General features: G+C 39.9%; 2 protein-coding genes across 2 annotated transcripts; one reads left to right on the forward strand and one right to left on the reverse strand.

The window, feature by feature from the left end:
• The first annotated feature begins 11,534 nt into the window (after positions 1-11,534).
• Positions 11,535-21,732, forward strand: LOC137273679 (uncharacterized protein C11orf98-like). The gene is made up of 4 exons (XM_067806473.1): positions 11,535-11,694; positions 16,828-16,955; positions 18,698-18,804; positions 19,962-21,732. Exons 1-4 carry the CDS (start codon positions 11,647-11,649, stop codon positions 20,045-20,047), a joined length of 369 nt encoding a protein of 122 aa, XP_067662574.1. The 5' UTR covers positions 11,535-11,646; the 3' UTR covers positions 20,048-21,732.
• A 2,644-nt stretch (positions 21,733-24,376) lies between these two features.
• LOC137273684 (choline transporter-like protein 2) lies at positions 24,377-57,955 on the reverse strand. Its single transcript, XM_067806481.1, has 24 exons — positions 57,540-57,955; positions 53,119-53,269; positions 43,646-43,691; positions 42,715-42,788; positions 42,122-42,200; positions 41,256-41,343; positions 40,840-40,941; positions 40,404-40,470; positions 39,412-39,547; positions 39,088-39,171; positions 38,101-38,213; positions 36,561-36,677; positions 35,056-35,155; positions 34,468-34,560; positions 34,179-34,302; positions 33,912-33,976; positions 32,527-32,703; positions 31,846-31,974; positions 31,229-31,298; positions 30,646-30,719; positions 30,092-30,162; positions 29,388-29,476; positions 28,634-28,718; positions 24,377-26,654 (listed from the first exon to the last, which is right to left on the reverse strand). The coding sequence occupies exons 1-24, from the start codon at positions 57,648-57,650 to the stop codon at positions 26,515-26,517; spliced, it is 2,385 nt and encodes a 794-aa protein (XP_067662582.1). The 5' UTR covers positions 57,651-57,955; the 3' UTR covers positions 24,377-26,514.
• Positions 57,956-72,089: the final 14,134 nt, after the last annotated feature.

Here is a 72,089-nt window from a genome sequence, read left to right on the forward strand (position 1 = left end):
CAGGCTCTATTATTATAGCTGAGGGCGGTGTAAAACAAAACTCACTTACTCATGCATTCAATCTTCTATTTTAAGGGGAAATGCTCCAAACGTTTTAAACAAAACCTGACAAAACGTGATCTCTCCATTTGCTGATGTGAGAAAAGATATCGTTAAGGTGTGACAAGGCCTTTACACTTTCATACCCATTTGGGTAACCATGCCCTGATCTGTCGACTTACTGCTGGGAAACACCGCATGTACACGTAAACTTCACCTACCACACCTGTATCTGTATCTGAGAACAAAATATATTTGATCGAACAAGAAGTATTTGGAATTTTATTCACATAACAATACAATTAAGTAACAACAAGTGGCATAAAAATAGCGTTTTTTGCATTTTTTCGTAACTGTGTTTTGGATTCCATAGCAACACAATGAATAAAGCTGAATTTTTAACATCATTTCCTCCAATACTTTTAGGTATTTAGATCACAGCACTGTATATATAGCATGTTAAACTCCGATGTTTATATCAATGCTTAGATAAATCGTCGGAACATCCCTTGATCAACACTGACTGAAATGACGCCTTAACACTGAGTCTATAGACACCTTCCCTTAAGTATTAGTCATTGTATCGAACACCGTTTTTGTGTCAAAGATCACCTCCATAAACACAACTCTTTATCTAGAACACCTCCACCGTCTCAACAACTACCTATAATTAGGAACAAGTATAGTGACTGTCCCTGTCTAGAACACCTCCATTATGTCACTATCCATCTGTGGCGAAGAACACGTCTAGTCTCTGTCTAGAACACCTCCATTGTGCTGATCTCTATCTGTGGAGGTGGACATTTCTAGTCACTATCTAGAACACCTCCATTGTGTCAATATATATCTCTGGCGAAAAACACATCTAGTCTATCTATCTAGAAAACCTCCATTGTCGCCGTATAGATCTGTGGCAAAGAACATTTCTAGTCTCTATCTAGAGGACCATTGTGTCAATATCTATCTGTAGCGAAGAACACAATCTAGAACACCTCCATTGTGTTAGTAATAGTCTGTGCTCATGAATACGTCTAGTCTCTATCTAGAACACCTCCATTGTGTCAATATCTATCTGTGGCGAAGAACACAATCAAGAACACCTCCATTGTGTTAGTAATAGTCTGTGCTCAAGAATACGTCTAGAGTCTATCTAGAACACCTCCATTGTGTCAGTATACATCTGTGGTGATGAACACTTCTAGTCTGTGTCTAGAATGGTTCCATTGTTGCCGTATAAATCTGTGGCAAAGAACATTTCTAGTCTCTATCTAGAACACAATTGTGTCAACATCTATCTGTGGGGAAGAACACTTTTAGTCACTATCTAGAAAACCCCCATTGTGTCAATATATAATATATATCTGTGGCGAAGAACACGTCTAGTCTCTATCTAGAACACCTCCACTGTGTCAGTATACATCTGTGGTGATGAACACTTCTAGTCTCTGTCTAGAATGCTTCCGGATCCATTGTTGCCGTTTAGGTCCGTGGCAAAAAAAATTTCTAGTCTCTATCAAGAATACCTTCATTGTGTCAGTATACATCTGTGGAGAACACATCTAGTCTCTGTCTAGAACACTTTCGTTGTCGCAGCAGAAATCTGTGGCGATGAACACTCTACTCCCTCTCCTCATCACATAGCCTCCTCTTCATCCATGCATCAAGGCACTCCTGGGTCGAGCTCTGTACCTCAAATGCTCCGCTCTTCTCATTACGCGATCCAACTTTACGCTTTCCCTTTGCAGCCTTTGGGCGAATCTTTCTGAAGAGGCTTTTTGAAGGAGGAACATCGTTGTCGATGGTGGTCATGTGTTTGATGACGCTGCATTCAGCTACGGAGTCGTCGTCCTCAGCCACAACTCCGGGGAGGATCTCCTGAGGCCTTGTCCTCGGTCCTTTAGCTGCCTTTGGCCTGATCCTCTTCTTTACAGTGACATCTTGAGTAGACAGACTAGCAGTGTTCTTTTGTTCCTCTGTCTGAGACTGGACATTGGGTACATGCGGTGTGCGTTTGCCTTTGGCTGCCCTGGGCCGTGGCATCTTGAGCCTTGAGTTGTCATTCTCACTGGAGGTGTTTGTCTCAACCACCTTGATTTCTTCCACGGTTTCATTTGCCACAACATCGACATCTGTATCCGATGAGGACACGGAGCCCATTTGGTCCACATTTAATGTTTGCTGGTCTGAAATTGAAACGGCAGTTTATAAAACTCCTAGTTAAAACTCCTGAAGTGTGAGTTACTGTAGGTTTAAAGTACTTGTTACTAACATTGCAACCATTTATACCCTCGGACAAAATCAATTTACACTTACAAATGGATTTGACAAATATTTTAAGGTCTAAAACCTGAGGTCCCAGCCACAAGTTTACAGTGATACACTATATTTCGCTCGAGGAAACCGAGGTCGAATCAGCTGAGCTATCCCAACATCCATAAAACGTCGCAATGGATACAAGTGAAAAGTGTTAGCAAGCTCCATAAGAATATAAACGCGTCGGAATAGGAGAAGCTTGTGGTTTATAAATGGAATGAGCGAGGTGTAAAATAACAAACATTTGTAAATTTTGACAAACATGTGTGACTGGTGTCTTATTCCGTGTAGGGTTAATAGCTTACAAGCACATGAATGTACGAAGATGTACTGAAAGATTGTGATGGGCATTCGATAGTCAAACTACCAACGTTGTAATATTGATAACTGTAATTTGAAAATACACAAACGATATTCTGTGTTATTTGAGAGAACATATGACATCACTCTGGGGTAATCACAGTTGGTGGCGGAAGCATTTTCTTTCTCTCTTTCTGGGGACTGTGGAGTAGCCAAGTGGTTAAATTGTTCCCTCATCACCCTAAGGACTGGGGTTTGATTTTCCACATGGGTACAATGTGTGAAGCCCATTTTTGAATCCAGTGTCCCCCTCCATGATATTGCTGGAATATCACTTAAACTGGCGAAAAACTAACTCGATAACTCACTCACACTCTTTGTCACAGACATTTTGATTTACCAGGGAAGATGATAGGATCAGTAAGAAATGACTTTGTAGCTACAGTTCTCTATTCTTGTGAAAAGACACGCTTCTCGCATGGCGATGTTGTTACTGGAAGAAGGTGACATTTTCACTTGATGAAAGGTCAGATCAATGTGGTCATTCCAGCTAGGTCTCCACCGTCGGTCTGGATCATGTCTCTACAAAATACCGTGCACTACTAGTGGAAAAACCACACATCGTTTTGCTTTTTCACCTTTACTAACTTTGTGACCGTCCTGTCTCTGAAGTTGAGGCGTGATGTTGATAAACGTTGAAGATAAACATTGAATTTCCGTGTGTGATACTTATAGCGGATAACTAATGGAGAACACTTATCACTGACTATACCACATCTGAATATAAAGAAAATGTGACTCGCAAACTTTCAGGGTGTTCTGTCAAGGCAGTTTCGACTCAGAATTGTTAAAAATTCACGTTTGGAATTTAATGAACTGTTTGCCCTTTCACCGTTTGGATCCAAGAATCTTATGTCGAACATTTCAAATCCATGATTTCTCCGAAAATACTTGCAAATATGGTACTATGTAGTCTTTAATATTTTCCTTTATCTCAAATCAACTTCACTGTTTTCGGTCGATCGGATTTAGTTTTCTGTAATAAATTTCCCAAACGATGATGAGAAATATGTGTTGTTTCAGATTCTCTGTCGTGTTCGCTTTGGATAAGTTTCTTACAGCTACAACCATTATTACTACAACTGCTGGCAATATTAATCCTGCTACTTCAATTACTATACTGTGTCTATACTGTTTCAGACTGTCTGTCGAACCTATGTGTAAAGAGGCTATAATTGAAGCATACTACAGTTTGTCCTCAGGTACCCATGTTGGTCGTAAGAGGCTTGAACAGAATTGTCTGGCACCGTATCATGCTCAATCACTCGATATTCTGGTGCAGACATGACTATTGCCAAACTTCCGACACAGACATTGCAGCTATGATGTTGCTCAGGAGAGCACAAATAACAAACAGACAAGACAGATCGTAGTGTTGAGATTGCTGTTCACATGTTTTCTTTACGGTATATAAATATTTCACCTTCCTTTGTAGACATTGTTTTAATCCAAATATTATCTCACTCACTTTAATATATGATGCCAAGACGAAAAAAACTTACTTATGACACGTGACTTGTCAGTTGGTTTGATAGATATTGACACTACCCTGTTCTTGCCCCGCTGTCTTCGAATCCAGTCACGAAACTCCGTCCATCTTTCTACAAGGGTCATCTCACTGTGTTTTCTCCCTCCCCCACCCCTCCTTGGGGGCTTCTTAAGGAGGGACTGATTACAGCCCATTAAATATTCCTTAAACGTTGTCCATCGGGTGAAAGAATCTAGCGATGTAAAACACGTCTTGAGCCTTCAATAACCCGGTGATTATGACGTCACGTCATTGATGACGTCACGATATTGTTGCATATGCTGTCATCTGAGACCTAGTAAGCCACGCCCACTACACATCCGTTTAACGTTTGCTGTATCAGCGGCCACGACTTGTCAGTGAAGTCACTATGTAGCTGAGCAAAGTCACAGATGGTGGTGGGTTATTAAAATAATGCACTGACTGAGTTTGGGGCTTTATTTTTTTTTGACATATTAATATGGTACTGAGAATGTTTTCAAGAAAGATAGATCTTTTCATATTCCTGATTCTTATCAAACATCACCCTCGTGGGCAGTCCCAGTGTAGCTATTGTCAACCTCCGTCCCATAACCACCTTCCATCCACACAGGATCGGTAGGCAGAATAATGATTTAAGCGTTCGTTCGTTACACCCATTCCCAATGGCCTCCCCTGCCGTGACATTGCTGGAATATAACTAAGAGCGACGTAAAACTAATTTTATTAGTCACTGATTAGTTCGAAAATATTTCATTCTTGTCAAATGAGACGTTTATCCCCTTTTGTGACTCGAACAAAGTCCCATTTTTACCTGTTGAAACTTCAGATCAAAACATTCCAGCGGTGTACTTTATTGTCTTGGTTATAATTTTATGAAATATGTTACATTACAATTGAAAAAAATACTGTTTTCATATTTTCTTATAATTTTCGACCGAGATATGAGGTTGGCGGTGCGAAATATATTTAAATACAGAAGGAAAAAAGTAAAAACGAGTTCGTGAACTAAGGGAGAGCACTTGTGACTGACTGAACAACAACGGAACATCTAGGTTTCCAAGAATTATTCAGGTTGTTCTGCCAACGCAGATTCGAGACCGAATATGGGAAACATAATTTTGAAAACCGATTAAGCATTTCCGTTTTCGCCGTTTCGGGCATAACTATTTTACGAGGATCAATTAAAATTCTAGATTTCTTATAACAAACTAGCTAAATATGGTGCTGCTATGTAGTTTTTAAATGTTTCATTTTCTAAAACGTTCTAAAATTAACTTTACTGGTTTCAGTGAATTGGGTTTTGTTTTGTGTAACAGGTTTCCACCGTCCTGATATTGCTGAACTATTTCCAAGAGCAGCGTAAAACCCAACCCCCTCACTCACTCAAAACCTGTGCTAACTCATTTTTCATAAGACCCGCAAAGATCCGGGTTAGAAGTATAGGAGAAAAAACGCCTCCGAAGTTTTGGTAGAGAATGTAAACCTGAGGGGTAGGGAAATCCCGAGGGGCGTAGCCCCGAGGGATTTCCCGACCCCCGAAGGTTTACATTCTCTACCAAAACTGAGGAGAAGTTTTTTCTCTTGCTTATAAACCGTCATTTTAAATATTGCGTTATAAGGAATTAGGACCTCACTATACCGCGAACATTCGGAATGACAGCAATGTCGCAACTCTAATGCACAAGTTAGAAAACGCACGGGATTTTCACGCAGTGCACGTGTTTTTTGTGAGTGAGTCAGTTATATACCACGTGGTTACTTGAATCCGCTCATTGCTAACCATGGCAAACCAGAGCGAAGACGAAATGTTTTTAACACAGTCGCAGTTTAAGAAAGATGATGACAATGCTGCTGCTGCTGCTGCTGCTGCTGCTGCTGCTGATGATGATGATTTTCTGTTCCGTTTCGCGGCACCTTTGACTGAGGAAGATATTGAAAGGAAATTATCTCGATGTGTTCCAAGAACGACAAGGTACAAAAATGATTGGGCGAAAGGAGTATTCAGGCGATGGCAAGAAGAGCGTCGGACGAGGTCAATGGATGCAAACATCGCGCTGTCGTCGTCCGTCTTGACTGAAGACTTGCTGGATATGACTGCTAAAGATATAAATACAGCCCTAAAGTATTTCCTATTCGAGGCGAGGAAAGTGGACGGGACTTGCTACCCAGCTGTTACTGTGTATGGGCTATTCACGGCAATAGCGTCACACTTGAAAGCTAACAAATCTCCTTACAATCTGATGGAAGGCGAAGAGTTCCAGGACAGCAGACAGGCACTGGACGCATGCATGCGTGAGAGGTCCACAGCTGGTCTTGGAGCAGACGTGAGAAAACCTACAGAGGTGATAACTCGAGACGAGGAGAACACTCTGTGGGAGAAGGGGGCTCTTGGAGAAGGCACGCCGCAAAAACTCCTGGACACAGTCCTCTACTTAACTGGTGAGTTGCATTTTGCATTTGATTTCCCTGTCGAAAAGTCGGATATTAGCAATTTTGGCATTTACAATCAAACCTTCACATCGAAAATAAATGTGATTAACTGGAACAAAATGCCCGACTTCACTTTGAGGCAAACCAAACCAAACAAAGTTTGGATGGATATTTTGAATCCCGTGTTAAGACCAAAATAGATAAACATTATATAATTGTGTACGGAATTTTATTTTCCAGGACTTAACTTCGCCTTGAGAGGTGGAAAGGAACATCGGAGTTTAAGACTACACCAACAACCTCAGATTACAGGCCCACATACAGACCAGAACGGCCGCAGGTACCTGCAGTATGTGGAAGACGTCTCTAAGACAAATGCCGGGGGAGTGAAAGACAGGAAACTGCAGAAGAAAAAGGTGCGAGCGTATGAAAATACCAAGAACCCGGAACGATGTTATGTGCGCCTTTTCATGAAGTACAAGTCACTTTGGTATGTATTAGATGTTTTCTGATACATTTCTGATACATGTTATACATTCTTTAGATATACCACTCATTTAATCACATCATGCGGGTGACTTGACCCATACTGCATGTAAATTGTCTTATAATTTTACTCCCTGATGATGATTGCACGCATTGGTTTAGGGGCATATAAATGACAAATGCAAACATTTCATACTTAATTGATTCTATGTCAACACAATTTAACTTTCCAGCCTACCATCTTCAACTCGAGCAAATGCGTTTTACTTCACCCCGATGAAGAAACCTAAGGATGGAAAATGGTACCTAGAGTCGCCCATGGGCCACAACACAATCCAGACAACGGTGAAGAGAATATGTGCTGAAGCCGGAATTGAAGGAAGGAAAACGAACCACTCGCTCAGATGCACTGCTGCTACCCGTCTCTACGAGGCAAACATAAGCGAGCAACAGATTTGTGAACAAACTGGTATGTAACTCAATGAATATCTGCAAAACACGAATGAAACTTGAAGTGACTGGGCCAAATTGCAATTTGGCGATTTTAAATGCTAGAACTTGTGATGTCAACATGTGTTATGGTTAACATGCCAAGATCCGGGTTCGAATCCCAATGATGGCCCCAAGCAAAGCGATTACAATATCATATAAATTGCTTTTCAAACGGTTATGTACAATTTGAAATGACTTATCAAGATGAATTCTTTTATTGTAGGTCACAAAAGCGAGGCAGTGAGGGTTTACAAGAGAACCAGTGATCAACAACAAGCAATGGCGTCAGATGTTCTCTCATGTTCAGCTCCAAAGAAAACTCAGACGTCTGCGACAGTGTCGGTTCCTACTTCAGAGGGAGATTCCGGTACAACACAAACTGTCGCTCACGGAAGTGTTACAATGACGTTCAATTTCAATTAAAACACTGTTGTCAGAGTTTTTGTTTTTCCTTTCCTGTGAATGCAGATTTCGGTGGCTGATCGCTCCAAACCGGTACTTTCGGGACGAGGGTTTACTCCTAGTAAAACCTGGGAATAGGTTTTACTTAAATCTAGTTAAACCTATTCCCAGGTTTTACATTGGGAGTAAAACCTCTTACCGGGTATTGGTGCAAGTAGAAAGGATAATGACCATTAAAGGCAGTGATCAGAATTAGGTTTATAACTGATCTTCAGTAACCCATGCTTGTCGTAAGAGAAGTCATAGGATCACCAGGTTCGCTGACTTGGTTGACGCAATCACGTAATCGTATACAAATTACGTAAGTCGATAATCGTGTCATTGATCACTGGATTATCTGGTCCAGGCTCGATTATTATAGAGGCACTATTGCTGAGTGCGGTGTAAAACAAAACTCACTTACTCATGCACTCAATCTTCTATTTTAAGGGGAAATGCTCCAAACGTTTTAAACAAAACCTGACAAAACGTGATCTCTCCATTCGCTGATGTGAGAAATAAATATCGTTAAGGTGTGACAAGGCCTTTACACTTTCATACCCAACTTTTCATGGGTAACCATGCCCTGATGTGTCGACTTTCTACAGGGAAACACCGCATGTACACGTAAACTTCGCCTACCACACCTGCATCTGTATCTGAGAACAAAATATATTTGATCGAACAAGAAGTATTTGGAATTTTATTCACATAACAGTACAATTAAGAAACAAGTGGCATAAAAATAGCGTTTTTGCATTTTTCGTAACTTTGTTTTGGATTCCATTGCAACACAATGAATAAAGCTGAATTTTTAACATCATTTCCTCCAATACTTTTAGGTATTTAGATCACAGCACTGTATATATAGCATGTTAAACTCCGATGTTTATATCAATGCTTAGATAAATCGTCGGAACATCCCTTGATCAACACTGACTGAAATGACGCCTTAACACTGAGTCTATAGACACCTTCCCTTAAGTATTAGTCATTGTATCGAACACCGTTTTTGTGTCAAAGATCACCTCCATAAACACAAATCTTTATCTAGAACACCTCCACCGTCTCAACAACTACCTATAATTAGGAACAAGTATAGTGACTGTCCCTGTCTAGAACACCTCCATTATGTCACTATCCATCTGTGGCGAAGAACACGTCTAGTCTCTGTCTAGAACACCTCCATTGTGCTGATCTCTATCTGTGGAGGTGGACATTTCTAGTCACTATCTAGAACACCTCCATTGTGTCAATATATATCTGTGGCGAAGAACACGTCTAGTCTCTATCTAGAACACCTCCATTGTGTCAGCACACATCTGTGGTGATGAACACCTCTAGTCTCTGTCTAGAATGCTTCCGGATCCATTGTTGCCGTATAGGTCCGTGGCAAAAAACATTTCTAGTCTCTATCTAGAATACCTTCATTATGTCAGTATACATCTGTGGAGAACACATCTAGTCTCTATCAAGAACACTTTCGTTGTCGCAGCAGAAATCTGTGGCGATGAACACTTCTAGTGTGTCAGTGGAGGTGAAGAAGGTGAAGAACATGTCTAGTCTCTGTCTGGAACGCCTCCATTGTGTCACCATCTATCCCTCTGTCGATTAACCACTCTACTCCCTCCCCTCATCACATAGCCTCCTCTTCATCCATGCATCAAGGCACTCCTGGGTCGAGCTCTGTACCTCAAATGCTCCGCTCTTCTCATTACGCGATCCAACTTTACGCTTTCCCTTTGCAGCCTTTGGGCGAATCTTTCTGAAGAGGCTTTTTGAAGGAGGAACATCGTTGTCGATGGTGGTCATGTGTTTGATGACGCTGCATTCAGCTACGGAGTCGTCGTCCTCAGCCACAACTCCGGGGAGGATCTCCTGAGGCCTTGTCCTCGGTCCTTTAGCTGCTTTTGGCCTGATCCTCTTCTTTGCAGTGACATCTTGTGCAGACAGTCTAGCAGTGTTCTTTTGTTCCTCTGTCTGAGACTGGACATTGGGTACATGCGGTGTGCGTTTGCCTTTGGCTGCCCTGGGCCTTGGCATCTTGAGCCTTGAATTTTCATTCTCACTAGAGGTATCTGTCTTAACGACCTTGATTTCTTCCACGGTTTCATTTGCCACAACGCTGCTATCTGCATTCAAGGAGAATTCATATTAAGTTCAGAAGCGAGATGCAAATAATACCTAATGTGGTGTGTGAGCTATTTGTAGGCTGAATGTTACGACAAGTCCTACTACTGCTACTGCTGCTGCCACTACGTCTTCATATTACTGCTGCTACTACTCCTTGCACCACAACCACAACAACAACAACAACAACAACAACAACTACTACTACTACTACTACTACTATTTCTTCTACCACTGGCACTGTTAAAACCACTATCATCCACCTTATTAGTGACACAGTTCCGGTTCCAGGTCCTTTGTTGAAGTACTAAACAGTAAAGTTCTTTCGCCTGTCTGATATGTTGTTGATGTTAAATTAAATAACTTAATAACTCACTAACTTTTAGATATGATGTCAAGATGGGAAAAACTTACTTCTGACACGTGACTTGTCAGTTGGTTTGATAGATATTGACACTACCCTGTTCTTGCCCTGCTGTCTTCGAATCCAGTCACGAAACTCCGTCCATCTTTCTACAAGGGTCATCTCACTGTGTTCTCTCCCTCCCCCACCCCTCCTTGGGGGCTTCTTAAGGAGGGACTGATTACAGCCCATTAAATAATCGATAAACGTTGTCCATCATGTGAAAGAATATAACGATGACAAACACGTCTTGCGCTCTCGATAACCCGGTGATTATGACGTCACGCCATTGATGACGTCATGGTATTTGTCCGGTGAGTGACATCTGAGTCTAATGTAGGCCACGCCCTCATCATTCCCTGCACACGGAGATATAAGCAGGGGTTAATTACATCACAGTGTGAAAAGATAAAGTGACATGTTTTTTTTCTCATTTAAATGAGCATTATGTTGGCATGAAGAAATATTTATTTCCTTTACACACGGTATTAATGAACCTGACTGAATTGAGAGTAAAAGTGTCACATAGGCGCTGGGATAGCCCAGTAGTTAAAGCCTCCATTCGATTCCCCACATGGGTACAATGTTTGAAACCCATATGTGATGTCTTACGTCGTAACATTGATGGAATATTGCTTAAAGCGTAGTAAAACGAAACCCACTCTCTCTTGAAAGGCGTCTTTCTGCGAAAACAATTTGATATAGAAACATAACAGAGATTTCAAATCTGAAATTTATGATTGATATATGATTAAATTTTATAGAACTACCAATTTCAAACCCTCCGTCACGCGTTATGCGATTCGAACTCGCGCTTTTAGAAATGAAAAATTTAGTCAAAACAACAGATAGAGTCCGCGCAAGGTTGTTCTCTCCTGTCTCTGCGTGCGTCCGTAAAATGACCACACTTCCTCAGACTGAGTGTACTTTAGAGTTGTCCTTCCTTGGTTGCGACACTTCCTGTTTTCGTTCGGCACGTGTTGAACTGTTGACGATAGAAAAAACTTTATCACGTCTGGTCTTAAAGTCAAATCCCAAGGCAATGGGCTTGTTTTCTATCAAAAGCAAGAAACAGTATGTTAAAAAGGGGGTAGGTTCACTATATGTCATGAGTGTGGATTTGTCATCCGTTTATCAACAATAATATTCAGACCATATGTATGGTCTCTGCAATATTGTATACACCCGCTACTACTATACATATCAAACATTGTGCGAACTGGTTGTTGTCAATGTTGTGTCAGTGAAGGCAAGTTTTAAATGATGAAAACTGACCACAAGTTGTCAACTTCACCTTGATCGGTTTTATTAAAAATAACTTCACTGATCAATGACTTGTCTGTCAATAACTACTGCCAGAGATATTATATGGTCTCTGCTGCCACTGACAAGCGACCAACACCTAGCTGTAACTCTTGCACGGCCATGTTGACATGCACTTCCACAGTATTTTACACGTTGACACATCACCAAAGTGATAGGCTATGAGTTAAAAATCAACAAAACCAATGTACTGGTAAACACATATAAGATGATCCACGACCTGACAAATGACCCAAATTTGCATACTTCGGAACACCCCACAGAACGATCCACTTGAAACAAAAGGGAGACAGGTTGTCTGATAAATATCGAGAAGTTAATTTTTCCCGTGCGTTTCATGCATGAATTGTTATAGCACACTCGATTTGGGAACAGGTACAATCCCAACGAATTGAACCAACACAATATACTGAGCAAATATGTTTAGGACCACCGATCCATTTCACGAAGCAATTTTCCTGGTTTTTTTTTAACAAAATTGTTGAATATCTAAAATGCTTGTCAATGCCCCAATCATCTATTTGTCTTCGTCTTAACTAAAGGTTAGCGTGGAATATCAGTGTCTTATGCCTGAAATTGCAGTCTTATCATTCGAAGGAATATGCGGTGTTGTTTTAATGGGTAAAGTTGACTTTTCGTCTGCTAAATATTAAATAGATAATAACTACATTGAACTTTTTAATATGTTAAAAGTTATCTGTTACTGAATGATGGTGGCTAAATCAGAGTAGCAAGGGGGAAATATTTTTATCCCATAATTTTGTTCCTATTTCTCTGTACGGGCTGATTTTCGTCCATAGTTCCGCTGGTGATCGACCGGGAATACATGTCTTGGAAATTTATATAACCGGTTCCAGAGAAATGGTTAGTATTCAAACAATATTTCCAAATATCTGTCATATTTTTAATATGGTCACCAAAAAATTGTGTACAGAAAACTGAAAATACCTTTTGACATTGATAAGTCAGTGAGAAATATCTTTGTACACAAATTTGTTGGTTTGGGGATTACTCAGTACCAGACTCAGTAGATTTATCAGTGACTGAAAAAATATAAAATACAGACATCTCACCAAAGATTACTCTTTTTTTTATGACAAAGTATGGGAACAGTAAAAACCTGTTATAGTATGTGTCAATTATTATACAAGACACAACAATGCTGGAAAATTAGGCGGACTTACTGATTTATGCTTTAATTATCACTCTCTGAATCAGTCTCGGTGTCTGAATCACTTTCAAGTCCTAAGTCTCTCACTAGTCTGTCAATTTCCCTTTCTACTGCGATTTCGCATTGCCAGTAACAATCTTCAATTGTTTTAACATGTTTACAACATTCCAACCATTCTTTTGCACCGATTGCAGACATCCTTTCATTTATAGCAACTCTTAAGGAACTTTTTGTGCACTGCAAGTTTTGTGAAGCGACATAATTTTTCACATTTGCCCAAATTAACTCAGTCGGGTTTAGTTCTGCGTGGTATGGTGGGAGACGTAGTACGTCATGACCATGTTGCTTCAACATCGTGTCTGCTCTGTAGACAGGGCCCGATTTGTTGGATTTTGCAAGAAACAATAGTTCGGCTTTAAGCATTTTCTCATCAAATGAGATATTGTGCCTTTGTAGCCACGCCTCTATGACATCTTTTCTGTTGGCGGTTGTTGGACATATGTCCACTTGCTTGCTATGATATGGTGCATTATCCATAACAATGACAGAGTGCAGTGAAAGGTTTGGGATCAACTTTTCCTGGAGCCATTTGGAAAAATTATCGAAGTTCATCTCGTCATGATAGTCTGCTGGTTTGAGTTTGGAATCAAAAACAAGCAAATGTGGTGTACATGCAACCATGTTTCATCGATAAAGATGAGTGTTCGATTTTCTTCTCTGTATTTCTTTATTACACGCAAGTATTGCAAACACTTGGAAACAGTGTCTTTACGTTCAATTAAAAGTTTACGGTTTGACTGCGTTTTTCGCCACCTAAACCCCATGTCTTTCCTTAGAACCCTTGTAGTTCAGCTGGCACTTTGCCATATCATACATCGTATCCAGAGTGGGTAGTTGTTTTTTAACGCCATATAAACCTTGTACAAATTGAAGGACTGCACACCAGTCGAAATCATCAAGTTTGTAACTGCAAGTTTTGGGTTTGCGCAACTTGGTGGGACTGATAAATGTAGGTCCACTCGCACTCCTACCACCTTCTGCCTTAATGCGCTTTAAAGTTGCTGTTGAGAGTCCAGTAGCAAGGCTACTTTGTAAAAGAGAATCTACTTTGGTTGCACAATTTTTGTCTATATACATGATAACATTGTATGCTATCTCCCTTGCCTGAGAATGAACTATTTGCCCATGTTTTCCTAACTTGGACATTTTTTACTACAACTGAAATTTGTTTAACAGTATTGAGACAGGTGTAAAACAGTAGCGAGACTGGTGTTACACAGGTAGCGAGACAGGTGTTAAGCAGTAGCGGTGTTGATGTCATGTCACGCTTAGCATGTATTTCACGTGCATAATCATCAAGCTACCTGTAGCAGCCAAGTGTACTCGCCCAATTCATTGTACTGCCTCTCTTGTCACAAATGCGTTTAGTGCGCAGGATCATCTAATATGTGTGTAGCAGTAAGTGTGTGTGTGTGTGTGCACGTGTGTATCACGTGACCATTAGTTTGTTGTCTCATGACCGTTGTTGACATGAAATTTCATAAATGATCAGACTTGAATGAAAATCATCCTGGCTATGTTGTAAATCTATAACATATTACGGTTCAGTCCATGAAAATACTGATTTTAATTTGTCTAAACAAACCGATAATACCAACATGAAATCACTAAACTTTGAATTTCTTTGTTTCCTTTATCGTTTTGTGGACTCAACAGATACCTTGCAGACAGTTCTGACCAAGTATAACTAGCAGACGTCAATTCTTTCCCTTTTTCCTTACTATTTTCACTGAGAAAATGAACATTACCAAACCTGCACACAACTGCTCAAAAAGCCAACTTTGATAGTACAGCCGTGTGATTATCTCAGGTCACTGACAGGTTCGTCAACATTTTCCCTAGCTTCTGGTTACATAGTTCAGATGTTTATCATGGTTATTGTATTCACTCTGTGATTGCACTCAAGAAACTTATGTTTTGACCCTTTTCAGGGGATGTACTTTGTCATACATAATGTGGCCCTAATTACAAAAATATCTCATGTAAGCCCAGACTATCCCAAAAGTTATCACAAGAAGGAAGAGTTAGTGTATTGTGCTATAAGCTGGATTTGCTAGTTCTGCAGTGGTATGTCCTAACAGTAAATCTCTTTTTGTAATACATTGTATCTTATACTCTTGTATAAATTTGTATAATAACAGATTTTAGGGATGGCAATTTTCTGCGAATCCGTGGCAATCTACATGCCAAAGACCCAGGTTTGATTTCCCAAATGGGTAGAACGTGTGAAGCCCATTTCTGGTGTTTACAGACTTGATTTTGCTGGAATATTGCTACGACCAGTGTAAAACTAAACTCACACAGTTGTATATGTTTAAATGACTGTTAGTGTTAAGAAATGACATTTTCCACCAAATCGAATCAAGCTGTTTTCTACTCTGACCTGTATGGGAGCATGGCCAAGAGTGGTCATATGGTATACCAGTTAATGAGTTAATGTCCTCATTGAATAAAACAAATGATAATCTAATCTCCCCATCATGGTTATTTTTAAAAGAATTCTAATAAACAAGAATTGTTTAAACCAGTCTGGTCAACTCCCATTTGTGAAAACTCCCAACTGTGAGACTCCCAACTGTGAGACTCCCAGTTGTGACACAGTGGAGAACATAATCATGAAAGAAAACACACATTACTCCCCTATCCGATACAATAGATTAATCCTAGCCATTTAGGTTTTAGCTAGCTAATTAAGGTTTAGCTATGGAACTGAATCGTGTGTGTAACAAATATTTTATTCTATTAAATGACATTAAATCATATATTAAATCATGCATAACATGGTATTTTATTTATCATTACAACATAACATTTCAGTCCAGTATGAGAGAATTTTTTACAGATATTCTGATGGGGTATCTACCTAATCCACCGCAAATGATAAAATCTGACTGCATAATTTATATAAATGTCTATCAACCTTTGACTGCTCTTTTCGATTACCATTATATGGCAGCAAGTACCGATGTTGACCTTGACCTTCATAATCTATTTCATTATTTCTGTATCTATTGATTTTCTTCATTGAAAACAATACATGCCCTTTAACAAACAATGTCTTCTGCATTAATAAACTCAGTAATGTACTATGCTTCCTGTGGGTACTCTTCGACAACAGGGCTGCTCCCACTTTCATTGTAGGGATATGGTAACACCACCTGTGTGCTCTCAAGCATTAATTCTCACAAATGGGAGTTCTCACAAATGGGAGGACATCACTGGTCTTATTATCAAGATAATGTGGCTGGTGAAAATCAAGTCAGACTAGTAAATGACTACAGCCACTGGCCTGACTGGCAAGTGAATTTTCATGAGGCCGTTTTTACATCAATACATCAATCTCTCTGACTTGTTGCTATGATACACTTTAAATCATGCAAGATTATGGCCTGATAAAAATGGTCATCACATCAGCAGTATAATAATGAAACCTACATTCAAATTTTGGGCTAGTGAATTATTTTGGATGACAATGTTTGGAAACTTCTAGTAGAGCCCATGCAAATGTATAATATTTGGTTAGTCAGATTACTGCACTTTGATAGAATGAGGAAAATCAATGGACTTCATGCTATAACATTGTATCAAACTCATTTAAGAATTTTTTTCTCTGAAATATGTACTTTTCAGGGACTAAATGCCAGTGTATTATAACTGTTTATTGTACAGGGACGGAGGAAAAAGGGGTATGTCCCTTGTAACAGAACAGAGAAGAAGAAGCAGAAGAGGAACACGAGCAGTCAGGTGCTTGTGGAGGAGGATGAGCTGATGAGCCGGGAACAGCTGCAGAAGAAGCTGTGAGTCAACTTCTTCTCAAGTTTTCACATGTCACTGTGGTGTACCCCTACACTGGGGTTGTTGCTGGAGTATTTGTTGAATATTGCTGTGATATTTTTGGAATGTTGCTGTGATACTGTTGGAATGTTTCTATGATATTGTTGGAATATTGATCACCCCTTGATGGCATATTGTCGGAATGTTGCTGGGATATTGTTGGAATAGTGCTGTGATGTTGGAATGTTGCTGGGATATTGTTGGAATAGTGCTGTGATGTTGGAATGTTGCTGGGATATTGTTGGAATATTGCTGGGATATTGTTGGAATATTGCTGGAATATTGTTGGAATGTTGCTGTGAATGTGATATTGTTGGAATGTTGCTGGGATGTTGTTGGAATGTTGCTGGGATATTGTTGGAATGTTGCTGTGAATGTGATATTGTTGGAATGTTGCTGGGATGTTGTTGGAATGTTGCTGGGATATTGTTGGAATGTTGCTGGGATATTGTTGGAACGTTGTTGGGATATTGTTGGAATGTTGCTGTGAATGTGATATTGTTGGAATGTTGCTGGGATATTGTTGGAATGTTGCTGTGAATGTGATATTGTTGGAATATTACGAAAAGTGCCAAACATACTACAGTAATATTAGCACCAAGAAGGGACGTTATAGTATGAGAGTTAGGATCCTCTAATTGCCACAGCTGCTGAAGGGTCACATGTATTTGATGGGCATTCTGTGGAATGGGTAATCATCAGACTTATCATTTTATGTACACAATACCGGGGGCAACATTGAGGTAACGATTTTACACACATTCATTGTAATCTGTGTAACACAAGATTCTGCTGATTTATGTTGGCTTAATACAAAAGGCAGCATTGCAGTGTTTTGTTTACAAGAAAATTAGGCATTAGCTGATTTGTAGACAAGAGCAAAAGGAGACAATTTATCATTTACGGTTCATGACTGCTAACTGGAAGACTGTGTTGTCAACAGTTACATCCTTCTGATTTCATCATGGATTCCAGTTTGTACTGGCCAAGGAAGATTGTCAGGAACTAATTTAATGGTGCCACTGGCACTTAAGTAAAGGGAATTTGAAACATTTAAAGTTGCTGAACTAGATTTCCTTTTTGTCAGTCCTAGTGATCAAAGGCATGAGCATCAATCTATCAATTAGGATACAATGACATGTGTCAACCAAGTCAGTGGGCCTAACCAGACAATCCCGTTAGTGGCCTCTCATTGGTTGGATTTTTACAGCCTTTGTTTCTAACTGGCAACTTCAAAAACAGAATAAGTAAAGAAGGTTCTTCATTCATTATCTGAGAAAATAGAAATGGACAAGCTAATACTGAGGAAGGTCTGACCACGTATGGCAAACAAGGCTTTGGAAATCTTTTGTGAATTAACATTTATACTTTTGTGCCAAGAGACAAATATTTTGATGACACAAGTTATAGCTGTCATTCAGTTTATGAATTTCTGGATTTCTGGTCCAAGGTTGGTTTTCAGTGAGCTATGCTTGTCGTAAAATGTAACAAACAGGAACAGGTGGGCAGTGTAACAATGCTGTACAATGCTGACTTGGTTCACACGTCATCATATCCCAGCTGTGTTGATCAATGCTAATGTTGTTGATCACTGGATTATCTGGCCCAGACAAGTTATTTACAGCCCGCCGCCGTATAGCTTGAATACTAAAAACAACAAACAAATAATTGACCAATCAACTAGACTGAATGTTACATTTTTCAGGAAGAACCGGAACTCCAGTATCACAGTATCAGGGAAACGTCGACAAAAGATGTTGAAGCGGCTCCGCCACTCTGTGAAAGATGCCAGCAAGTTGGTACAAGTCGATGGTAGGTGGGATGTACACAGGGTTGGTGGTTTGAAGGTCAGAGGGTCACAGGTTTTTGGCATTTTTATGCATCAAGCCTTGGACAAAAATATGTATTTAGTCTTGAGAGAGACATTGAAATTGTTGAAATAATCATCTTCAGAAAAGACAAGAAGAGGTACAAAGTGTATTCCCATGAAAACAATTATGTATTCTTATCTACATCTACATCATCTGTCACTGGTAAGGTGAAACACCTTTATTGTGATGCTCTTATCTGTGAAGGTCTAAGTTAGATTTGACCTTCAGTGACCCATGTTTGTTATAAGAGCTGACTAAGGGGATTGGGTGGTCAGGCTTATGGACTGGTTGACATATGTCATTGTATCCCAGCTGCACAGATTGATGCTCATGCTGTTGATCACTGGATTGTCAGGTCCAGACAAGTTTTTGCAGATTGTCGCCACATAGCTGGAATATTGCTGAGTGTGGCTTAAAAGTAAACTCACTCACTTATTGTGATGCTATACTTTTGAAGCAATGTTACTGTAAGTTAGCTTTTCACTGTATTAAGGAGTGAAGCTGGGAGTTATTTACCTACAGTCAAACTGTCGGCACTACAGCATTCCAAGAACAAATTCCATCATTGCTTGTCATACTTATTGTTTCCCAGGCTGGTGCCTGGCATTAAGAGAATAGAACCAGGACTGGTTGGTTTGGACTCAGGAATCTGTAGAAAGTGTCTGAGTTAAATGTGAAAAATGTTGCATCGCGTCTCGGTGGCTAGGTATCCATGAAGATCAGTGTTAGAATTGATCTTCAGTAACCCATGCTTGTCATAAGAAGCGACTAACAGGTTTGGAGGGGTCAGGTTTGCTGACTTGTTTGACACATGTCATGGTATTATTAACAGACTATAGAGCTGGGATATTGCTGAGTGCAGCAATAAACAACAAACAACCAACAGCTCTGTGGACAAGACTTACAATTATTGCCCATATCCTTCCTACACCTCCACACACCCACAAATACACACACAACGTGGCTGTGTTGACCATGTTCTGTAAGCCCCATTTCACTTCAAATCCACTTTAGCGAGTCTATTGTGTTTGCAGGCTCTTATTTAAGCCTTACTACATGGGATCATCCATCACATCAGTAATTGTCTGTGTTTTACAGTTGAAATGGAGGAGGAACCAAAACAGAAGAAGAGCAGGAAGAAGAGCAAGAAGTCAGGGGAAGTGGATATGGATGAAGACTTGTAGTCATGGAGAGGAGGATACTGCTTGATGTCACCCTGAGTGATTTACGCACTTTCACCTCTACACCCTAAGGCATCATTTTCTTGGAAGAGTGATTCAGGTCGTGGTGAATGCCAATAGATGTCTAGCCGGACATGCACATATCATGGGATAATGACATGACTGTCACAAAACACCTGTTCATGAGCACCACATCCGGAGGGATGGTTGTGGAAAATGTTTGCTAGATGACCCAGTGATTTTAATGTTGTGTCAAAAGGATCACTGTGCTTGTCATTCTTTGTCTATTTTGGGAGTCCAAGAGTCGAGAGCTCACGGTTGAAATGACGTTGTAAATGCCTGTAAATATGATGTTAACATTAGATATGTCTCTCTGTCATTGTCCTGTGTTTCATATGTTTCACTTGATATGATACATTTCACTCATCGCACTGAAAACCTGGTTTGATTCTCACTCAGATACAATTAGTAAAACCCATTTCAGGTGTGCCCCTGCCAAAATATTGCTGGAATACTGCAAAAAGTGGCATAAAACCAAACTCTCTTGCTAATGTTGTGAAAAGAGATATTCAGACAGATTTCTGTCTCTTAAAAACACGTAATCAGTGTTACCATGTAGACAGCATAGAGCCTTTTATGTAAAAGTATTTGGAATTTTTTGTATATCCTGTCATTTTTAAGTATCTTATGATTATCCTGCCTGCTGTTTTTTGGAATGGCATAAGGACAGGATTCTGATCCACAGAGCATTCATAATTTTACGACTTGTTGTGACTATGTTCATCATTGGCTTATGAAGGATGTAGTGCTTAAGGCTGCAACAATTCATCCTGACCTTGGATTTGATTTGATTTCGATTATGTACTCTCTATTCGATCATTTTCGATTTGATTCTTAATGCAAGTGAAACATCAGATTTCATTTAACTCTCAGGGTCTGTTGTTTTATTGTGAAATCTATAGTCAACTTGGTGATATCTGGTAGCAACAGTTCTCATTTGATATTCATCAACCACTCAGTTTCAGTTTATTTCAGTGCTTGAAACTGCTTGAATTGAAATCACATTTACATTCTGGCTGTGTGGAAATAATTCAAATAGGTATTCAAATATTGAATCAAAATACTGAAAATTATTATCAAAATTGTAAATACGATGTCATTGATTCGCTTTCGATGAATCAAACTGATTCTTGCAGCCATGGTAGTGCTACAAATGTTTTGTGGATAGGGTCAATTAGGGGTAATCGAATCAAAGGATTCTATGTTAAATTGTGTCATGGTATCTGAGACAGGCCTCGTAAAACCAACATTAGTCAGAATTAGGAAAACTGTTATACACACATGCTACAAGAATGCTGTAATCTCAAGCATGCCATGATAACCCTGTCAGCCTTACCACCTACATCTGTGTCATGGCATGTCCTTCCGATAATGTCAACTATGACAGGTTTATATGTATGTTCTGATGTGTTTTTCTTTATTTACTCTTAAATTTCTGAATTGTGATGGTGAAGAAAATATTCCAGTTTCGTTGAGAATGCTTAAATGAGAATGTATGACAAGATCTTCCAGTGAAGTGTCATCAGATCTTGGAGCAGTGATGTAACCTCCTGAAGTAAAATATCTGACAGTGGATTAATGACTCATGAGATGTAAATGTCTTGTATTAAAAATACTTACATGTTGAAGATATGGTTTTCTTCTGTGTTTCTAGTTTTGGAATTGTTTTAGCCAGAATGGGATGTCAGTTGTTGTCAGAGAAATTCTTATTCAGGTGTTGTTAGAAACTTTGGGGACGTCCACAGTAGTGAAGTAGAAGATGTAATCGATCTCTGTCCATTCGTCTGACCGTCCATGACCATGTTGTTTCAAGAGCATATTTTCACTGTTTTCAGCAAAACTTGGCAGATATCTCAAACAGATCTGGAAGTGGTGCCTTTTGCTATTTACAGATGTTATTGCGTGTATATTTTTCATGATTTCCATGGAAAATGCATGGACGTCTTTTAAAAAATCAGGTTGGACTTAAAGTAATTGTGATATGATTTGTCCTATGAAATATGTGGGGATTGTAAGGATCTGTCATCTTCTGGTGACTCTTGTTAACCAAAGTAGGCCTTGGAAGGATCTTCATTTTCAGATTTCTTACACAGCCTTGTCCCAGCCGTGTAAAATAATGAAATGGCTCAATCAATTGTAAGATTGGATTATGTTCAGTACTTTATTGATGACTGAACCTTACACTTGTTGAAAAATTAGTCAACTCAAAGTGACAGTGGTGAAGCCTAATGGTTAATGTGTGAAGCCCATCCCTCCGGTCACCTGTCATGTTAGTGCTGGACTAAGCATGCATTTAGTATCATGCATCCCCAGAGATTTAGGACATATTTTATCTGTGTCCGGTATATACATTTGTGCATACATATTTTAGTGTTGTGTGAAACACTTAAGTATGTTGTGTACTTATTCCATCATTGTTTGTTAAATGCTACACTAAGCATTATTCCAGGGATGTTGTTGCAGACTGTCAGTGTCCGGTGCAGACAAACTACTGATATAGCAATATGAGAGATTTCCTGAGCATCTGCCTAGTCACTTCACCACCAGATCCATGCTGATTCCGTTTGGAAATTGGTCCCTATCCACCAGTACTAGGCACAACAGTGACCAAGTTGGTTGATTGTGTTTGATCATATACAGAGCGCATTATTTTTCATGGGAATGTCTTGTACAAATGGGGTAGACTGATTTTTGAAGTCCTCACTCATCACTCCTAATATATGCACTGCATGAAAATAAGGCCTCTTTGACCAACAGAAACGGGCTAGATTTCTGATGGACGGTCTAAAGCTACAGCTAGCCACCCCAACGGTCTGGTGCAAATTTTAGATGTTCCATACACATAAATGAATTCTTGGTGTCTGGTGCTCACATCCATTTTGGGCTGGTAAGATTTTGAACTTACCAACTCTGATGTCTGGCTGGGGTTTTGGCTTGTGTCATACACTGCTGTAAGGCAGATAGTTGTAGTGAGCTTATGGTATAGTGCCTACATCATACTGCCCTTTGTGCGTACACTCGAATGTGACATAGTTTTCATACATGGCTGAATTTTAGCAGGATCCCACCTCATCTGTCTTTTGAGACTACTCTTGGACTTCTGATCAAAATGTTATCTCAGGCACTACTGATGCCATCTTTTATATATTTATTGATTACATAGCCTTCACGCATCATTATCCAAAGCATTTAACTGGAGTGATGTTTAACATAAGTGAAACTGTTTGACTAAAAGGTTTATTTTGGGGATTGTCCAGGCCAGTCCAGACTGAATTAGATTCACTGCTTCCACACAGCTGGCATATTGCAGACTGAGGTGTCCAGACAAACAAAGCTAAAGCTAAACTGTTGCCCTCTTCAGTGATTAAAGCATGTGGTTTAAGTGTTTGGTCTCATGCCAAAGACCCAGGTTCAGTTTCCCACATGGGTACAATGTATGAAGCCCATTTGTGGTTTCCCATCCATGATATTGCTGGAATAGTGCTAGAAGTTGTGTAAAACTAAACTTGCTTCACCTGTTTGCCCCGATGTCCCCGAAGTTTTTAATGTACACTTGCCATGTTATACGAGGCTCAGTTTTCTCTACAACCTTTTTGACTGTGTGGGGTACATATAGCCTAATGGTAACAGATGAGTGGCGGAATACCTTGGTTCGATTTCCTGCATGGGTAGAATGTGTGAAGCCCATATCTGTGATGTTGCTTGAATATTGCTAAAAGTGGTGTAAAACTATACTCAGCTTCCAGTAATTTGAAAATGTAACCATGTTTTACCCATATACAAATATATGTAACTACCTTACTTGAGACAGGTTTTCAAAATGTTCTCAGACATATGAGAAAAAAGTTACCTATATACCTTTCATTACATTTTGATGTTTGCTCTGATTTAGGTGTATAGTAGCACCTGGTAATCTACACAGCAGGTAAGTGATGGAACATTGATTATTGAACTACACAAATATGCTTGTATGAAGTATATTAGTATAAACTGTACTTATTTTGCCTTTGTTTTCCTGACACATCCAGATGGCTCCAGGACATAAAATCATTCTTCCTGGCACTATCTATCATTGCTACAGAATTACCTCGCACGGGCACATCATGGATTTGTGATTGTGGGTTTCTTTCACTTTTGTTTCATCCTTAGTGTGGCTTTTCAGCGTCAGTCCCAGTGGTAGAAATATATGGGAAAACCTGCAGCACAGGCTTTTAGCCCAAATTAGTCACGTACTCACTCAACATATACAATTCACAATAATCCTAGGGAGTGTAGATTTTATGTTTTTATTTTTGTACAATGCTGAAAATGTAACAATTGTGTTGCTGGTTAAGACATACTGGTGGTTTAAGGATTAATGCTCATCATATGCACGTATTAAAAAACTCGTTCATTGGACAAATTGGAAACAATATTCTCATTGGTGGATTGCAACACTGTACATGTTGAAACAACAAATCTCGTATATATACATCACAAAATATATTCTTTGAAATTGCATAAAACATTGGGATGCATAAGTAACAGTATAAAAACTATTTGTATGGGGTATATAAAACATACATTTAATTAAAACAAATTCTGTTTTAGAAAAAAGTAATAAAAACTAGAACAACTATTTTTACTTATGAAAGGTTACTCGAGGATTATTACATAAAGGATCCGGTTTAGACATGTCATCGACATTGCCGATAGGCTCCGATGAAGATCCAGGTAAAAATTGGTTTTCAGCAACCCATAACTGTCGTGTCCACTAACAGGATCTGATGGTCAGGCTCGCTCGCTTGTTTGACACATGTCATCGTAGGTCTACCCCAATTGCGTATGGTCATGTCATTCATTGAATTGTCTGGTCGAAACTCAATTATTTACAGACCGCCGCCATTCTTCTAAAATATTGCTGAGTTGGGCCTTAAACAGAAATTGGTCCCAGGAAAGAGGCGAGTAACAGATCTCTTGGACAGGCGCGCTGACTTGGTTACGTGTCCTCGTAACCTGGGTCCAATTAATGTCAGGCACTGGATTGTGTGATCCAGACTCTACTACTTACTTGGTGTCATGTCACTAGAATATTGCAGCTTTAAACCTGGAACTGACAGAATTTGCTATTTACACCTGATATCCAGCATAGTAAGGTGAGTCGTTGTTTCCGTCCATTCCTGGGGTTCCCTACTGTGTTGTTGCTAAAACATTGCGTTGAAACTAACTCACTTACTCACGCACTGGAGTTTCCTAGTGGACGTTTCATTGCTGACAGGTCATAATATGTATGGAATTACTGTAGGCAATATTAAACAACAAACAGAGACAGGCTGACATAGTAACAGCATTATGAGATGATACCACCGAAATATACAAAGTGAAGTCTGGTTAAACGTAATGTCACTATATGAATCAGGTTATGGTCATCTTCAGAGACATCTTCATTGGAACTTCCTTGGTACAGAATGATCTAGACGGTGTCAGCCACCGACAAAATCTTGCAGAGGAAATTAATGTCTACAACCTGTGAGGTTTTCGTGAAAAATCCCCTCAGGCACGTTTCACATGTCTGATGATAGGTTGGTGTGTTTTGGCATCCGTATCATATTATACTAGTTTTAACCACTTCATATATCATTTATACAGCTGTAAAGATCAAAATGTAGTGGTCCCTCTCAGGTCGTTATTGCTGAAGTTTATTTTAGGTGTTCTAAACGCTCAACGTCTGTAAACTGATATTTACCACTGAACGTTATCATGGATTGTAATTTTATAGCGGGTTTTGATTCTTCAGGTGCTAAATGTAAAACTAAACTAAATTAAAGTAGAATAACTCGGTGGCAACTTTTAACATAAACGGGTATTATTGTTTTAGGCTCGTCACTAATCTAGCTAAACATCATAATCCCCAACAACTTGAAACATATGACCAGACTGAGAATGGTTTTCAAGCTGAATAAAGGTAAAACCATTATTTTTTTTATAAAAGTAATAAAATCTGATTTTTCCTGGCCCCATTATGACAGATTTTTGTAACCCTGCCCCGTGTTTTGCTACACTTTTCCCCAACTCCCGCTGATTTCAGTTTTGACTATGGGTACACGATCATATTGATCAGACCAAACGATGTTTGGATGGTGTTTACCTAGCGCTGACATACTGTATGGTAATGTGAAAATGCTTTTCGTTCAAAGAAGCAAATCTTCAACCTGAGACCGCCATGATTTTGCTGCAATAGTGCGTAAAACCTTATCCATTCATTAATAGAGTCCCATCAAACTCACTCACTGTTAGCCATTAACCGTTTGGGCACTTCCTGGCAATCAACACATATCAATACCTGGATGGATGATCAATACCGAAACTGAACTGTTAGGATCTGATTTGTCAATAGCCGTTTGACCTTATCAGTATCGTGTATAAGGAGGTTAGTTCTTTCCCCTGTTGCGCCGGTCACCTTCATCATTTGCTGGTGGAGCTTTGTTTTTCTTGCCCAGGATTTTCTTCAGCTTTTTGCTCATGAAGTATGGCTTTTCTGGGGATCCGTCGTTTTTCTCTATATCCATTACTGGAAAGGAACAAATTCATCTATACCATACATTTGACAGTGTTTATGTGAATACATTATGGTGAATAACATTAAAAATCATGATAAAGAATAGTGTACTAGTATCGTTATGACCCAATATTAACTATATAGAAATGTGAATAATTCATATTACATACTGCCTGGAGCGTTAAAAGAGGAAACTGCAGTAGATTCTCTCATGAGGAAATACGGTGATCCAGATAATTTCTTCTGGAGCATCCTCTCGTCATTGTGTGGATCTGACAGCTTAGATATGGCAGTACATACGAGACAACAAGGTCACGATATTGTGCGTATAACAGAACACGTTTAACGTCATATCTTATCAACTATATACTTTTCAGATAGCTAGCTGCAGAAATGTGTCCGTGGCGGATACTCTAACCAGTGACCTTGGAGCGCCATGTTCAATATTTCATTATTTGACTGACAAAAATGCTGGAGGTCCTTGAACGAACAGTTAATGAGTCATGGTAACAGGTGTACCGATACAGAAGAATATTTATCGTGTATCGTATCTTCTGAAGAAAAGTCACGATGGTTCGATGTATGGTTTCACACGGAATACTGAAGAAAGTACACTTTTTGTGTAAATATTACAGACAACAACATAAAATAGATATTTGTCAACCAGAAGAAATTTTGGCTGAGCCTTTGTGGTTGAATCACCAATTTAGAAATAGTAATTTCGTGATGGAAGGTTGGTTTAACAGAGGTAGGTATACAATAAGAGATATATGGGGTGATAATGGTTTTCTGTTTCTTAACAATATAACAAAAAGATTTACTGCATCAAAGGAACAATTCTAGAGCACAATAAAGTCATCGTAAACATTCCCAAATCTTGGAAAAATACTCTTTTCTCATCATGTAGACATTCAAAACCTCTTACTGAATTTTCTATGGCATACTTATAGCAAATGATACTCTACCTACAAGTTGGCGGAAATGGCAGAATGAACTAAACACAGACATTTCATGGAGCACACACACGCACATAATATAGAAAGTGTACAAAATATAGAAAGTGTACAAAATATAGAAAGTGTACAAAGGATGTAAAACTTTTAAACTTTCAGTATAGATTTATAAACAGAGTGATTTATACTAGTGTGTGTAAATGAAGATAATTGATACAAATATTTGCTCTTTTTGTCAATCAGAACCGGAAAGCCTCCAACATGTATTCGTTAAATGTAATCTTGTACAAGAATTCTGGAGAAAGGTTGAAAACCTTATTAATCCTACACAATGTGATGTTCTTATTTCTGATCAAGGCAATCTCTTTTGCAACAGTACAGTTAGTCTACTGGTATCACACATCATCCTGCTGGCCCAAAAAACATATTCACATTTCAAGTATAAAACAAAATGAACTGTCCATTGACTGTTTTGATAATATCATCAAGGATGTGTACAAAGCAGAAAGAATTATTGCAAGTACAAACAATGTCTTGCCTGAAGTTAATTCGAAATGGAAACCCTTGAACAACGTATTATAATGTAAACCTGCCATGTCCATTTCTATGAGTGCTTCTTTTTATATGCTTTACAATGAATGCTATAATGTAAACATGTAATTTCCTGTACACCTACCGAAGTGAAATGAATAAAAAGAATTTAAAAAAACCCCAAAAGTACACGCTTTGTTGGTGAATATAATGCTCGTCTGATTGAATAAAATCATGATCTTCCAAGAACCACATTGTAAATGGTATCTGTGGTTTTTTGGAATACACAACATTTGCGACTTGTAGAAATATTTACATCTCCTAACGCAAAATGTGTGTGCTTTTTACAAGTTATTTTTTTAGAGAACACCTTCAAGGGATACATGGAATAATTATACAAAAGTGTATTACTCTTAATAAGTGTTAGCAAGAAAATTGAGAATTTAATAATTATTTTGGTAAGAGCACATCGTGAATATATTGCTTTAGGAACCAGTGGGTACTTACAGAAGCACATGAACAGTGTGTCTACCGCCATCTCGTACACACTGAAGAAGCAGGAGGCGACGATGTACGTGGCTAGGATGATGATCTGAAACACGTGGGTGGCTGAATGTTGTTTTATGCTACTCCTGGTTATATATTGGATAAGAGAACAACAGTGTGACATTATCAGAATGGCTGTATCCAGCTGTAAACAATGAATAGTGAATAGCTTTTGTCTTGCATCCAGCGGAACGAATCAACAAATTTTTGAACGCAGAGTCACAGCCTGACTAGGGGCTCTTGGGACCGCTATGCTGAGGATCTGTCTGCTAGGGGTCAACTGCCAGGGGAAACTGAAACTGAACTTGAATACTGTCATGGTTTATGTTTTGATTTACATTTCCTCAGTAAGGTACAGATTCTAGTAGCTTTTACGGGGCTGATTTCTAAGGTCTAGAGGTGTATTCCATGGACATCAAAATCCCTTTTGTTCATCCTCAAACTGCAAGTAATGGTATGGGGGCTGTATGGTCAGGTATGCAGTGCTGTATGGGGAGGTGGCGGCGTTCCCATAACGATTTGGGAGTGATATGGATTTTAAAGCGCCACTCGGGAGATAAATTTAGTTTCGATTGCGAGCTTCATCCACTGTCTGTTCACAAATGAATCTGAAAACGGGTTATCGCCCCCACTTTGGCAGTATGACTTCCGGTCTACAGGCAACTGTGACTTCGCGTACTGTGGAATATCCTGTATCTAGAATGTGGTGACTTACAATTATAGGAACGAAGTAGAAGTTCAGATCGGGCGTGTAAGTCTTCAGGAAGGATATTCGCCCATCGAAGAAGAAAAATGACATTACACCTGTGAAACAACAACAATGAGTGAATTAGTATTTAAATCAGTATCCAGTCATGACGATTTATCGGCTCGGTAACACACTCCGGTGATATCAGCATGCTTCACCAGTGGGTAACAGATGTATACATAATTAACTAGCGATTTTCATGACAGTTAAGGCGCGATGGGTTAGCCCAATGATTAAAGTGTCACGCCCACGTGGGTGTATTGTGTTTATCCCATTTCTGCTGTCCCCCAACCCCCACCCCCACCCACCCAACCCCACCCCACCCCGTGACATTGCTGAAACATTGCTAAAAGCAGCGTAAAAGCCAACTGACTCACATGGCAGTTAATAATTATCGTTTTTATCAGATTCATAACAGTCTTATGACCCCGTTGTATTGCAGTATTGTTAAGGATGTGAGCACCAAACCACAGAGCTACCCTACAACCACATGTCAAGCATATGGAGCTTTGAGTATGGTTTTATGCCGTATTTAACAATAAAGGACGACAGATCGTTTTATCGATGAGACGACTTACAACGTTTGGCCATTAGGCTTCCACACCACCACTTGAAAAAAGGCAGATGGACAAGACAGTTTTGTAGAAGTGGCGGATTTGAAAATATCTTACCGATAGCACCAACCACAACCAGCTTGGCGATGAACAACAAGAAATTCGTGACCTTGTCAACTACGGCCACTCTGGAAAGCAAAACGGACATATTTTCGCTAATTAAATAGATTCAGAATTACGTTCATATGAAACAACCCATGGTCTCCTTTATCCTGACAATCATTTTCAATAGTGATCAAGTAAAATTAGCCACGGACACTATGCTGTGCAATGTGACAATTGTGGCCGATGTCAAGTGATGGAAACGTCAAATGATTAAAACATTATGACTGGAGTCTGTAGATATCCGAAAGCGGAACAGACAAACCAGTGTTGAAATTACGACGAACGGTGAACAACGATCCACCTCATCTGACACACTAGCAACCAAATCAACTGGTTCGTTAATCAACCTGGTCTACATCACTAGTCACCAAATCTAACCCGGAATACCTGATGTAGGGTTAAACTACAATTATGGCCTCCCAGATCAGTGTTCTATATACATTCTCACAAGAATAATACGCATTTATGCAGGGAAAATATACTGTAGTAATGACGACTGTACTTACCGAACCACGTTCTCTAGAATCAGCATAAATGCCTTTCTTGCTGCCGAGCAAAAGTTTTTGCCATAAACTGCAGTCTGAAAATATTTCGATATCTGTGTTATACTCTCACTGTCAGGGGATAGTGATAAAAAGATAATACTTTTCGTTACCTTTTTGAATAACAAATGTAACGAGTTTGTGAACCTATTTATATTAAGAGAGTATAACGTTACTATGGATATCTGTAGGAAATGAACTGGTTTTGTGTAGCCTAATGACAGCCTGGGGTTTATGCCGTCTTATGCGGCCCGAATAGGTTGCTTGGGACTAAATGGATTTCTCATCTAATTTTAAATCTTGACATGGATAGTTGGGAAGATAGCAAGATATCAGTGTGTATATGCATGTGCATTTAACTCCGAATCCACCCGACGACGGGGCAAGGAATGACCCAGAAACGTTGTGTAATCAATAAAGAAAGTTGACATTCATAACAAAAACATTTGTCTTATACTCTGGATCTGAATATTAACACAAGTCTGTTTGATGTACGCTTTTAAAATATTTAAAGCAAATACAACTGTTTGGATAAAGAACTAATTACCAGTATGTAAGCATTTTTGTTCAGCAATTTCAAGAATTTCTCCAAACACCAGAAACAGCATTTTAAGCATCTACAACAAAAGAGTAAGAAAATGAATTAATATCGATAAAATACAATACATAGGAGGAAAGTGTTGAAGTTAAAATGTATTTTCGCATCGACATTATTTCAGCTATACAACATTAATAATATTTTGTAGATTGAATATATGTTATTATCATTGCAATTTACGCTGTTTATACAGTTGATCAGCAGCAGAATAACAGTTGCAACCATTCACCACGTCAGTAGGATCCCAGGAGTATACGTGCTTCATGTCACCATGGGTCCTGAATGATACCCTTGCAATAGCCAGGTTGCATAACACATTTAGGCTGTATCATTCCCCACAAGTGAAGGTGGATGTGAGTAGGACTTTTAAATACTTGTCTTGAACAATATTAGAAAAATAGGATAAATGAATGAAAAAAAAACACGTTTCGTTCTTCGTTCCACTGTAAATACCCCAAACGTTGGGTGGTGACACACCGAAACCTGCTCTTCAACGCATATCTACAGCCATTCATTATATCACTAAACGTGGAGCCTCCATTTTTTCAGGCTTAAATACAACTTACTTGATTAAGAACTTCCCCACAGGGTTTTCGGTCCCTTTCAGTTTGTGGTCAATGTATTCCAATGCCACACGGATCATCTGCACTATCGCGATGATCAGCGAACCAAACGCCAGGGTTCCCAGATGGTATCTGTAATACAATGTTCACACTTTGTACGTATAGATTCTTTGTACAGTACTGTCAATTATCACTTATTTACCTCATATCCACCCCATAATAATAATGTTCATTGTTTGATTTGTTGTTTAACGCCGCACTCTGCAATATTCCAGCCGAGTCTGAAAACCCGATCCCGTCAGTCGCAGTCCAGTCACATTAAACTCCTGGGAAAGAACTATTCTGCGAAAGAGACACAAAAACAATAACTGTCTCTCCACGTTTACGTTTAAAAGTGTTTGAGCATTCAGAACGTCCGGTGAACAAATTTTCTTTGCAAAAGCTGAGAGTATACGTTTTAGAAAGGAATATATCATTGTTTTACAATATAAACACACGGGAGAGTAACCCGTCGATTGTCCACCCAAAGAGATTCATTTGGCGAAAAGGTAAAATAGCTCATGGATCCCAAGATGTTTCTGACATGCCCAAAGGACGCAACTTTGTATATCATATTGCGGCAACACGTCAACGCACGGTAGGAGGTATATACTATGGTAGGAGGAGCGTGAGAGTGGTCAGTACCTGAGTGTCCTCCCCACTGCCCCGAGAAGAGGAAAGGTCGGGATGTCCTTTTTCTTGTCCCAAGCCCAGTAGTAGGAGGCGAAGGCTCCGGCCAAGGTCATCTGACCAAAGGCCACTACGAAGTTGACCATCCAGAAGAACATGAACACATTGTAGATCTGGAGGTAGATGGTGTAGCTGAAAGAAGGGGACGTTACAGTCAGGACATATAACCAAACTGTCGGGTGCAAGAACGTATACATCCATTGTTTATGGGAAAAAAAGTATAAACAGAAAAGGAATAACCTCTTTAAGTGACACTTATAAACTGGCCGGTATAGCAAAGAGAAACACATAAATAAGCTGTCACACTCAAGATAGTACACACTCCACTCATGACAAACTCGTGATCGTGTTATTCCGGAACAAACCACTTCGGAAGGATACGGAAAGGGGCAAGTGGAAAAGAATGTTTTCACCCATCTTTGATATTGGCTGATAATTACAACGAAGATATACCTGGTTATTGGCTGGTAAAATATTTTGACACAGTTTGTGGTTGTGGTTCGGATCCTAAGTGTAATGTTTGCAGTCCTATTACGATTTAATTCGTAATAACTTGGTTAAATCCAGTTTTCATGGATGTAATTGGTTTTGTCAAGCAGTAGTCAGTTATTGAGCTCAGAATTCAACCCATTCCGAATTGCCTTTGTCAGTTTAATATTATACAGTTAGACTGGTGATGAGGTCAATACCTGTTTTATGCACCCGCGACGCGAAAAGTAATACTGACTTGGGACGAAGTCGGAGGTTTATGCTGACATAACAGCGTTCGTTGTAATGTATTTCGTGTAACTATAAATGTAAATTCAGCAATTCGTTACGATGGCCAGATAATGGTTATTAGCTCTAATGTCCTATTTTCTAAGACATAATTCCTTGATATGTAACAGTACTATGTATTTATGGAACTTTTGTTGTCTGATCCACGGCACTTTGGTTAACTGTGTTGTTTCAGTGTTTAATAACATTGAAGTAGTGAGTGAATTCAGGTTTACGCCTCTTTCAGAAATATTCCAGCAATATCCCCAAGCGGGAAACACCAGAATTGGGCTTCAAACATTGTACCCATTTTGGGATTCGAGCCAGGACCTGGACTATGGCACCGCCCACAAGGAGTAGTGTGCATTGATACGAATCATTAGAAACCTCATTTCGGAGAGCGTTGTTGAGTAACGCCTAGAGTATTGTTTAGCAAGGTTTCAGATAAAATAGTCTGGACAGAATGCCATTCGAATTCCTCGTTTGTCATAAGGAGCTGTAAATTATTCATGAACTGAATAATGTTGTAGCGTCAGGAGTATGCTGTGGAATTCTATCAACCAAGTCATTGTATCTGAACTCACTCTCCGCCATTGTATCTCACACGCGTGCAGAAATCTCCAAGTGAGGTGTTGGTAGTTGGCAAAATCTGAAACAAAAATGTTATTTTGATGAAATACCTACAAGTCATCGCTCATAATGAGACATCGATGTTAGGTATCTAGATTGGCACGAGTTAGAAATACTGCTATATCTACCAAAAAAAGTATTATTATAGCTGTTGCATCTGTTTATCATTTAACATCATATTAAAGTGATATGTTAATACGATATTAATAGTGAGCACGCACCTCTTGATCACACGCAAGATCGAATAGATTTGTCTTGGCAGCAGCGGAAGGGTTGATAGTGCCGTTAGGATAGGTTACGTTAATGGCCGACGTGCTCTGATTCCGTCCAACGCTGGCTAGAAAGCTGGGTGAACGTCAAGGCATTTTTAAAGTTCATCAGTTTGACCCCGTTGTCTTCATGCATCCTCTGACATGCCGCGGCGTATCGAGACAACGTTAAACTTCACTCACTCACTCACTCACTCACTCACTCACTCACTCACTCTCAATGAACGTTATTGTAGGATACACAGCTATAGTTGCCCATCCTGTGATGACAGCCAGTTGTAGGACAAATGGGACGATAGGCCACAGCAGTGTGAAGATCATGTTCCCCACAGCTCTGAAAATGAACAATTTGGTAAAATAAGCATTGTAAGTATAGTGGAAAGACAATATTTTCTCTTTTTCCCGCCGCCCACATATAGTAATCTTGCTGAGCTAATCAACATACAAAACTTAGGCAAGGTTACGTGGGCTTCGATACCTGGAGTAAGTCATACATAGCAGCCAATAAAGTTCAGGAAGGTCTTATGACAAATAAAGTCATAGAAAATATTTTAGAAAGTCAACTAATTCACTTGGTAATACTACCATGTTCCAGTTCTGATTTATCACACCTTTATCTATCGCGTCTCCTGAGAATTACGCTACCTTAAAGTTTACTAGCGTTATTTAACTTTAACGTATTATCCTTCGCCTGCATACAACAATAATGGCTTTTCAGTTCGTTTTCACAGATGTAGAGGTATAGTTAGCGTAATTCTGTTGAACATTCATCTCTGGCAAAGAAATTCCCGTGAATAAATATGCTGTAGTTAAAGAGTCCTGTGCCTACCTGCTGCCTTCCTCTATAAGGGCGATTGCAATCCTGATTCTCGGGATGAGGAAGAGGAATATGAGGAAGACGATGAGGAAGATAATTCCGGCTGTGATGCCTGTGAAAGATGTGATGATGTGATATAGTATTATTGGATAATGCATGGCTGCCGAGAAGGGTCATCGCTTTCTAAACTCAAAATATGGGTGCTGGAAAGCGATAGGACGAAGCGAATAAGCAATGATTTCATGGTGCTAAAATGCGATAGATGGGGAAGGCAAGGTAAGAAAGCGAAAAACAAGACGTGAAAGTATCAAAGCGAAAACGCAAGGAATCATTTTAGGTCATCATAGTAATGTAGAACGCCGATTTGTAACGTTACAGTCACTGTTATACTGTCGGTATTATATCATTTGCCGGTGTATCCCTGCCACAAGCAATATACATTGTACACGTGACAGTTAGCCTTTGAATGGTCTGTGAGACCATCCAGGTCAAGACTTGCACTTCGGTAAGCCTACACCCAAGCCCTTGATCCAGTCCTGTGATTCTCGCCATAGTTGTACCGAGCCAAGGAGACGTATAGAACGATGTGAGTAATGTACTTCCAATAGCAAGTGAATCACCTCCTATACTAATTTTAATAATCATGTACCGATGTTCCTTGTGTTTTCTAGCACATGCATCAGATGCAAGGTGACTATTGAGGAGGAAACAGCTATATATTGCGCTTGCCATAGTCTACTGCAGCATACTTCAGTGATAGCGATAGTCAATTGCGACCAACTATTACAATAGCTTTTGTCTTTCCTTGAATTGTCTCATATGAAGTGATTTTGTAAATGAGGGTACAGTTTATATGAAATAAAACAAGTGGAAGTAGTTTCAGCCTCTTTTGATAGCTGACCAGAAACTACTGGTCTACTTAAAATATTTTTTAGAGTTAAACAAGAATAAAGCAGTGCTGAATGGGAAACGAGTACTGCAATCAAAATACAACATCAGTCAACGTTCGAAGGAAGATTTTCCAGATTGAGACAGTGGAGTAGGTAATTATGTAATTAGCACAGAAAACACACCTTGCTCCCCTGTCAGATATACTGGATTAACCATAGCTAATTAAGGATTAGCTATGTAACTGAAGCTTGTGAACAGAAGAGACAATTTATTCGAAAGTATCACATTCATTTAGTGACACAGAGAACATATAACATACTGATACATATTAAAACATCGAATAAAGTCCAGTTTTTACACATTTAGTAACTTTCTACTTATCTGGAAAGAAACGGATGTCTAGATGCACTTAGTACAGGACAGTATAATATGATGTGAAGTTCATTACAGATGATGTAATCTCTTACATTTTTCAATTCCGTAACACCAGCCCAAGTGATATGGGGGAATTCATAACAAGGGGAAGTTGTGTTTCAGATTACGCTGGCGGACGTGAAATGTTATGATCCAGGTGTTGGGCAGACTATGGTCGTGAGATAAATACAGCGATATGGAGAGACACTTACCTAAACCAAGGTAGAACTTCTCTTTCTCAAACTTCAACTCCATGACAGCTATATGGAGAGTGAATGTTTCTGAACTGCCCCTGGTCTCGAAGTACATGTAGATGCCGAACACAGCGCCTGCAATACATAGTACATCTACATGTGGTATCTCTGTTTCATTAATATGCGTAAAAACGTCAGTATGACCTGTCCGACCTGCATGGGTTTTTGTTTAACGTAGACTAAGGATAAGTCTCTGAATATGTTATATAATTTTGATAGCAACAAACAAACCCATCTTAACTGAACATTACAGAACACCAGATAATTTTCCAGGCCATTTGGGTATTTACTCCCATATCCGAGTAATTGCATTTTTTGAGGAGTAACTGGTAGTTTGTATACTCATATTGCCAAACATTTAGCAGCCATTTCTAAATACTCGGCATGGAAGTCATGTGACTATTAGAGTAAACCCCGGGCAGTGGCTACTGCTATAATAGTATACTAGTATGCATATATAGGCATCGCCCACCATTAGCAAATGCTGTTGTAGAGTTTGGGTGCCACAACGAAACATAAGTAAGCCAATTTAGTTAAATGAGTCAAGTACGCAAGATAATATAGACCTACTGGATTTTAAGTGATTCATTTGCGTGTTTTTGTACTCCCAGTTTTGTAATTAATTGAGCAAATGCGATTTTTATTGAGTAAAATACTCAAATACGCGCCTTATCTGGGAGTCCCCGAGAGACTAGAGATTCAGAACCTGAGAAAATCTAGACTTGCTTCATTTAATGCTTTAGCACTGCAGAGAAGGTTTGGTAGTAGGGAAAATAACGTGGTTCAGGGACTGTGAGACAGACTGTCGTGTTAAACGCAGTAGTATTGAATACTTCAAATGTTAGAATTGAAATTAATTTAATTTGCAAGGCGAGTCTTTTTAACTGTAATAATTAGTTTGTTGTTTAACCAAGCACTCAAACTTCATGCAACACAATAAACTGAATATGCATGTTCATCTCCAATCACAACCATGGTTTATCACATAGGGTATGTTTAGCTCTAGTGATGGCATCACATTGAAGATGTAAATGAATTTCCATAGACTACCAAAATCATATAAAGAATTCTGCGTAAGTAGAGTGCATCATACGATTCCTGTGTGTCATGTGAAACTGCGAAACTGTGCTAGCACACAAGCCGGTGTTGGTAGGAAGGTGAGCGTACCCTGCTCACCGATGACATTCGTCACAAACACATGCAAAGGCAAGTCTGGAATATGTGGGAGCCTGCAAACCAGTGAAGCATACATTTTCTCCTTCGATGTGAATTTATGCTGTGTGCATTTCGATTGATTAAGGACAAGGGTTTGTTGCTAATAATGTTTTCATCACCGCCAGCATTTGGGAAGTGAGGTGACCTGGTGGTTATAGCGTTGGCTTGTCACTCCTCAAAACCCAGGTTCGATTCCCCACATAGTTACAATGTGTAAAGCCCATTTCTGGTGTCCCCCTCCGTGATATTGCTGGAATATGGTTAAGAGTGTTGTATACAGTACCTCCGGCAAATAGAAGGACAAAGGCGACGACAGTCACCCACACCATCACCCCCGCGATCCAGCGCATCAGTACGATCCATATGAGTGATATGAGGCACGCCAGACAAAGAGCACTGTGGAGGCAAACAACGTACGTGCAGGTCTATCACTTGTATAAACAATAATACATCTCTACATGGTTAATGCAAGTTAGAACGGTTATGCATGTATAGTTATTTAGTGAATAAGCGGATATTTCTTCTATAAACGACCTTCCGTATAATACAATTATAATTAAACTAGTTAATGATTTGATGATAAATCTTTCACGAGTTTAATAAAAATGAAATTTCAGGGAATCGATTAGTATACTGTTTATTACTCTCCAACATAAAATGATAGAAACTGAGGTGAAACTGCTTATGCGCAGTGTGATGACTCTCAGCTTACCGCGAGTCATGCAGGTTCTGTGACTACATTGCAGCCAGCGGCATTAACACTTTAACGTCGACACTCTGGTCCATCATGACGTCATATGTCATACGTCATGTTGTTAAACTCGAGTTAAAGAGTGTGAACATTCCAACTCACCACTAGATCTAACACCAATTTCTCAGTTGTCAAACTGTTGTCTAGAAATAGGATCGGTCTCTATTCTCACCAACCTTCTGTCAAACTTTCGGTGATGACAAACTCGAAACTTTGTGAAACGGGCTCAGGATTCAAGTGGTTTCAGGTACCAAATTATTATTCGCAAGGGTGGTTCTAAACTTCTGGTTTGACATCTTCTATATATAATGGAAGTCATCTCCCTATCACCTGAGAGACGGTAAAGTTGGATCGGGTTTTGATTGGGAATGATCCGGATAACGTTGTTAATATCAACCACTGGATTACACTGGATTGTATATTGCCTTGATGAAGTTATTTACAGGCAGCTGAGATAAAGTTGGAGAACTGCAATAAAAATTTACAGTGACAAGTCTGACAAGAAGTAAATGCTCTCACATAAGGATCATCCACCAGGTTGTCTGGACATCAGCAATAGCCTTCTCCCCGTACTGCTTGGCTTGAAGGAACAGGTCAAATACCCTGGAAAGGACCGTTGAACAAGCATGTGACATGTGTGTCCTATACGGAACGATTATCAATTCTAACTCGGAAACTGGAGGAATAGTAATTACAGGCTATATACCATTGTCCTAGACAGGGTTAAGCCCCCCAAACATACTAAATTTATAGATTTCACGAACTTCCGAGTGTAATGCCAAAGGCAACATTTGTTACATCTGACTACTTTATGAAAGCATCGTGTAATTCTTCAATCCTTACTTTGACGCTTTTTGGAGAGTCGTTCCATTAATTACACCGTCCATACCAGTGAGGGTTACGTTGTTTCCTTTACCGTCTTTTATAATGGATTCACCCAACTTCAACAAGTTATCGACAGGCAAGCATCGTAGTACAACTGAAAAAACATAGCACAAATAACAAGTGAATGATTGAGTTTGGCTTTACGTCACTTTTAGCAATATTCCAGCAATACCACGGCTGGGAATACCAGAAATGGGCTTCGCACATTGATCCCATGTGGGGAATGTTTTAACAATTTATCACAGAGAATAATAAGCAATATTCATAGAATTCATCCTTAACAAAACAAAACAGAACAAAATTTTACTATGGATCTACTTAAACGTTTCACGGGGGGGGGGAGGGGGAGGGGGGGGGGGAGGTAAGTTCTCCCCATGTTCAACCGGAAGTAGGTCGTCATCAACTACCATTTCCTCGATAGCCAGTCGATCCAGGTAGAGAGTCCTAAACTTCGTAAGATTTTGATGTTTCCAAGTAGTAATGTTTATGAAATTGACGTGTCTTATATGGTCATGGATTCTTACCCGCATGTCATTGGGTCATGACACATTATGCTTTGTTTACATTTGAAGCATTCCTTGACACGTCTTTTGGTGCGAATCAGAAAATTCCAGAAATCGACCTCTTCGAAACATAATAAATTGACTTCATTTCACGTACTGTACATTTTTAGGCTAAATGAGGTTATGTATCCGCTGTGTCAAGATTTAATCGTCTGTTAAAACATTCAAACTTAGATATTAAGGAAAGCAACAACAGGACAGGGCTTACTAGTTGGGGGTTTCGTCACTGGCTTCGAAACAACTGAAAATTGAAATTAAATTCGATTGGCTAAACCGCACACCGCCAAGGCGACAAAATAACGCCTGTTCTTAACTGGTTATTCATACAGAATTAGTGATTCTAGACATGGGGCTAATTGTATGTTTCCTATGTATATAGGTACTTACCCGCTCTACTCTTTAGGTAATATGGAGCACAGTCTTGATCGATGATTGCCTTATTTATGTCCTGGATCTGAAAACATAATGTGTATTTATGTAGAGATTAATATACATGTACACTGTACCTCTTTGGGGAATCGAACCCGAACCACAAGAGATCGCTTTCACTACTGGGCTACCCTCTGCCACCTCTTGATATAATGATATAGGTTGTTTGTAAAAGCCTTGAATTACATCCTTCAGCGTAGAAATATCGATAGCCATATCTATAATATATTTATTGATCATACACATTTTCTGTTTGCAGATTTTTCAGCAGGTGTGTTTCATCTGCATCACCTGGGAATTTCATACCACATAAAGTTGACACAATTGGGATACTGTTCAAACAGGCGTTGATTCCAATTCACTCACCCAAACATATATTTTTCGATTTCCTTACCTTTGTTTTGTCAATGCCATCTTTACATATCAAATCGTTTTTGTCTCCAAATGCTGATTGTAAAAATACGTAGTTGGTGTCTGGACACTTCGATACACAGACCTGTAAAATATATTAGGATAAGTCAATACAACAATACAATACAACAAGACGGAGGAACTGCCGTATCAACACACAGCACAACTCCTGATAATGACACTTACGTTACGAACATGTGTAACGACGAAGGTTATAGCTACAACATTTAATGTACACACAAGGACTAGGGTCTTCTATTTCCAGATAGTCAGTACTCAGGAATTCGAATCTTCTTTGAGCTTGCACTTCGCTCATTAGTCATAAGATCATACTTTCTATCCAATCCCATGTGGACTTTGAGCAGAGAAAGACTGGTAGGGTTCGTCAATTTTACTCACCTGTGGCGTCGGGCAGCCATTGACGACCACCCCCGGACCAACCCGCGCACATTGCACCAAGTCGAAGAAGAAAAGGTACGGCTTCCCCCTGTTGGTGAGACGAATATTATCAGGGTGCTGTGTACATCCTTAGACCTATGTATACTAAGAAGTCGCGTTGGCTGAGTGGGTTAGATGGCCTACATTGTCTGTTGGCTTTTAGGTGCCTGACCTGACAATGTGAGTTCGATTCCCGTATAGGACACAACCTAACAAACGTAATCTGTACTTCACAGAGAAAGTGTTTTTCCAGATACGTATTATGCAGATATGTGTATAAGTGTTTTTCATATGTGTACTCGGGCTGTACATTATTAGGGAAAGGCCGATTAGTCGTAATGGATGGTCATAATGTTCTGTTTCCATACCTGTCGGAGTTTACATCTGATATGCACTTCCTATCAAAGGTTTAGACTTACTACTATAAATATAGCCACTTACTCCAGGCAACTGTTCTAAATTAAATTTTCGCAAACTATTCCGCGAGGTATTGTAAACAAATTCGTAACGTTGAAAATGTTATTGTCGTGAGTTCAGCAAATGAGGAAAATCAATGAAAATTGGCAAATTCTTAACAAATCATTACACCAAAGTGAACCTGTTCACATGCACTATATCTGTACATGTTTTTCATGCAATTTGATGCAGTTTACCTATCTGATCCTATCCAACTTTTGCCATCAACTGATTAAGTTAATCTACGTCAGGTAACTGTTATCCGCACGTGAAACTAAAGGACCTCGTCGTAAATGTTACCAGAATATGTCGGGATATTTGTGGCAACAATTCTCAAAGACATTAAGACAGTTTCTGTTTTCAAAACTTACTTCTGGTTCCCAAATCCACACGTTTCGCCATTTGAGTTCTGGGGGTAGAGCAATGCATTGGGGTTGCCAAATGCGTATGCTGTAAAGTATGAAAAAACAACAATATCACTGATCATTCACAAGCTAGCATTTCTTGAGAGGGGCTGTCACTACAGCAACATTTTTTCGAGAAAGCCTCAGTTTTCACGATGTAGGTTTAAGGGGTTTAAGTCTCGATCCTGGCTAATTACCCGAACGATGTACTGGTATCAAGTAATTAGATGTCATTTTATCAATTATAGTCGTAGAAACACAAAATTGCATTGTTTGATTCTAAAATATTCCATTTTTGATAACCCTTCCCTGTCGTGCACACATCATTCTAATGTATACTGAACAGCAACAGGAATGCAGTTTTCAATTTTCAAGTTCACAGCTGCGAGGTATATTTTGTTTTGGTTGTTTTTGTTATCTTTTTTTTTATGCTACCAAGTTCATATGCAAGAATTGTGATCACGTGACCTCTACACAAATAAGGGACGGTTAAAAAAGTATGGCTTGGTTGTGGATGGAGGTGAGGGTGGGATGTGGTGGGTTGTAGGACGTATACTTACCAAAATAGGCAACAACGATCAATCCGACGATGAAGATAAAGAAGAGGAGACAGCAGATGATGTCTGTACACGACCTGGGGACATCAATGTTCATACAATTGTTATGGTTTCTGCTCAGCATACACACAGTTTCTGTGGCTTTCCTTATTATAAACACAATTCCTACAGTGATGATTTACGGTATACAAGGACAATAACAGACAAGTATTGTCTATGTCCATTCATATCTATAAAAAAGCAATATTTGCCACTTGTCCAAATACGTTTAAAAAATATTTGGGAAGCAGATAGTGGCCAAGGGAAATATATTGGTAGAAAATACTGATATTCGTAGCATGAAGTGGGTAAGGACATATGTACCCTTTTCGTGAACACCTGGTGTCATCATTGATTGCCAGGGATCCAGGGATCCTATAATTTTCGCCCCTTTACACCAAACAGAATTTGTTTCTGGTGAGAGTCAAGACTAGGCTTTCCTTTGTCCCGACGTTCTATATTTGACATATTTAAAGGACATGGTGAAGTTCAGTGGTTAAAGCGTTCGCTCGTCACGTCGAAGACCCAGGCTCGATTCGCCCACATTGGTACCCTTTTTGTGAAGCCCTTTTCTGGTATCCCCCGCAGTGATATTGCTGGAATATTGCTAAAGGCGGTGGAAAATTAAACTCATTCAGAAGATAGCTCCTTGTATGCTGGGGGAATTCTTTCATCGCTTCATCCATGACAGAGTGTTAACAGGGATACAATTTAGAACAAGTACTATTTTATTGGCTAGACAATTACGATGAGGTAAGCGTATGAGACGCTCTGAAATACTGTGGACGTGATACAGACAGTGATACCTAGCCTTATCAAGTGAATTTGGATTCGAGCCCGGTTTTCCCAGAGATAACGAGATAACGTTTTTACTCCAAAATGGAGTGCAACCTACCTGTTTTTGATGGGGCCTTTCCTTGAAGGGTCATACTCGTCCTTGTCTGCAAAAAGGGACACCAATATAAGAGTGAAAAAACGGTCAGTTGATGTTCTGGTGAGTAACATGGTGACCTTGACTTTGACAGATCACAAATAGTCATGAAAATGGAAAATGTGCAGTGTAACCTTCCCGCTATTTTAAAACTACCCCTCTCTTTGATTCGTCTCATTTGTCTTGCTGACTGTCTTGCTTGTGTGTTTTTACGGCTTTCTGGAAATAAACATGCTTGGACCCGACAATCTGGTGACTGACATCCGGAGCATCTTTCTGGGATGCGATAATATTCATTAAGAACGTCAGCAACCAGTTATGTAAGACCACCGAATTCCATGACTCACCTCTAAATACAAGCATGGGTCCCTAAAGACCACTTTTTACCCGGATCATGATGGGTGAGGGCAAGCATATGGCTGCAGAAGACCAATGCCATCGCGGATCTTCAGAGGGAGGGGGCCAAAATGGGTTGCTTAAAACCAGCTCAAACCTATGTCGCCGCAGAGTTTTACAGGGTAGGGACGCACACAGGTTGGTGAAGACTATTCTATTCCGGATGTTTACAGAATGGGGAAAACCAAGACTATCTTGGATCTTCACAGTGTGGAGAGAATCACGGTTTGCTAAAGACCAGTTCAATAACGTGTCTTCACAGGGTGGGGACAAGCACAGGCTATTGAAGATCAGATCATATCCCGGATCTTTACAGGGGATACAAGAGTGTATGAGTCCCATGTCGATACTGTAACTCTGCCCGCCCTTGGCCGATACTGGTATCGATCTGCTGGAATGTATTCCGACATGGGTCGGAAGCAACCAAACACGGCATGTACAAATCGATCGACGCACTACATAATTGATTTTGGTTTGAACGACACTGTTCAAGCCAACCTGACAGTAATTTGTTTTCAAGCGAGTCGTCTCGTAAAGGATTTTGTGCTGGTATTATAAATATAACATGAGTTCGAATTTTGTGATCAACTGGTAATCAAAATCACTATTCGAGTTTCCATCGATGTCCATTATCGTACTTCTGAGGCCAAAGGCAGACTTCAAGGCATTGTTGTTTAAAATGTGTTCGAAGAAAAACACATATTACGCATCAAAGTAGCTGGAAACAATCAACTTATTCGTGGGTCCAGATCTTCTGTGGCTGGTAATAAAGGAGTACATGGCCATTAGCGCAGATCGACAGGATGTACGTATAAATAGATCAATGTTTTGTCTAGGTCCAAGTATGTCATGGCAGAAGGTAATCGTTTATCTCGACTCTTGTGAGAGTTTACGAAACAGCAAATGACGGCAGAAACAATACATGGTGAGTTATTCTACCCAAATGTATTTCATACAGTTTCTGTACCTTGAATCTCCAGTTTTATGCGTGTCAGTGCATTATCAAATGTAGAACAATATATCCTCATCATAAACAAAGTTCAAATTGTTAGTCATACCATTCGAGCGATAGATCCGACTGGCAGTCATCTCTGAAGCATGTAAGACTATGAACAACCCTTTTTATAGGCAATACATCAAAGCTTTGTAAACGAAACCTGTAAAACAAACTGACTGGCATTTATAGATGTAGGCAGACTAATTGAGACCAATTAAGCTTTTGTTAAACCAGGATTAGGATTAGCGCTACTCCAGTCAGATTAATTCCAGTGTTGTTTTTAGCAGTGGACGCGCCGACACATCTAAAGTAACGCTTACATTGAAAGTGGGAAAAGGTGTGACAGACAAATTGTGGCAGTAATTCTTTGTGTAGCTAATGGTAGAATGGATGACAGTGGAATTACATTGTTTCTAATAATACCATGTTTTCATCCTGTATGGTGTCAACTAAACTTCATGATGTTTATCTAGCATGTGGCATAACCAGTGGCAGTTCGATGTCCTTCTCTCCACGTGCTACACTAATGGAGGTATACTGAATTGACTGTTACTTCGGTATTGACAAACTTGAAAGAAACAACCTGTTTTCTTATTTCGTGTGTGCGACGCTCCGAACAGATTCTTGTACCGTGTCATTCCACTTGTCAGCAATGTACTTCCCATCTTCTCAAATGCCACTCAAAGAAGATAACAGATACTACGTGTCCAGGTTACATTCCATGAGAGGCAGAAATAATATAATACATCTTCATCAATATCCATCAAAAATAAAATTAACCTCTCTGATTTCCCCAACGAATATTACCGTTATAATAGGGTTTACTGTATGCACCAGGCGAATAGATCGGAACAGAATCTTCTGGAAATTACGGAAAGGATCAGTGGTGACGAGTGCATGGCGCGACGTAAACATACGTGCATTGACCACGTAGACAGTCCGGATTTACAATACATATTTATATGATTGTGCTATCTGAGATAGTGAGGGCGACCTTGCGGCGCTATTATAGTAATACTACTGCGGGGAACCCCATTCCTGAAAGCGATCTTAGCGATAAGTTTATCGTAGCTCCCATGCTTGGACGTTGGGATACGATTGTCTTAGCGCTAGGGTCGCCTTGAGGAACGAGGCGAAAAAACTTTCTTCGCGCACCGTTTACCCATACGCCATTTTGTTTACTGAAAAAGCAAAACATGTCACTGCGCATTGACGTCCGTATGGAAGACATTCTGTGTTGACGAACATATGTGTCAATGTCAGTGCCTAAGGTTATCGAGAGGAGCCGATCACGGGGGTCTGTATTGTGCCACCAAAGGAGCGATCATCAGGTCCTCAGAAATATAACCGCTGCCTATCTAATTCTGCTACCTGTTGTTTATTTGGTCTCTTCAACTCACCCAGTAATCTGTGCCACAATCCCTGAACCGCATCATTTTATCATTCGGCTTGTCACAATGCTACATACAGTGCGAGTGAGTGGCCCGGGTTCCATTCTGAACATGGGTACAACGCGTAAAGGCCATTCCTGGTGTCACCCGTCGTGATATTGTTGGGATATTGCTAAAAGCGGCGCAAAACTAGTTCAAACTAGGCTAGGTTTTCCTCAGGTTCTGATTCGCCGATCTCACCAAGGCACTTTTTAATGAACAATTTTATTTCTGTCTCATTATACGTCTTCATACACTTTAAGCGGCAGTCCAGGATAGAGCTATTTGTTTCCTCCAATTTATACATTTTCATAGAGTAACCGTTGATCTAGTTCTTCCATTTTGACAGTGGAGATGGGATCATACAGCAAACAGAAGATGCAGAACCTTGACAATCCGGAAAGTTCCTTTGGGACTCATCCGGATAATCATTTGTGTAAGGCATAATGCCCCCATGACTGAGAACAGGCGTTTCCAACAGTAATCGGGCGGAAAACATATAGTTACGGACAAACCGGTCCAGACAGAGGTTTCAGTGTAGAGGCAAGGTCCGGCGACTATGGACAGGGGAATCTGAAGCTGTGTCTATATTGTTAGAGGGATGTTTGACAGTGAAACGATACAGTCTCAGAAATTAAGATTCCTTGGCTGTCAGGGTCGGGCTTAAAGCTTATCACACTGTAAGTTAGAGACAGTACCTTGCGGAACATCCGTGTAGGTATACGGGGACCTATCAAATGACATCTTAGAGGGCACAGTTGTGCTCACGTCGAGTGTGGCGTGGTTGGGATACTACTCCAAACGGCGTGAAACAATACTCCAAAACTCCTTAATAAAATTATTGTACTAAATGTCTTCCATGGCTCTTTGCTCAGTCTTTAGATTGAGAGTTAGTTACAGCGAACCGCATTCCTCACTTTCGCCATCTGAGGTCGCTATCTCCAGACTGTGCTATTATCACCATACCGGTAGAACAGCAGGTTTGTTTGGGGCAGATAAAGGTGTAGAAAATGGGGTTGCGATTATAAGTGTTTACCGTAATAAACCGCACATAGTTCGTTCCTCTCACTGATTAAAAGCGTTGGTTCTTCCCGGATTCGATTCCTGAATGGGTAGTGAAAGTGAAGCTTTCTATTTATGCAAACGCGAGGATCCCGGTTAGAATTGGTCTTCATGCTATTGACCACTGGGTTGTCTGCTAAATAATTGTTTATTTACAGTAGAATAGCACATTGTAACATATGCTCTACTACGTTATGTTCTGAGAGATTAAATGTGTACAATGCAGTGGCAGTGCTTCTTCTGCGAAACTGAAAACATGTTCATGTGCGGATTCAAAAGTACAGCATCAAAAAACGTGCGTATTTGAAAACACATAATGCGACATACATTAAATACTATTCACCTAATACTAAAATTACTGTCGCATCCAATGATGATGGGTCAGCTATTTTGAGCCAGCACTGTACATATGTTGAACACATGATTATGCAGAGTAGACATTCTTCGACCTCGCCACGTCCACCCCGTGTGAATTAAGATAAAATTAACATGCCTAACCTGTCACACAAATCTAGAAACAACTAATCGCACCATAAACATGCAAGTGTATAACGGGTGGAAACTCTATGTTACTCCTGTTCTGGAAATGTAGAGTCTCTATGCTACTTTTCATATTTTATGTAGATGATGTAATACTTCTGACGGATGTGTCGAACAATCGGATAAGCCGAATTTTCCCCCTCAGTTCCGATGACTTCGACACAATGGGTTTTGACAGTACCTATTTTCTGTTAAATATTATTATTCAAGAGGCTTGCCACAAGGAAGTGTAACCAGGAACTGAACACATATGTCTCTACACAGGTGTCTCTACTGTCTCTACTGAAAAGACAGGACCCCCTAGTCCCCCATCCCCACCCATAACATCGGCTGAAGAACACAAAAAGCACAGATGTCTCTACCGTGAAACCCCGAACTGTACAGGACCCCAATTCCCCCATCCCCCACCCACAACACCTTCGACTAACGCTTGGTCCCTGAATATATATCATTTATAACATTTAAAGTGAAAAGGAGCCCCAGTGAGATGGGAGATTCAAAACCTGAGGGAATGGGCTTTAGCATTGCAGGGAGGGGTCGGCAGAAGTGAAAATAATGTGGTTCAGGGGCTGAGACAGACAGAGGATCCCCTTGCTGCGCTTCAGAGAGTAAGTTATGTTGGGATCTATTCAGCTATTGCTGTTAAGAAAGTTAGTGTAGCGTGCACACTGTACCCTGACCTAGGCATTCTTGCTATCCGTGTGAATAACACACCCCGTTGTTGTGATGAACGCTGTATTCCTCCTTCCAAGAATGCCTTTTACGCATACAAATTTACAAATATTATACGAACATTCTAACGACTGAAAAACGAACCCATCTCGTGAAATCAAGGGAGGGTTTTAATTTTTTTTTCTCTACTTAACGTAAGGGAACATTCTGCCATTTTGTATTATTCAGAAATTGGAAAACACTGATGTAGTAAACACGGCATACTATGGTGCTTTTTGAAGCATATATACTTGGTCCATGGTGGCATTGCAATGCGAGTCTGTCGGGGATCACGGCTGCCTTGCACTTTCACTTTGCAGCGAGTCGGCGAATGTTTCCAAGGAAGCAACGTTTTGGTATAACATTTGGTATAACATCATTTTTAGATGAAAGTGTATATCTTCTTTTGTCCGGCAGTTTATTTCAATGAGATTGCTGTCTCGTGGTGGTTGTAACAACTTCCATTGTTTGGATTGGCTAAATGGGACTCGATCATTCACGATATATTAAATTGCTATTCACATTGTGCTCATTAAAATCTCTGTTATCCCTTGTCGTATGCGTGTAGCAAACCTCGAACTTAACGCGTAATGTGAAACACAACCGTCCTTACGTCAGTTAAGACACACCTTGTCATGCCTTTCAATTAAATTGCCTGCTCCATATTTGTTTGAAGTCGTGATAATTGATGTTCAGCAACCCGTGCTTGTCGTAAGAGGCGACTAACGGGATCGGGTGGTGAGGCTCACTGACTTGGCTGGCACATGTCATCGTATCCCAGTTGCGTGGATCGGTGCTCATGATATCAATCACTGTATTCTATACAGCGTTAATCAACAAGCAGAACCATTCTTTCCCGTAGAACCTCATATTTCAGGTAGGACTGATCAAGAGTATACATGGCGTCACAAAACGAAATAGAAGTGTAATTATTTCAAACACATCATTAAACCAGTTTCCCTTCACTTCATCTCTCCCCTTCAGAATGAATAAGGATCCACCCCTTAAATGATAGTGTTTCTCAACTTTCCACATCATCTACACCTGACTCAGCCTCATTACGAGGCACTGAAAACGCCCTTAAACACGGACTGTTTATATGTTTTACACCACCTATCGGTGTGTATGTATTCATCATTTAGTACATCATCTGAACATTGTAAGATATGAATAAGTCTCTGATATCATGGTTTAGTCATACACGTAAGAGCTCGAACCCAGGGTTGGGCATCACGATCAACCCAGGGTTAGGCACACAGAAGCCAAAGATAACAGGTAACTTCGTGACTCGTCAAACGCACTAGTCTAATAATAGGCACTGAGAAGTGTGTATGCTTTCTTACTGACAAACAGGACGTGTTTGTGTTGGAATTCTGTTCGCATTGAGTTACACAGAACGTTGTAAAACAGCATTGTGTGTTCACGAGACAGTGACTATGTTGTCAAATAGACATGATGACTTCTGCGTTGAGACTTCAGGTGCATATATTATCTTTTGTCACGTAGATCAAATGAATTAAAATAGGGAGTCTCACGTTTATTCATATTTGGCTAAGTCGATTTCTTTTTTTGTAAGTTTAGTTTTACGTCGCACTCAGCAATATACCAGCGATATGGCGGTGTCTAGATAATCGAGTTGGGATCAGACAATCCAGTGATCAACACTATGAGCATCGATATACACAGTTAGGATAGAATGACATACATCGAAGCATGAATCTCGTTATCCTATCCGAACCAAATTTTCTCGTGTGAATGTGAAAACAGACACCACAAACAACTCTGGTTACACTAATTTACAATTTCTTGTTTCACAAGAAAATGGTATTTAGAAATGAAGTTTAATTTTAAACTTTAATGACACCGTATTTCTATGTTTTATGGCGAGATGTAGGCAGCATGACCTTAACTAAGACGTCACAGACTGTCAATGTTTGATGAGGTCTTAAACTGATTCGTAATGCATCTGGCTCACTGGTTACACCTGTGTATTTTGCGCTTATTCAGTGTAGTTGTGTAACGCTAAGGTGCACAATACAAACCAAACAAACCAAACAGGAAACAGAAAAGAAAACTGTTGTGTAGTCAGTGTTTTGACTTGTCAACCAAGGTAGAGGGCCTGACCACCCGATCCCATTAGACGCCTCTAATTTCAAGCTTGGGTTACTGAAGTTCAGTTCTAACCCGGATCTTCACTCTTGGGTAAAACTGACTTCACTAAAATCATCATTGAACGACTTCATGACTTTGATTATATGATCGTGAGTGCAAGACGGTATGTGTTACCTTATTTGTCTTCAGAAACGTACGCTTGTCGACTAACGGGATCGGGTGGTCAGGCTGACATATGTCATTGTAATTGTCTGCTTCAAACTCGATTGTTTATAGATTGCAGTCATGTGGCTGAAATATTGCTGAGGTTGGCGTTAAGCAACAGACAAACAAACAATGCTATTAGGTTTGATTGCTACAGACAGTGGTGTAAACAAATAATTTAACACACCGTGTTTATATTGTCCTCTGTATGTATACAGAAATTAAGACACGATATACTTCAATACCTTGTGCACAACTCTGCTACTTCAGCCCGACCAAAGGCATTGACAAGGTGACCAACCCCACATCTGATAACTGTTACTAATCCAACATCACATCAGAAACAGGCTTCAAACAATGTACTTATGGAATACAGCTCGCACTCGGAAATTGGACAACCAACATTTTTACCACTTGGCTTCCCAAACGCTTCGAGTGATCTTACAAAACTGGCTTGCATCATCATGACGTTTTCATCGCACGAATATGAACACATACGTTCCGAATGGTACCTAGAAAGAATGAGAAATTATGACGCAATTTGTCATATCTTCCAACCCTTGGTTATCGATCGTTATCTTTCTTTTAATCTCTAGATTAGGTCAAACAGTCCCGGGGCTATAAGAGGTTTATCTTTCCATGTACAGCTGAACCCCCATAGAAATATCAACGTGTAAACACTAACATGTCTGTACCTGTCGGTCATTGTGTCATTACGCACGTGGCCCAACAAGACCGAGGTCGGGTCATATGTCATCACGACAGAGTATGATCTTTACCGAAGACTGGTGTTATCACGGACAATCGCTGACTAGAGGCGTTGCCTTAAACGTTATCGATAGATAGCCCTGATTTATGTCTGTTCATTACAACACTTGAGTGATGTCAATCGACTATTGTCGGTATCTTGTTTCAATTGCACTCGGACGAAAACCATCTGTTGCGGCGATTATATATTGCAGTTTAATAATGTACAGGCTTGTTAGTCACCTGTTTACAGCTCCATAGTAGATCCGTGCAGCGTTGTAACACTAGGCCTCCTACGTGTGTTAGCAACACGCAGTTCAACGAAAGTGAGTTGAGTGAGTATAATTTTACGCCGCTTTTAGCAAACTTAAAAGGAATGTCACGGCGGGAACACCAGAAATGGGCTTCACACGTTGTGCCCATTTGGGAAATCGAACACGGGTCTTCGGGGCGACGAGCGAACGCTTTACCCACTGGGCTACACCACAGCCCATAATTCAGTTAGATATTCGTGTAGTTGAATACTAATATCTAGCACTGAAAGGGAATGTTCATCCTTAATCTGGATTTTCAGTATGTCAGCTAAGTAACTGCGTTTCACCCTAAAAATGTAAAGAAACAGACCGTTAAGTAATCTTCGTTGATTCATGATTCATAACGAATATACCTACGTAGGTTTTTAAAGTTGAAAATACCCTGATTAATCAGAGGTTCTGACCTACGACCAGTTGATACCGCCACTATGCACACTTTCTTCCTGAATCCACGAATGAGTTGTGTTGTCGCAATCGACACTGTTATCGGTCATCGTACCACATTCAAAATCCAAGCTTAAGCATACACTTGCAACGACAGTGCTGTGCGCCCACCCTAAAGCTAAGCTTCCGGAAATATATATAAATGTTGATTGGAAGAAACACCACCATATAAACTAACAAGGGACCCCGGTAAGATGACACTGTGGACAATCCACACCTGCTTCATTTAGTGTTTTATCAGGGACTGTGAGACAGGTTACAGCCTAATGTTGTGGGTACAATAGGTACTAACCAAGTGTCCAGGGCACTGTACCCCCTGAACTCTGGTGTCCGGGTCAATGACCGTGTATCTAATATCCAGAGACTGGAACCTGGAGCCTGGAGCCTGGAGCAAGGAGCCTGGAGCCCGTGACCTTTTCTGACAACCCACTAACCATTCAGGCTAATTCCAAGCCCACGTGTATAAATTCGATCAATTACCTTTCCGTTTGCCTTTTGCCTTCTTGGGGCTTTCCTCTACCATGTAATCATTGCCTTTTCCTCCGCCTCGCCCCTTAGGACCGTCGTCGTGGTAGTATGCTGCGTTGTCGTGACCGCCCCGTCCTCGACGGTCGTCGTAGTCGTCGTAATCCTGCAAGTGTACAATATAGACACTGAATATATTCTCATTGTCATAATTCTTCATAATTTTGTGTGAAAACAACCATTTGTTCATTCGACCGCAGTGATGTTGCTGGAATATTGCAAAAATGCGGCGTAAAACATACTCACTCACACACTCAGTCTTGCGCAGCCCATTCAAAGTTCCTGATAATTCGGGAATCCAGGAAGGATATCTAGCTTCTGTGAGACGTTGTGAAGAATAACGTTTATCATAGGTAGGAATTTCTTGTTTGGAATGAAACAGATAACACAGCAAAGGATTTCGGAAACTGACATTATATATTATACTAAACATTTGTACGGCGCCGATGTCCAGTTCGCCGATACCCAGTTCAACATCTCAGTGGAGCTTTCAAACGTAACGTACATGATGTTTGCATTAGCATATTTTTTAAAACTGTTTTCGCTGTATTTATGCATCTCGTTTAGTATATCTCAGAGAACCTGTATGTCTCTAGCGAGAGCTCATGTATGTCCACACCAGTGCAGGTTCCTGGGCTCATTTTCATTACACTATTTGTTATTACGATACTTTAATGACTGGCTTTCTTCTGCAAATCATGTTCATTTCAAATGTTTCTCTACACCCTATGGGACTGAAAGCCATAAATAAATTCATTTACAACTGTCAAGACACTCTCTTTACGGAGAAAAAGCTCCACAAATTGATCCACAGACATTAGTTCTTTTGGGCAGTTCTCGTAATAGCAACGTTTGGATACACCAATATGGATGCGTTCGTTACATCCGGTATTTCACCTTGCCTGTAGTCAACATTTGATGCCTCCATGACATCACTGATGCCTCCCCACATCACGGTGGGCTAGACTAGCGGTATGAATCGTTCGTTAGTCAGACTGAAGACCCGGGTTCGATTCCTCACATGGGTACAATGTGTGAAGCCTTTCTCTGGTGTTCACCGCAATGATATTACTGGAATATTACTAAAGGCTGTGTAAGTCCATCCTCACTCACTCACTCACACTCACTAAGAATCATGACGGGGTGATATACAAATGTAACCACAGCTGAAAGAAAAACACATGCCGTAGTGAGTATCATTGCATCTGTCTGGATGACGTATGGCGTGTAAAGCACACGGTGACAAATACTGTGAGTGGTTTTGGCAAGTACTCAAGGATAAGATAACATGCCTGGTGTGAACCACTTTATTCGTTATCACAGGTGTGTTAAGAACTATCCATGAGGACTCGATCATTTTACATCCTGGTCACTGGGGTGGGGTTTGGGCGACAGAACCTTCATTACAATGAGGATAGATTTCAAGGTTGTTTTCAAAGATAAAAATATACAGCAAAAGACCAAGACAAAATATCAGATCGTTATAAACGTGTCTGGTGTAAACGTAGTTAAATCTGTGTAGGTCCACCATTATATGAGTGAAACTTGTGTTTAAAATCTTACACATCTGTCTCAAAGTGAAATGAAGGTGGAGAAGACTGTTATTTCAAACCAGACGTATATTATATCACTCCCTTCACCTCAGGTAATACATGTAAATAAAATTTATACAAATAATGCGAGGTAATATTATACCAGTCACGCCTACGCAACCCACACAAATAGCTCAATCAGCCGATACTATGTCTCTGTAATAACATATAACAACGACTCTAAGTACAAGTACACTACTATGTCAAACGATGTCTTGGGTTCCTATAGTAACGTATTTATTTTTTGTGACGACTCTAATTGCAAGTACACTACAGTGTTAAAATAACGCGGGTCCCTGTAATAATATATATATTTTGTGTGACGACTCCAACTACAATTTAAGTACACTACAGCGTTAAAATAACGCGGGTCCCTGTAATAACGTACTTGTTTTGTGTGATGACCCTAAAAACAGGTACACTAAATGTGAAACGATGTGACGGGTTCATATGGCAACGTATCTTTATGTGACGACTCCAAGTAGTACAAGTATACTACAATGTCAAACGATGTCCCGGGTCCCTATAGGTAATCGAGGTAACAGGAGAGAAGCGATAAAGCATGGTCACGATCCGTATCACGGTACGTCGATCACGATCATACACGTAAACTGCACTAACGCACCCCATGTTGTGTCATCACGACAAATTATTGAAACAATAGCTACATCATACACATACTCTCATTGCATGACACAGTTTCTCATTATATATTAAATTTTACATGAATCACGCGTTCGTGTTTAAAACATATTGCAGCAACCCATGCTTGCCATGAAAGGCGACTAGCTTGTCGTCAGAGGCGACTAACGGGATCGGGTGGTCAGGCTGGCTGACTTGGTTGACACATGTAACTGGTTCCCAGTTGCGCAGATCAATGCTCGTGTTTTTGATCACTGGATTGTCTGGTCCAGACTCGATTATTTACAGACCGCTGCCATATAGCTGGAATATTGCTGAGTGCGATGTAAAACTAAACTCACTCACTCATTAAAACATATTGTGCAGGTAATCAATACAGAATGTGCTTTGAATGTAACTTTAAGAATATATTAAATGACACTGTAAAACATGGAAAATATCAGTCTACCTGGAGCCACACCTTTGAACAGAGTTTCAGAAATATACAACAGGACAAAACAATTACAAAGAATAGATGGATCCAAAAGGAAAGATTTGTATGTGCCAAGTGTGGAGTTAGAGCAAAATATATAAAAAAAATAGTTGAAAATATACATTTGTTCCCACACTAAAACTCTCTCAGTATAATACAGCCAAACGTTGAGAAAACATCGGAAGGAAATGTTATAATGTACCGTCATGTCGTTCAAACAACTGCAGCACTTATATACTGTGTAACATTAAGAGAACCTGAACAGGCGTGGTAATGTGATCCATGACTTGACCAGCTGCGGGTGATTAATGATTATTATAGATTTCGATGCCGTGGAAATGTTCAATGTTAACATAAACTTGTGTAATAGTCCAATAAGGTAGCATTAGTGTCTATGACGCAATACAACATGGTGTCTATGTGAGAATTAAGCGGCTGTATAAAATCACCAACAGACTGGGATGTGTTTATATGAGGTCAATAAATATGTCACGACTGTGCCAAACTACAAAATATTCCGAACTTCATGTTTTTCTTTACTTTTTTTTTCAATTATTTTTTAATCAGGGGAGGTACTTTTACGCAGCGTTCAACAAACAGAGTTCGCGATCAAGATTTACGACATTTGTAGAATATTATCACCTATACTATGGAATATGCGTTACTCGGTGGTCTGTGAATATTCTGTGGTTCTTGTAAACTCTAAAATACAATCATTTTCACCTTGTAATGTGTTTTTTATTCGTTTATTCGTAACGTTCAATAAAAACTGCAGGTGACAAAAACATTCACAGGGAGACGCGCTATTGATGATATATTGTCCACCAACACACGGGTTATACACAAAGTTCAATAAACACATATGTTTACGTGTAAACATACAGCTGACAATCATCACCACAATTACGCATGCTATAGTTTGTTGTCAATCTTTCTTTCAATGCGGATAAGCGGTACACGAAGATAAAAATATCATGCTATCTTTTTTAGCATATGACAACGAGGAATTGACAAGTATGTACAGGCTTTTTAATCGAAAAGTATGAAAGATTTTAGAATCAAAATAAATCTCTTCTAGCCCTATTTATTAACTCAATATAGAATATGCTACTTCTACTGTTTCCAGCCAAATAGTACACAAAAAATACGTTGTACAGACACGCACCAATTCAATAGTGATCTCATATAACAAGGTGGACCCATATGATAATTTACATCCGTGTCGGTGATGATGTCAGTCCTATGTAGACACGACACAGTTTTAAAGTAAATAATTAATAACGCTAGCAAATGTACAGTTATAATTTTAGTAATGGGTCAAACGACAGAACGGGAGAGAGAGAGAGAAGGGTGTGTGTGTGTGTGTGTGTGTGTGTGTGTAGGGGTGGGGGTCGAGTTGTGTCTAAAGAGATGCCCTGTCGTCCCTTTGTGTGTCCACCTGCGTTCTCCTCTGGGTTAATCAGGCCAGGTACGTGTTTGTTCATTCATCGTCAAATGGACGTTGCTTGCCCCAGCCAGACAAGAGCGTACCCGATGGACGTATTAACGGCCTCGCTGTGTACTTTGAAAACATACGTAATATACACTCAATCATAATTCTGAATGTACCATACCAACACAACGCTCCGTTCAGACCATTCAAACAAAATCAAAATGTCGTCTGCTCTTACCGGTCGTCTGCTCATTTCGTATCCCTGTCCTCTGTTATAGCGGCTATGACCTCTATCCGGGTAGTCACCACGATATCGATCTCGATCATATTGATCGTAACCCCTTGACATGCCTACGTGTAATTACTGTACACGTAAATATGTTCTCTTCCGGGTACAATCGCAGGTACTGTGGCCCGTTGCTGGGCCGTGATGAATGACCGGGTAAGTAAAATCGATATGACTTGTGCCTGAGTAAAGCACGGGCACCGCCTTCCCGAGGCCGTTAAATCCAGCTATCTACTCCTCGGTAACTTCTTTTTTAAATGTTCGATAACGAAATGTTATAGTCGCTGAGACACATACTTATGTACTTATCTGCAATGTTACAGGCATAAATGGTACAAGCGATCTCTCGAGGGAGCAGTCAGTGTTGTCAGCACATCATACATTTTGATATTTTTGTTGTCGCACATATTTCATAAACAATCGATTTATTTTCTTGTCGGATTTAATGACAAATTCACACACCTTTAATCAAGCAAAGCTTTCCTGCCTTTGTTGAATGAGTTTGTGTTTAGTGAAACTAACTGGTCCCTACTAAACCAGGCCAAATGCTATCAGTTACCTACGGACAAGGCTGCTCCTGGTACAATGTTCCTGTTTAAAAACAATATTCAGCTTCAAGTCTTTGAAGGGCATTTAGAAGTGAAATACATAAGAAAGAAGATATTCAGCTTATAGGCAAAAGTCCGTGAGTTTTGGTAGCCACTGTAAATAGTGTGTCGTATTGTCAGCTGACCTAGATACGGTATGAATGCACAATGGAAAGAGATCGGGTTTGATACGCATGGATGATTCATTAATTGTCACAGGAATTTCCTAAGTGGAGTTGAATATCTGTACAACAAAAGAGACATGGTTATTCTTCATATTCCCATGAGCATTTAACCGAAAACCTCAAAACACGTGATATATTGGATAAGGAATCGTTTGATTAAAACTGGTGATATTAATCAATTTTGGGTGGATCTAGTAAAGAAGGACTGCTGTTGTGTGTGAACGCGTGCGTGCGTGCATACGTGCGTTTTTAATGTAGGTGGTGTAGTTGCATTTGGGTGTCAGTACAGTGATGTTTATAACACTGAGGTTAGTACATGGAACGCCAAAAATAGTCAGGTATGCCTAGATTTCCGCAAATTAAATTTCAAGATTCTAAAAGGTTTCATTTCTGGAAAAACAAATATTTCAGGGATAGAGTAGGTTTCTCGATCCTCAGAATCCTCGAGCTCAAACATACCCGTATTCAACAGCTGGGTACGTTAAGGTTCGGAACTTTTCACTTTCCCACAAAGTGTACCTAAATATATTTTCTTGTGTACTCATAAATCTACAAGCGTTCACGCCCAGTTGTGCTCTCCTTGAACGCTGGGCTGCTTTCTCAAATGTGACTGCGCGTCTGTGGGTACACACAATCTCACTCCCTAATCTGGTATCGTATATCACCGGCGTCGCGCTCCGACAACCCATTACGGGTGAGTGCGCTGACACAGTTTGCCCGAGTGGGTACAGGACTAATCAAAGGTAAGTTGTCAATAGTTTGGTGGATGCATCATCTCAGGGCAGAGGCTATAAAATACGATTTATGGGGTATCTGTTCAGGACTACAGGAACTTTACCTTTATCCATTGTCTATGAATATGTGATGGATAATGTGACTGCATGAATGATGAGATTACAAGAGCTGCTACAACACGGCTTAATAATGGGATTCTGAACGAAAATAAAACGCCAAAGAGTGATCAAATAAAGCTTTTTCGTGACGTTTAGCTGGGGAAGCTAGTATTGGGATTCAAACACTGTACGCGGGGAATCGGAACCGGGTCTTCTGTGAGATGCACAACGGAAAACCACACTCACTCACTCCAACAAAAGTATCATAGAATCAGGGAGCCTATATAGAGAGGGGAGTGGAAACTCCTCGAAAAACCGCTGAACGTATGTCTCGCTTTGTCACGTGACCAGTGGAGACAATATGGTGGCAGCTTAGTATTAAAGATTGAGCTCGGTTCATTTTCAACAGCTGATTACATTCGCTGAGTGTTGTGACAACTCGGATCCTACACGTAGAACATAAGTCACCTGTTCTGTTACTTCAGTTCTAGTCACATATTTGTAATTAGTGTCAGCATAAGAAAATATGTTTGTAGTAAAGTTTCAAGTCGGCATCTTGTAACTCTCTGGCTTCAATTATCGGTACACAGCGAAGATAGACTGAGTTTCGTCAATAAAAGCTTCTTTCACACATTCCTTTATGTTTTAGCAGGAAATTATACCTTTAGTTGAAAGGTATCTGCAAGCAATAGTGATAGTTTTGTGACTTAAAAACATGTTGGGGTTTAATGGGGGGGGGGGGGGGGGGGGGGGGGTGAAAAAATGTGGCAGATCGCCGATCTGATCTGATGCGCCATTGAAATACTACACGCCGTTGTTTGAAGTGTGTCTAGATATTGCTCAACACCGTCTTTCACATACACCTTTAATTTTTATGAGGGGAATTTACCATCAGGCGAAAGGTGTTTGCTGGTAATAGTGATAGTTTCATAATCTAAAATAAATTGTTAGGACGTACTTGAGGTGTGTGAAATATGTGCCATCTCGCCGACCTGATCCGATCCGCCATTGAAATATTGCACGGCGTTGTTTGAGTGCTTTTGTTTCAGCTTCAAAAACTTCATTCACATACACCTTTAATTTCCATTAGGGGAACATACCATCTAGTGAAAGGTGTTTGGAAGTAATAGTGCTAATTTTATAATTTAAAAAAAATCGGTAGGGTGTTTTTGGGGTGTTGAAAAATGTGCCATCTCGCGGATCTGTTCTGATCCGCCATTGAAATATACTGAACATCATTGAAAACGCACCACCTGTAAATTTTGAAATAAGGCAATAGAATCTTTTGGAAATGGAAAATTAATGGTGGGAATTTTGATAATAACACACTAGATCGTAAATAACGCTCTACAGTAAAAAACGGATCGTTCGAACACATCATCGAACACATCACATGAAAACAACAAAATTCATGCACATCACACACGAAGGGCACAAATTGCATGCAGAAAGCATGCTGTTCAGGGGTATAAAAGACCTTCGGCACAAAACCGTTCTCATTTTCGCAGTACTTTCGTAAGTAAAGTTTTTTCGCCATGCCAAGATTGTCACCAGAGGAACGAGAACAGGCCTTGGGTATGTTGCAGGTCGGCGCTTCAAGCAGAAACATTGCACGACGATTTGGGTGTCATCATTCGACCATTCTGAGGCTTGCTAACAGATACCAACAAACAGGAACCAGCAGGGACCGGCAACGCCCAGGTCAGGCACGTGTTACCACCCCTCGTCAAGATCGAGACATTGTACGGCGCCATATTCGGGATCGAACCTTGCCCGCTGCCAGAACCGCCAACGCTGTCCAGGGTCGACGTGGTTTGATCAGCGCTTCCACCGTCCGACGCCGTCTCCGTGCGGCAGGGTTACGTTGTCGACGCCCTTACGTTGGACCCATCCTGACTGACAGGCATCGCCGTGAACGCCGACAATGGGCTGAACAGCATCGTGTGTGGTTGTTACGACGTTGGCATGGTGTGGTGTTCTCCGACGAGTCGCGTTTTCACTTGCGAAATGCTGACGGGCGTCTACGGGTATGGCGTCGACGGGGTGAACGTTATCATCAGGATTGTGTTGTGCAAACTGATCGGTGGGGTGGAGGCAGCATTATGGTGTGGGGAGGGATAAGTTATCACCACAGAACCGCTCTGATTGTTTGTCGTGGCAGAGTGAATGCCGTTTACTACCGTGACAACATTCTTCAGAACAACGTCGTTCGCTTCTTTCACCAGCATCAAGATCTGCACACATTTCAACATGACAATGCACGAGCCCACACTGCACGTGTTTCGATACAGTATCTGGCTAACAACAACATTCCTCTACTTCATTGGCCTGCATTGTCACCAGATTTGTCACCCATCGAACACTTGTGGGATTACATCGGCCAACGCCTCGCACGTCGTCCGCAGATCAACAACCTTGGGGAACTCGACAATGCCTTGCAGCAAGAGTGGAATGCAGTGCCTCAGGACTTTATTCAGAGACTTATCCGTTCAATGAGGAGACGTTGCACAGCTTGTGTTGCTGCTAACGGGGGTCATACACGCTACTGACTTTCCATTTTGACCCCATCTTTATTTCATTGTCAGCTGCATTAAATCTTCACTGTTTTGCTTGATTGTTTTTGCTTCTTTTCTTTATCAAACATTGGTCTACACAAATATGTAAAATTTACATAGATTGCTCACTTCTGCTCTTAGAAATCCACAATTTTAGGGGTGGTGCGTTTTCAGTGATGTTCAGTAGTATAACTTTGAGTGTTTCTAGTTATTGCTCCAAAACCTCTTTCACATGCACCTTAAATATTTATGAGGGGAATATACAATGACCCGAAAGGTGTTTGCAGGTAATATTTATAATTTGATAATCTAAACATATTGTTAGGATTTATTTGAGGTGTGTGAAAAACGTGTCATCTCGCTGATCTGTTCTGATCCGCCATTGAAATACTACACAGCATTTTTTGAGTGTTTCTAGTTATTGCTCAAAAAACTTCTTTCACACACACCTTTAATTTCTGTTAGGGAAAAAAGTTCCATCTGGTGAGAGGTGTTTGGAAGTAATAGTGATGATTTTATGAATTAAAAAAATAATTGGTAGGGTGTATACATTCACAAGTATTTCATGTGTGTGAAAAATATGACATATCGTTGATCTGATCTGATCACTCATTACTACAAGCCAATGTTTGAATGTGTTTAGTCGTCCTAAAATTCATTTCTTTCAAATACACCTCTAAGTATTGAGGGGAATATTCTATCTGGTGAAAGTGTGAGGTATGACATATCTGATCTGTTCTAATCTGCCATGGATGCCTTTGATGCTTGAATGTTTTAGTTCTGAAACTATTGTTGATATTTGACAAAACTGCAAAGGACTTTTTAACGCTTTGTGATGGTTTTAAACTTTCTGTTTTTTTAGGGGGGAGTGACTGTGTCAGTTGACATTCTGTCAGTATCCATGCAATTGCGCACATGCAGGAAGACATCTGGTCATCTTCATTAACTGCCCTCTTAAAAAAAATAATTTCGACTTTGCCACGGCCGTCCATTTGTCCATTATAGACTGAGTGTCTGTAAGAATGAGAGTGACTGAATCTACAACTCATTAACATGTGCTTAACTTTCCAAACTGTATTCCTGAAGGAAAAAGAAATAAAAATGTGTTCCTCCCTCGTCACATTTTTTCTATCAAAAATTAAAAATCAAAGTCTTACTCGTCACTTTTGAAAAGAATGTGCCTGAGAAACATATTTTTATGCAGCCTAAGCATTCCACACAAACAGAAAACCACTGAAACATAATGAGACATTTTAATTGTGTAACAGGTCATTTCACATACATATAATAACATAATAACCTTTAGTTTGCCATTTGGCCATCAGGGCTTGCTGCCACTTGCAGTCTTTAAAGTCTGCATACCCATTTTGTTGAAATCAAACCAATGAAAACAAAATAGTCTTCATTGCAGAGAGTCCCTACAAAATCCATTACATGGCATTAGTGAAGTGTATGGAGCACAGAGAAGTTTACATTAGTTGTAGACTGCTGACATTCCTATGCGGCACTGAATATATAATACTATGAAGTGAAACTGGAAGTTATCCTAACATGAGGGATCAAGGATAATTCCTGAACATTAATACAAATTATGGGCACGATGCTAGTTGAAAAGAAATGAGATCTAATTGACAGAAGACCACATGGGCCTGCAGATAACTGAAACTGTTGGCCTGATACATTAACAACCGACGCTGGGCCTCTGGGCTGGCGATCGTTTCGAATGCTGTATCAAAATTGTCACATAAACAGAGAGTCTTTGAACAAGGCAATGTGTAAACACATTCTCAAGTCCTCTCATTAATCCACACATGCATCATTCGGCGACAGGAAGTGTAACCAGCTTGTTGTGACAACATTCAGGGGAGCCTACTCCAATTTACCGAGTATTACTCCGGGAGATGCCGATAGTTTCCGACAGTAAACTGGTTGAAATACTGTTAAGCGCAGCCGATTTGCGCTGAGAACAAACCAAGTCGACGTGTGCAGTGGAGCATGACGAGGCACACGTTAATTAGTACAAATGGTAAGGAAAGCAAGCGAGTGACCAATCCCTGTTATAGAGTATCCCTGATAGAATCTACCATGAAGTTTTAAAGGATATCACAGTATTGGGGACAGTGTTTTCAGGATCGTATACAAGCCGAACACAATAAATTTGTTTTTTAACCACCTACCCGGTACCTACCCGGTTATATGACGACAAACTGTAAAGAATCGAGTTTGGGTCAGACAATGCATGGATCGACATACCGAGTATTAATGTACGCTGTTGGGATACGATGACACGTGTAAAACAAGTCAAGGCCTGACCACCTGATCCCATAAGATGCACCTAACCGACAAGCATGGGTTACTGAAGATCAGTACTAACCTGGATCGTCGCAGGTCCCAGTGCTTAAAGGTCATATATACACACACACACACACACACACACACACACACACACACACACACACACACACACACACACACACACACACACACACACATATATATATATATATATATATATATATATATACTCTAGCGAGGGGGAGGGGGAGGGGGGTACAAATACATAAATCATTTATTGACATCATTATAAATGAAACAACCCCGTCATTAAAACTGCTCATTTCGAGATTTAATTACCCAAAATCAAGGAGACTGTGTACAGACTATATATCTGTGTTGTACATTATCCCTACTTAATCGACCTTTTCGACAAAGGCCTCCCGCGGTCGAAATTTCAACCAGAGAGGAGCGCCTCCGTGACGTAATATGAGGTATATCTATGTGGGTTGCTATAGTATTCATCTACATTTCAGGGGGTGGATTATCTTGTTTATAGGTTTGTCTAAACCCGCAATCTAGGCCAGGAGCATTAGACATGACACTGGAAAAAAATAGTAGAAAGCTGAATTTTTCAGGAAAGCTTCAGAACATCATTGCCATGTGCAAAGTACAAAGTTCTGCAAATTCTACCTTGTGGCATTTTCAAAATGGCCGCCAATTTCAAGATGGTCGCCAAAATCATTAAAATGATTACACACACAGATATTTTGTCAATAATTATGCCATGTCATATATCAAATGAAAGCTCATCTCACAAGGAGTCTAAATAGATTGATATCATGCATTTTTGCATTTTCAAAATGGCCACCAATTTCAAGATGGCCGCCAAAATCATTAAAATGATTATACACACTTATATTTTGTCAATAAATATGCCAGGTGACATGTCAAATGAAAGCTCATCTCACAAGGAATCTAAATATATTACGTTTAACACCACACATACATAAGACAATAAAAAATGGCATGATAACAATAATGTTATGAAGCGACCTTTGTTTTTCTTGTTGCTAAGAAAAGACTTTGGTGAAGTTGTTGCCTTCATGTCTGGCTCAAAAATGATTTGAGATTATATGTTGGCTCAGTCTGTCTACTCTGTTCAGCAGATCATATCCATCAGCCTCCACTAAACTGAACCATAATGTTGAAGCACAAAGGCCACATAGCTGTCACATATCTGGCAAACTTTGTAGCATTTGGCTACCACCAATGACATAATGCACTCTCTTTGACTTGTGCTCTCAGTTGCAAACATCTGACCTGTCACAGCTGAAGCTGCTTTCGTTCCTTTAGAAACTGTGTTGTCTGCGTATACCAATTGGCCAACTACAACACCACTTGCTATGCAGATAAGCGACCCATGCTCGTCATAGGAGAAAGAAGAATGGTCTTTCAGCCAATGGACGAATGTTTCATAGTCCTTGTTGTTTCTCACGATGTTACATAAATGGAGGCCAACATGTTGCTCAGATGTTTGGCTGTGCACCCCTGTGAATCTCTCTAAAGCATCACATACTGGTATGCACTGAAGCATTGCATGGAACCATTTGGCAACAGTGGTGTCAGTTACACCACGACCACGAGCCATTCCACCAGAGATCTTCAGCAGTCGCATAGGCAAGATGACCAGCAGCATGGAACAAGGGAATCATCTTTGCTCCACGCAAATGAACTGCTGGATCAATGACATTAGTTCTGCATATTCCGATATCAACCCATTCTCTGCTTTCATACCTGTGGTTAATGTAAGTGGATATGGCCAACAATATTTGTGAGACAAACGATCTTGGACGACAGGCAGATATCATGCTGTGAGCATTTGCTGTTTGATGACGTTGACGGACTTTCACTTGGTCCGACTTGGACTTTATTATGCTACACGTGAAACGATGTAAAGAGTACCAATGTGCTGCTTTCGTCAAGTTAAAATGCAATTTCTTTCATCCAAGAGCGTGTAAAGTTTTGGTTTTCTATAATGCTCACAAGAGCTGGGAACATCCTTCCCCAAGAAGTTCATAAACTTCAGATGAAGAGTTTTTGGCTCATATTCACTGGTTCCACCTTGAAACCTATTCATAGGAGATGTGAGCTCCTGAAATGAATTCTGACATTCATCATTTTCTCGAATATACATGCAGAGTTTCTCAAGTGCTTCATGTTTTATTGTATTGTCCTCAGTTGGACATGGCTTAACAACATATAGAGGACAAGACAATCATGATGGTATTTCACCGCTGCAACTATACAATCAAAGGTATTTGAGATCCGGAGTTTGACAGCGGATAATTGACAATAATGTTCACCCAAAAATCACATCTTGTCTATTTTATTTGTTGCATAAAGTCATTGAATTGTTTCAAAATCAAAATTTACTTAAATATTTTGAAAAAAATCTTGATGAAATCCATAATTTCACGCCCCACTGGTGTCCTTGGTTTTTCTCAGAGAAATGCACTTCCTGTACTGTTTACCAGACAGCATATCATATATGCTTACCACCTTCACATGGATTCAATGGCAATTTTTTCATGAAAAAGACAAAATCATCTATCATGAGACAATAGTGATTCTGTTCATCAATAACAACTGAAAATGTAGTAAGTACATATAGTGGACATTTTGATAAAGTTGACCAGATGCACAAGCATCAAATGTGTTGTTATCATGCCATTTTTTATTGTCTTATGTATGTGTGGTGTTAAACGTACTATATTTAGATTCCTTGTGAGATGAGCTTTCATTTGATATGTCACATGGCATATTTATTGACAGAATATAAGTGTGTATAATCATTTTAATGATTTTGGCGGCCATCTTGAAATTCGCCAGATATGTGACAGCTATGTGGCCTTTGTGCTTCAACATTATGGTTCAGTTTAGTGGAGGCTGATGGATATGATCTGCTGAACAGAGTAGACAGACTGAGCCAACATATAATCTCAAATCATTTTTGAGCCAGACATGAAGGCAACAACTTCACCAAAGTCTTTTCTTAGCAACAAGAAAAACAAAGGTCGCTTCATAACATTATTGTTATCATGCCATTTTTTATTGTCAGAATATAAGTGTGTATAATCATTTTAATGATTTTGGCGGCCATCTTGAAATTGGTGGCCATTTTGAAAATGCAAAAATGCATGATATCAATATATTTAGACTCCTTGTGAGATGAGCTTTCATTTGATATATGGCATGGCATAATTATTGACAAAATGTCTGTGTGTATAATCATTTTAATGATTTTGGCGACCATCTTAAAATTTGGCGGCCATTTTGAAAATGCCACAAGGTAGAATTTGCAGAACTTTGTACTTTGCACATGGCAATGATGTTCTGAAGCTTTCCTGAAAAATTCAGCTTTCTACTATTTTTTTCCAATGTTACCTACTGTTTGTGTCTAATGCTCCTGGCCTAATCGTGATAATTGTTTTGAAAAATGAAAGCTTTATGTTTTCACAATCAACTGTCATTTCATTTTGTCACCTGCTTTGCATATTTTCCGAGATGCAACATAGTTTCCATAGACGATTCTATAAATATCGCTTGTTGTAATAACATTTATAACTCGTTCTGTTTACAACCGGTGTCATGCAAAATCCTTTTGTTTATCAATCATTTACTTGTAAGTAGTTCTATTTTTTATATAAGAACTGGCAACAAATATAAATAGCATCTTCTATGTTAGAAGCGAGGTAGGTGTCCAACCACCTGACTTATTACGTACAGGTATCCATTACACTCGCTTCGCACTCACAAACACCATATTTAGCAAGAACCGAGGTGCCGCGTGGAAATCTGTGCATGGTGACACCATCACCAGACGTCTGGGAGCATTCCACGGCAACCTACCGATTCGGCATGTCTTTGTTGTCTTTGTCGAGAAATCAGTAAATTGACGACCTTGGTACACATTTTATATACAACTAACTGGAAATCCTTCCTCATAATTATGACGTCATGCAGTGCTCTGGCGAAAGTAACGTAACCTGTATGTTGTTGCGTTGGCGAGCGAGAGGGAAGGAGGTGGCTTTGGGACAAATTTGATCGCTCGGTAGTAATTAACCACACGTTTACAAAGCAAAACTAAACAAATTGGTGCTCTGCTTAAGACTATTCACAAGTCTTTCATTTGTAATGGTTAAAAGAGTAAAAATGTGAGATTATCCGTTCTCATAGGGGCGGTGGGTGATTAAACGTTACATCCGAGTGATTAAACGTTCGCTCGTCACGCCCATGGATAGGGTTCGATTATCCACGTGGGGACAGTGTGTGAAACCCATTTTTGGTGTCCCCAGCCGTTTGGAAAATAGCCAAAAGCGTCGTATAAAGGGTTCACTTATTCTACAAACGTTAAAGTAGTCTGTACTGGACACTTCCGTGGTCACAAAAGGAACTGATGAAATGACAACATCGAGAAGACTATATATAAATTATCCCTGCTAACATGTACAAAGTATAGGGTGTATGAAATCATAAAACGTTTGACCATAATGTGTATGAAATGCTGTTTTTGTTTTAGTTTCAATACGACCTTTTTGCTTTCCTCTATGCTGAATCCAGAATACCCTCTAAATGGATCCTCCTGAACCCCCGAACTAACCCTTATCTATACAGTCGTGCCCCATTTATCCGAACCTCAGATATCCGGAAAACTCGCTTTCCGAACGAAAATTCCTTAAAACGAATTCACAACGTCGTAAAATAATTCACATATCCGGAAATCCGGTACGTACGGTCATTTCACAGCCAAAACACTAAATTATGTACATTTTTGTCTCGTACATCCGGATAGCTGAGCACCTGTATGTTTACATTACAACGGGGCAGGACTGTAGATCAAATGCAGGCCCTAAGACGAAATTGGCTGGCCAAGTGACCCTCTTATAACTAAGAAACAACAGTTTACCTTAGCAACACCAGATGACCATGAAAGGTAATGAATTTATTTTCTGGAAGGAATTAACACATTTTCAACAAGCGCGGCAAATGATGTCCTTTGTGTTCGCATTACAGCGTGTAAAGTTGTGATCGTTGTTTTGACAGTCTAAAATTCAAGATAGATAATTGGCGGGTGGGGAAAACAATATTTCAGGAAAATCCCAGGGGGAGACCGACCTCGCACATATTACCCTGTAAGGGTAAGAAACCCGGGTCGTCTGACAAATGAACGCTGTTACCAGTCGGCTAGCCCGCTGTCCCGGACAGAGAGTTATTGCAAATAATGAATGATTTTACGTAAGCATCGCCACGAGATCCGTCTACGCTGCCTGATTGTCTATGAACAGAATAAAACCCTGGTGTTTGCAGCACCTTCACAGTGGTATGTTTGTTTGTTTATGGTTGTTGTTGTTGTTGTTTAATGCTGCACTTAGCAATATTCCAGGTATATGGCGGCGATCTGTAAACAATCGAGTCTGAACAAGAATGTATAGGTGATCAGCAGCATGGTCCGTCCAAATGATCAATACAAGTGGGATGTGCGTAAACGGTTGCTCCAGCGACCAATACATATTTTGCATGAAGAAGAAAGGGAACACTGGAATTAACAAATGTGACGGAAAACGTAAATTTATTTTTCAAGGTATGGTTCAAAGTTATCCAACGTTACTTCATGATATTAAGTGTAGAATTAACTAGAAATGTCATCAGCACAACTATGTTTCATGCTACGTTATGTCTCAATCGGCGAATTCCTTGAGCAAACCCCACATGAAACCACTATGTTTCAGTTTGTTATTTTGGGGATCTTATGTAAGTGAGATTGTACGTATGAAGTTAAAATGTTATCCATCTACCCTCCTGTCTGCCAGATTTTGTATACATGTATATGTTTATGTCACTTCTTATTTATTTCAGACCAACTGAAATGATCAACTTCCAATGAAATCGTTAACACGCCAGAGAGAGACTTGCACTGACTCACGTTTCACAAGCAAAACGTTTTACATATAGTCTGTCACATACTAATTAGGACTTCATGCCTCCTGGCTTAATAAACACTCGATACTGCATATTGTAAATTAATACATCTTCTGCAAGACCTGTCAACACACATGTATATACAGTCAGTGAATTAGCTGGTACTTACTTCTCTTCAGCTTCAACTTCTTTATTCTCCTTCAACCACCCAGCGGTGGTACAAGAGTACAAAATATCGGATTGCATAGAAACTTACAAGATAGGGCAAGGTTAGTGTTTAAGGTGTGACAGTATACAATTAATATACATCGACAGCTTTTTCAAATCTGCTGTTTTCTTTGTACACATTAGTTGCTTGAAGGTAGATAGATTTTTCCATTTGAAGTATCGCTAAGGAATATATTTTAGTTTAGTGTCGTTAAAGTAACTACATCGCTGTAAATAATGAAGTTCATCGGCTATTGCTGGGGAGTCGCATAACTTACATGTTCTACGTTCTCTCGTTATACCCTCCCAGCGGCCGGTCTCAATGGGTAGATGGTGGTTAGTTGTCCTGAATTTCAGAATTGGCATATAGACATTGGTTGGAAGAAAAAAGTGACGTTCAAATGTTAGAGAGTCTTTTATAGTCCTATGATAAAGAACCTTGGAGCTTTTATTTATTAAAGACAAACAGCTCTGAGTAAACTGATCTTTTAAGACTAGTCCTACCTTTAAGGCCAGCCATTCAGTGTTAACACATTCTGGGTTACTGAAAATGTTACTAAGACCTAGCTGATTTAATGTACATTCAACAAAATGTAACCACCTATCTTGATAGCCATGGTGCTTTCTTGTAGAGTAACAAAGTTGTGTAAAGTGTTGGATAATTTAACGCTTAACACTTTAGGTACTGCAAGGGTATGGTCAAGGTACTGACAATATTTAATCAATCGCTTTACCACTTTACTTCTCAGAGGATATCTAGACCATGTGGGTTGGTGTAGATACTTTAAGATTACAGATGATTTTCAGAAACTTCAGATTTCATAATTTCCAATGATTCATATCCCCAGATTTCACACCCATAGCAGAGAATGGGAACAACCATTACATCAAAAGCGCAGATTAAACAGTTTATCGGAAGATAAATATTTCTGGCCTTTCTTACGAGACACCTGAACCCACTAAGGTTTTGATGGCGTGTATCAACTTACCGGATCTATGTAGTTTTAAACCCCAAACACGTATAAAGGGTAACAATCTCGAGTACATGTGTTCCGAAAGTCGATATAGAGTTAATCAACCACAATTCTTGAATTGTTGCTCGTGTACCTTGCCGCTTAGCTTGCTTTAGGAGTTTTAACGGCATTAGCACATCCCGTCTGCTGATATCAGGGAACTGTTCTATAATACATATAAGGCTTACCTTACAACTCTCGTCCTGCAGGTTTCACAGAATCCCTCTCCCTGGAGTAGACAAATTTGGCTATGATAGGACGTGGCCGGGATCTTTCATTTGGTCGTTTTCCAATCTTTATGTGAAGGTTTGAACTATCCATTTTGAGTTCATCTCTGATAAAGTCTCGCAGTACTTGTTCACAATCTTCAAACCTGTTAGGGCTATCCAATGGTGCCTCAGGGGTGTTTGTGAATATAAGGTTGTCCCGCATTGTCCTACATCTCAAATCCAGGAATGATTCTTTCTGCCAAATATAATTTTCTTGCAGTTCCTGAATCACAGATGTTTTCTCTTTAAGTTTATTGATGTCCTCCTTCATAGACGATCTAGCTCTGCTCAACTCTTCAATGCCAGAATCCGTGAAGGTGACACTCTCCTCCAGATCTCCCGCTTGTTTCCGCAGGATGTCGAATGACATCAAGGTTAGCAACCCTGGCTTTAACATCATTGACATCCCTCTCAATTATATCTAGCTTTGACAGTTTGATCTCAATGTTATTAAGTTGTGATAAGATGACGGGATTATTACCTTGCACTGGTTGGGTCTGGGGCACAGGTTGTGGTATGTACGGTACTGATAATGTCCATTTGGCGTCGTGAGGCTGTAATAGTGGCTGGCTGGTTGTTGTGGGTGAATATATAGCT

This window comes from Haliotis asinina, chromosome 2 (genome assembly GCF_037392515.1).
Source record: "Haliotis asinina isolate JCU_RB_2024 chromosome 2, JCU_Hal_asi_v2, whole genome shotgun sequence".
In the NCBI taxonomy this organism is placed as follows: Eukaryota; Metazoa; Mollusca; class Gastropoda; order Lepetellida; family Haliotidae; genus Haliotis; species Haliotis asinina.

Bases quoted from the DNA above. Each gene is read 5' to 3' on its own strand.
- LOC137273679 (XM_067806473.1), top strand. From the start codon at position 11,647: ATGGGCTTGTTTTCTATCAAAAGCAAGAAACAGTATGTTAAAAAGGGG. The intron at 11,695-16,827 runs GTAGGTTCACTA...TTTATTGTACAG, and splicing joins AACAGTATGTTAAAAAGGGG to GGACGGAGGAAAAAGGGGTA. The intron at 18,805-19,961 runs GTAGGTGGGATG...TGTGTTTTACAG, and splicing joins CAAGTTGGTACAAGTCGATG to TTGAAATGGAGGAGGAACCA.
- LOC137273684 (XM_067806481.1), bottom strand. From the start codon at position 57,650: ATGTCAAGGGGTTACGATCAATATGATCGAGATCGATATCGTGGTGAC. The intron at 53,270-57,539 runs GTAAGAGCAGAC...GTACACTTGCAG, and splicing joins ACGAAATGAGCAGACGACCG to GATTACGACGACTACGACGA. The intron at 31,299-31,845 runs GTAAGTTGTATT...CTTTTGTTGTAG, and splicing joins GTGGGGAAGTTCTTAATCAA to ATGCTTAAAATGCTGTTTCT.